The 71,856-nt window shown below is 43.8% G+C and overlaps 2 protein-coding genes across 4 annotated transcripts; both read right to left on the bottom strand.

The window, feature by feature from the left end:
- Positions 1-11,450: 11,450 nt before the first annotated feature.
- Positions 11,451-21,367, bottom strand: LOC123796488 (putative butyrophilin-like protein 10). Of its 3 annotated transcripts, XM_087862424.1 has the most exons (7): positions 20,612-21,367; positions 19,678-19,773; positions 19,135-19,488; positions 18,337-18,624; positions 17,024-17,203; positions 16,284-16,310; positions 11,451-12,524 (listed from the first exon to the last, which is right to left on the bottom strand). In XM_087862424.1, exons 2-7 carry the CDS (start codon positions 19,769-19,771, stop codon positions 11,926-11,928), a joined length of 1,542 nt encoding a protein of 513 aa, XP_087718550.1. In that variant the 5' UTR covers positions 19,772-19,773; positions 20,612-21,367; the 3' UTR covers positions 11,451-11,925. The 3 variants fall into 3 exon arrangements, with proteins under 3 accessions (XP_087718550.1, XP_087718549.1, XP_045659925.2); XM_087862423.1 differs by lacking the exon at positions 18,337-18,624 and having other exon boundaries at positions 19,678-20,167; positions 20,612-20,924; XM_045803969.2 differs by lacking the exon at positions 18,337-18,624 and having other exon boundaries at positions 20,612-20,924.
- A 15,860-nt stretch (positions 21,368-37,227) lies between these two features.
- On the bottom strand, positions 37,228-46,939 carry LOC123796489 (putative butyrophilin-like protein 10). Its single transcript, XM_087862425.1, has 7 exons — positions 46,676-46,939; positions 45,649-45,744; positions 45,090-45,443; positions 44,298-44,579; positions 43,065-43,172; positions 42,249-42,281; positions 37,228-39,623 (listed from the first exon to the last, which is right to left on the bottom strand). Exons 2-7 carry the CDS (start codon positions 45,740-45,742, stop codon positions 39,031-39,033), a joined length of 1,464 nt encoding a protein of 487 aa, XP_087718551.1. The 5' UTR covers positions 45,743-45,744; positions 46,676-46,939; the 3' UTR covers positions 37,228-39,030.
- Positions 46,940-71,856: the final 24,917 nt, after the last annotated feature.

The raw sequence follows: 71,856 nt of genomic DNA, 5'->3' as shown, positions 1-71,856 counted from the left end.
GTTGGAAGTCCTGCATCTCACATTCATAGGAGGGGCTGGAGATGGAAAACCATGCAGTTGCTCGGCCTTCTGGCAAAGGACAAAAAGACAGGCTACCGTGTATGTTAGATTTGTATTGGAAAAGCACTTTTTTTTTTAAAGATTTTATTTATTTATTCGACAGAGATAGAGACAGCCAGTGAGAGAGGGAACACAAGCAGGGGGAGTGGGAGAGGAAGCAGGCTCATAGCGGAGGAGCCTGATGTGGGGCTTGATCCCATAACGCCGGGATCACGCCCTGAGCCAAAGGCAGACGCTTAACCGCTGTGCTACCCAGGCGCCCCGAGGCACTAACTTTCTGGCACACTGTTGGGGAAAACAAAATTACTCCTAAAGGATGAACTGGACCTTGGTTTGGAGCTTGTGAAGAATCGGTGGCAGCCGCTTGTTGGAACCCAAGCTTGTGCATGTCTGCTCAGCGGCTCCTGCCTGAGTAAATTCTCCCAGACTTACTGGGCTGAAAACCAGCTGAGGGTGGGCTGACAGCCTCAGAGGCCACCCAATCATTAACACACACACACACACACACCCCGTCAGCATGGCGATCCCTTCTCTGTGGACTCATGGTTGATTTGTCTAAAAAATTGTTTCTAATGTCAGCAAATGATCAGTACCATGCATTTGCAGGAAATGCAGTATCATTTAATACGACACGAACAAATATTAGTAATGTTTGTACAATTTACATTATGAGTATGCCAATAGTAACAGTAAAGCAGGACAAATGTGTATATGTTTGTAGGTGTTTGAGAGATCAAGACATGGTAGGAAACTAGAAACAATAAAATATCAATTTAGATATTTGTTTCAGAGCTCTGTTCTAAATAACTGGAAAGCAGAAGACAGCTTTTGATTTCCTGCCTAGAGAAAGGAATGCCCATGCAAATTAGTTCTCCTAGCTAACTAAACAGGAAAACCCCGCCTTGATTGCTCAGGGAGGTAGCTTTCATTCAGTTCAGTCCTTTAAAAGCAGATTAAGTCCTGCGAAGACCCTTGGGTGCTTGCTGGATCCTGCACAGGGCGCGCAGTGAAATGGAGCAGGAGTGCTTAAGCCAGGAAAGGTCCAAGTGCCCTCAGCTGTCCCTGCCCAGACTTTCTCTGAAGACATTGGGGTGGGAAGCACAGAGGCATAAATCATAATCTGCCTCCTGCTAATCTCCGCGGCTAGTGGGAGGGAGGGTTGTATGTGAAATCTCCGAGTAGCAGGCACTGAACAAGCACAATTACCCTCCCCCACGTGGTCTCCAGTGGAGTGTGCACCTGTGTCTAGAAGAGGCTGCTGGCTTTTGTCTACAGAAATATTGTGAAAGATTTCAGTGTAGAATAAAAATAGCTACTTGTTGATAAAAGGAAGGGAAAGGGAACCATGTTCCAGCAATTAATAACAGCACAGGCACATATGTGTTCAAGTATTTGCTTCATAAATGTGAACACACTGGGATCCCACCATCCAGGATCACCCCCTGAGCCAAAGGCAGAAGCTTAACGACTGTGCCACCCAGGAGTCCCCAGTGTGGGGTTTCTGTCCCAGGGTGTACGGGTTAAAGCTCCCAACTCTGGTGCACAAGCCCCATGGGCAACCCTCGTCTCCACGTGCAAAGCTTGCCCACGTTGTGAAAGCCCCGACCGGCTTCCCCAGGCCAATCTGCAGGGGGGAAGGGGGAGAGAAGAGCAGGACCAGGGCAGGCGCAGACCGCCTGTGTGGAGGGCAAGCCCGAGGCGGGAGCAAGGAATGCTCTTTGGCTTTGCCTCCTCGGCACCAACCACAGAATTTTGTCCAGAAACGGAGCAGACCTGTTTATCCAGTGAATGAAATCAGCTTCAAAAGCGAGTGACAAATGCTAGGCTTTCCAAGGCGAACACGCTGGGTTCGGGCGGAAAGCGTCTCTCTCAACCATTACCCTAAAAAACCCCTCAGAGCACGGCCACTGGGGCTCGCCGTCCCCGCGCGGCCAACACCACTCTGAACACAGCCCTTCGCAGGGACGCGCAGCCCTCCCGCGAGAACCACAACCCAGCGAGCACAGATCCGTGCTCCCAGCGCCTCCCAACAGCCGCCCCGCGCGGACCCCGACGGTGAGACCGCCTCCAACGACAGCTCAGCTTCTCCGACGCTCTCGAGCAGCGCTCTCCGAGAAAAATCTCCGAGGCGACGCGACATCGATGAGTGTTCGCTCCAGCCTTCCGAATTTCCACCCCACAGGAGCCCTGCACGCGCTGAAAGCCTCCGGAACCTAGCGTCCGCACCAGCGTGCGGTCCCCTTTAATAGGCAGCGGTCGGACCAGATTGAAAACCACACACCCCAGGGCCGTGTCCGGCCGAAGGCCAACAGTCGGGTCCAGCGCCCCCTCCGGGGGACGAGGGTCCTGCAGCCTGCTGATCGCTCTTGCGCGGGATTTGTACCCAGAACCGGAAAGACAAAAGCGTGGCCCGGGCTGTGTGGACAGTAAGGAATGAAAACCGTACACGTCAGTTCTTGCTCATAGCTTAGCGTTGCATTTAATTAACCAAATAAAGTTAATAGTTTGTCTTTTTTTTTTTTTTCCCTGTGGGACATCTTTTCTTAACTAATCCGTTTCTAACTCTCAGCTAGGGGACGGATTTGGGGGATGAGGTCAGTAGGGACACATACCGCCTTCCTTACGAGGTCACTGGGAGTGCAGAGGGTCCTTTCAGCCTCCATCAGCCCGAGGGTGCAAGGAAGGCGCAGCCCCGCGCCGGCCCCTCCGTGCCAATCTTGCCGCGACAGACTCTGGCAGACAGAAGCCGACCCGGAAACCTCGTCCCCGGGGCCTCAGTCAGGGGGTTCTCCCAAGTGCGTGCGAGTTTGCAGCACTGCAGCGAGACCCACGCCACGATACAGCGAGTTAGGTCTGCACCAGGCTGTCGTCTGTCCTGCGTTATGTTCACACACAATGTACCTACCTTAATTAAAAATCACTTTGTTGTTAAAAAATGCTATCACGTGAGCTTTCAGTGATAGGTAATCAATGACTATAGATGACCATAAGGAGCTCATAATAATGAAAAGGTTTGAAATAGGGCCGGAATTACCAAAATGTGACACAGAGACTTGACGTGAGCAAATGCCGTTGGAAAAATGGCCCGATATACTTGCTCTGCACAGGGTTGCTACAAGCCTTCAATGTGCACAAAATGCAGGGCCTGCCAAGCTCCATAGAGCAAAGCATAGTAAAACGATGTATGCCTGCGCTTGGGACAAAATGTAGGGCGAGGAATGGTGTCGACTTCCTTGTTTTCCCTTCCTTCGGAGCCAATAAAGCCGAGGCATGTTTCTGCTGTTCTCTCCCGCATCCGCGCTCAGGGTGGGTGAGTGCCCAGGAGAAAGAAAGAGGAGGGGGAGTTTTGGGAGGTCTTCTGGAGCCGGGGTGGGGGGGGGTGGGGGGGTGGGGGGGTGGGGGGGTGGCTGGGGGAGTGGAGGGAGAGGAGAATTCCCAGTGGCTGTCCTTCGGGCTCATTTTTGTTTGCTTGTGTCATGTCCTCATTTACATGGGTCCTATTAAGAAACTTCTGTCGTCTGGTGAGTTGCCAGCACAGATGCTGGGTGCTCTGAGGGACAAGAGATTTTGGAAGCGTTCGCTTGTTGGTTTTGCATGCTCCTGTTCAAAGCATGGACTGGCCAATGTAAGAGAGACGTCAGAGACCTTAAGGTGAGAGCCTTCGTTGCAGGCAGGGCCTAGACAAGAGCCCCTCTGCCATGAACTGACTTGTGTTGCCCCCAAGCTCCCGCGTTGGAACCCCGACCCCCCCAGTGGGAAGGTATTAGGAGCAGGGCCTTTGGGAGCTGGGGAGTGGAGCCCATGGGACTAGCCGCCTTCTGAAATTTGGGAGGAGAGCTTGCTTGTTCTTTCTCTTTCTCTGCTGTGTGAGACAATCAGCACCCTGATTTCAGACCCCCAATCTCCAAACACTAAGCTGTCCCTGCCCCTCAAACCAGAGGACCCTACCTCTGTCAGGTCCTAGAGAACTAACTGAGCTAAGAGTCCAGCGAGGTGGGACCGTGGGCCATACAGAAGCTGCCTGGGTGGGCAGGAAATTCCCACTGCCTGACCTCACGCCCAGCCTTCGTGGGGTGTGGACTGTCTGAGGTCACCTGTCGGGATTGTGGAGTGAGTACCCAGATGACGTGAAGACTCATAGCTGGCTCTGTATGCCCACCGCAGTCCCAGCGTTCGTCTGCCTTCCTCCCAGCTGGCCCCTCTGCGTTTACTTCCCTCCTTTGGATCACAAGCGAACATGGCAACCCTAACCCGTGTCACTTAAACAAGAGAAGATGTGTCAGTTCTAACTATGGACAGGCATGTAGCATCGGGACTCATGCGTGTGCTGGCTTGTTGGGATACGTGTGTGCAGACAGGGTCCCAAAAGAGAAGCCCAGCTGTGTCGCGGAAATGTTGAGGAGAAATCACACGGGACCAGTTAAACAGGCAATGGAGACTTTATTCAAGACTCTTGCAAGGGGTGGGGGACGAGGGGAAGAACTCTACTCTGAATGGAAGTAGGGGTCGGGGGTGCCTGGGCTCAGTCAGTGAAGCCACTGACTCTGTTTCGCCTCAGGCCATGATCTCAGGGTCATGAAATCAAGCCCTGCGTTGGGCTTGAATCTCTCCCTCTGCCCTCCCCCTCAAAATAAATAAAAAAATCTTTTAAAAAAATTACGTTGAATTAGCCAGCATACAGTACATCATTAGTTTTTGTTGCAGTGTTCAATGATTCATTAGCTGTGTATAACACCCAGTGCTCATCCCAAGACACGCCCTCCTTAATGCCCATCACCCAGTTACCCCAGCCCCCCACCCTGTTCTGTAACCTTCCGTTTGTCTCCTGGCGTCCATAATCTCTCAGGGTTTGTTTCCCTCTCTGATTTCTTCCCATTCAGTTTTCCCTCCCTTCCACTATAAATCTTCAAAAAAACCAGGGAGGGGTTTACAGCAACAGGTGGGGAGAGGGAGAGGATGGAGAATTACTGCATGCCCTCAGCCTGAGGGACACTGCTGTCACTGGTCTGTGTGCTGACCCCACCCATCGTCATGCCCAAGGATCCCGCCGCGGGGACGGGTCTTATTTCAGTACTTCCATTTCACATCCCAAAAGGCTTACAGAAGAAAGAGAGCCGTGGATGCATGGAGTTGTCTTCGTTCTGTAGGTCAGCATTTGCAGACCAGGGGTGCTAATAGTTGTCACCATGCACAGCCTTGCTGCGTCCCTGGCTTTTCCCATGTCATTCACCTGGTGTCGCTCAGCTGCGCTCTCCTGTGTTCATCTGTGGAATGAGCGAGCGCAGATGCTGCTTCTTCCTCCTTGGGCACTTTCCACTCCGGTCCAGAGGAACCGAGCCAAGAAAATAGTACTCTATCTATCTATCTATCTATCTATCTATCTATCGATCGATCGATCGATCTATCTATCTATCGATCTATCAATCATCCATCTAATCTATCATCTATGTATCTACTTATCTATCATCTATTTATCAGTCTATCTAACCTATTATCTATTATCTATCATCTATCTATCTATCTATCTATCTATCTATCTATCTATCTATCTCCCTACCTACCAGAGGGAGAGAGAGAAAGATTTCTTCAAAGGGATTAGTTCATGCGGTTGTGGAAGTTTAGTGAGTCCAAAGTTTGCAGGGAAGGCTTGCTGGCTGGAGACTTGAGACGGTAGCACTTCAAATCCAAAGGCTGTCTGCCATGGAATTAGGAAAAGCCGGTGTTGCGGATAGAACTCAAAGGCAGTCTGCTGGAGAGCTCCTCCTGGTTAAAGGGAGTCCGGCCTTCTGTTTTATTTAGGCCTTCAACTGATTAGATGAGGCTCACCCACATTGGGAAGAACAATTTGCTTTACTCGATGTCCACTGATTTTTAAATTTTTATCTTTAAAAAGATTTTATTTATTTATTTAAGAGAGAGAGAGAGAGAGTGAGAGAGAGCATGTGAGGGGAGAGTGTCAGAGGGAGAAGCAGACTCCCCACTGAGCAGGGAGCCCAATGCGGGACTTGACCCCGGGCTCTGGGATCATGACCTGAGCCAAAGGCAGTTACTTAGCTAACTGAGCCACCCAGACGCACCCCCCCTTTTTTTCAATGTCCACTGATTTAAATGGTAATCTCATTTAAAAAAACACTGACTGGGTGTCATACACAACTAATGAATTGTTGAACATTAGATCAAAACCTGAGAATGTACTATATGCTGGCTAACTGAACATAATAAAAAAAACAAAACCACACTGAAACATCCAAATGACATTTGACCAAATATCTGGCACCGTGGCCCAGACAAATTGACAGCAACCAGCCACCACCCACAGTTTCCTAGAGCACGGCTCTCCCACGCGGAGCAACTTCCTCTTTGTTCCCCCTTGGCTTGGCATCCCTCTGGCATCATTGCATTTGGGGACTTCGTGACCACGCTGCATTATTGTAATATCCTCCTAACTTTCCCATCCTTGATTTGGCTCCCATCCAATTAAACCACACAGAAGGGAGGGGATTTTCCAAAAATGCAAGTCTTAGAGAACGAAGGCAATTCCTGTGGCACACAGAGCCCTCTCTGTATAGGCTGCATCTGAGGCGGTCTGTTGGATCTCTGGCCACATTTGGGATGTGCATGCCTCCCTCTCATGCCTTCTTCTCTGATTCACACACTGCTTTTTGTGCGGAGGTGACCCACATTTTCCTTGCCAGACTGACACCTTTCTAATCACCTTTGCTGTGGTCTGAATGTTTCTGTCCCCCCAACTTCATACATTGAAATCCTAACCCCCAAGGAGATGATGGTAGGAGGAGTGCCTTTGAGAGCTGAGCATGAAAGTGAAGGCCTCGTGAATGGGATTAGTGTCCTTTAATAGAGACTCCAGACAGATCCCTTGTCCCTTCCACCGTGTGCAGACACAGCAGGCAGACAGCCATCGGCTCCTTGCAAAAGGGCTCTCACCAGAGCCTGGCCGTGCTGGGACCCTGACCTTGCACTTCCAACCTCCAGAACTGTGGGAAACAGCCTATGTTGTTTACAAGCTATGCAGTCTATATTTTCATTATACTTCATGGTAGCAGCGTGAATAGGCTAAGACAATCCCCCAAAGTTTAGCTCAAAACTTCTGACTCAGCTGGGCCCTCCTTCATGCCCTGAATCAGACTTGCAGGTCCTTTCATTACGGTTAGTGATTCATACATTTCCAAGAACCTCTTGGGTGCTTTGCTCTGTATCTCTCTGGGAGCACAGCACCCTTTCTCCACCTCACATCAAATACCCAGCACCCATGATATGACAGCCTGGGTCTGGGCATTGGACGTTCAAAGACCAAGAAGAAAGATCAGGTGGTTCTGTTGCAGGGCTCTTGTCTCACAGACTCAAAAGGGTGAAGTGAAGTGAAAGTTTATGAAGTGAAGGTGAGAACAGAAAGGAAAGGGGAAAAAAGCTCTCTGAAGTGAGTGGGGTCCTGAATGGGTTGCCACTGAAAGCTTTCACGGCTGGTCTTTTACAGGAAACTGACCAGGGAACTTAAATCTTCTTGAAGTCACCACTGGTAGCACTATACTGACTTCTCTTTTGAAGTTCGGTAAATTTCAGTGGTCAGTTTGTGACTTTCATGAAAATGTCTCGTCTATAACATTTAGAACAAACAAGGTGGACAAAGAAGGTGGTCTCCTCTCCTGTTTTCGGTGTAGCAGCAGGGCTGAGACAGGATGCCATGGGAGCAGAGAATCCCCATTTCGGGTGGGGATAAGGGCCCAGGAGCCTTCTCTAGTATACGAGTCCCCATTCTAGACAGATCCAGGTGAGCCGAGGTGCAGGGTTATGGCTCAGCAAGTGGCATCGTGCAGGACTCCCATCCATCTGCGTGATGGGCACTTCTGCGTTCAGGGGGTGCCTGTAGACCCCTTTGTGAAAACGCATGTGTAAATGGCTAAAGTAAAATTTATAAGATTTCAAGACAAATCAATTGTATTGAGATACACCCTCACTGGCAATATATTTTAAAAACTTTTGTAATATGATAATACATTCCTTGAAGATATTGCAGATTTGGTTTCAGACCACTGCAATAAAGCAAATATTGCAATAAAGAGAGTCAAATAAGTCTGGTTTCTGGTGTAAATTATTTAGTTTCCCTGTGCATGTAAAGCTTATGTTTAGACTCTAGTATATTGAGTGTGCAATAGCATTATGTCTAAAAAAGGGTACGTACCTTAATTAAGAATACTTTTTTTTTTTTCTTAGTGAGTATCGGAGAGGGACGGATGGGCAGGGGCAGAGGGAGAAGGAGAGAGAGAAGCTTAAGCAGGCTGCACACGCTCAGCACAGAGCCTAATGTGGGACTCGATCCCAAGACCCTGAGATCATGACCTAAGCCCAAATCGAGAGTCAGACCTTAATTGACTGAACCACCCAGGTGCCCCTAACAGACTTTAAGCGCGCAATCCACTGTGTTAGTTATATTGTTAGCTGTGAACAGTAGACACCGGTCTCCTACAAGCTGCTCATGTCGAGTAACGACAACTTCATGCCCGTCACACCACCGTCTCCTCCATCCTCCAGGAACCACCATTCTGCTGTGCGCCTCTGGATGTTCCACCGTCTTAGATGCCTCATTTAAAAACAATCGTGCGCTATTTGCCCTTCTGTGTCTGGCTTATTTCACTGAGCCTAATGTCCTCTAGGACCACCCGTGTTACCACAAATGCTAGAAGTTTCCTTTTTTTTTTTTAAGGGCCTCATAACAAATCATAGCAAAAAACTAAAGAGCCGATTTTAAAAAATGGGCAGAGGACATGACCTGACACTTGTCCAAAGAAGACATTCAGACGGCCAATAGACACAAGACAAGATGCTCAATGTCACTCATCATCAGGGAAATGCAGGTCAAAACCACAACGAGACACCACCTCACACCTGCCAGAATGACTACAATTAACAACACGAACAACAAGTGTTGGTGAGGATGTGGCGAAGGGGAACCCTCCTACGCTGGTACAGCCACTCTGGAGAACAGTATGGACGTTCCTCAACAAGTTAAAACTATGATTCAGAAATGCCATTTCTGCGTCTATGTCCGAAGAAAATGAAATCACTATCTTCTTTTTCTTTTTTTGACCAACAGAGTTTAACTTTCTTGGCTTAGAGAATTACAGCACAAGGGTAATGGTAGCTTCGGAAAATCATTAGAACAGTCATAAAGTCTTTTAAAAACTGAACTTGTAATTATAACCAGTAACTGCAGACCTTTTTACACAATATTCCTTTTTTATCTCTTTTGAAATTAAATTCTTTTTTTAATAGAACTTTTTTTTATTATGTTAGTCACCATACAGTACATCATTAGTTTTTGATGTAGAGTTCCATGATTCATTAGTTGCATATAACACCCAGTGCTTCATGCAACAGGTGCCCTCCTTAATACCCATCACCTGGCTAACCCATCCCCCACCCCCCTCCCCTCTGAAGTCCTCAGATTATTTCCTGGAGTCCATAGTCTTTCGTGGCTTGTCTCCCTTTCTGGTTTCTCCCCCTTTGGTTTTCCCTCCCTTCCCCTAATATCCTCTGTGCTATTTCTTATGTTCCATAAATGAGTGAAACCATATGATAATTGTCTTTCTCTTCTTGACTTATTTCACTTATTTAATTTTGTTATTAATTGGTTTATATAATTGGTTGCTCCCAAGTCAGGGGCATAAATATTTATAATTGTTAGATCTTCTATAGGATAATGTATGATATAGTGTTCCTCTTCATCCCTTACTACAGTCTTTGGTTTAAAATCTAACTTGAATGATATGAGGATTGCTACCCCAGCTTTCTTTTGATGTCCACTAGCATGATAAATGGTTCACCCCCTCACTTTCAATCAGAGGTGTCTTTGGGTCTAAAATGAGTCTCTTGCAGACAGCATATCCATGGTTCTTGCTTTTTTAAAATCCAATCTGAAACCCTGTGTCTTTTCATGGGAGCATTCAGCCTATTTACATTCAGAGTAACTATTGAAATATATGAATTTAGTGTCATAGTATTGCCTGTAAAGTCCCTGTTTCTGTAGATTGTCTGTTTCTTTCTGGTCTAAGTTACTTTGGGGCTCTTTCTTTGCTTACAGGATCCCCTTTAATATTTTTGCAGGACTGGCTTAGTGACCGCAAATTGTTTTAGTTTCTGTTTGTCCTGGAAGCTCTTTATCTTTCCTTCCATTCTGAATGACAGCCTTGCTGGATAAAGTATATTTGCTGCGTGTTTTCTCATTTATTACCCTGAATATATCATACCAGCTATTTCTGGCCTGCCAGGTTTCTGTGGATAGGTCTGCTGCCAATCTAATGTTCCAACCCTTGTAGATTAAGAACCTCTTGTTTTGAGTTGCTTTCAGGATTTTCCCTAGGTCTCTCATCCCAGAGGTTTTGGATTGTCGTGTTTCATTTTTCATTGCTTCCACGACTGGCCTGAAGAAGCCCAGGAATCTTTGGATTGGTCTCCATGTAGCTCTGCACTGACCTGCCATGGTGAGGGGGAGAGAGAGTGAGGGAGAGAGAGAGAGAGAGAGAGAGGGAGGTGTCAAGGTAGACCAGATATCCAATCTGTTGTGAGGGCAATGGGGGAGGGAGGATGAGTGAGTAGGTAGGAGTGGGAAGGCAAGAAGGGGAGAGAGTAAAGGGAGTAGGAAGGGAAGGTGGGTGGAGAGGAGAGGGGAGGGGATTGAGGAAGGAGAGAATGGGGAGAGAAGGAGGAGGTTAAGGAAGAGTTGGAAGAAGGGAAGGTGAATGGGGAAGGGTGAAAGGGAAGAGGTGAAGGTAGGGAAGAGGGAGAGAGAGGGAGGATGGGGGAGAGAAGGAGGAGGTTAAGGAAGGGTTGGAGGAGGGGATGGAGCAATGGGGAGGGAAAGGGAAAGAGGGGGAAGGGCAGAAGGAGGGGAAAGAGGGGGTGGGAGGGGATGAGGAAGGCTGGCATTTACTGAGCAACTATTTCATGTCTGGTACTGGGCTCAATACTTTACAATTGCCCCCAAGTACATTTCAGAAAAGCACTCCACTGTGTGTAATGATATGATGTCATTACACAGTGTAATGACATTACATACACAGTCAGCTTAGGCTGTGTAACAAATACCACAGGCTGGGAGGTTTAAACAACACACATTTATTGTGTCCCAGTCCTGGGGACTGGAAGTCCCAGATCGAGGTGTGAATGGGGCTGGATCCTTCTGATATGTCTCTCCCTGGTGTATATATGTGGTCTTCTCCTTGTGTCCTCACACAGTCATACATCTGTGTGTGTCTGTGCCTTGGTCCCCCCTTCTTCTTCTTCTTCTTCTTCTTCTTCTTCTGCTTCTGCTTCTGCTTCTGCTTCTGCTTCTTCTTCTTCTTTTTAAGATTTTTATTTGTTTATTTGACAGAGAGAGAGAGAGAGAGAGAGAGAGAGAAAGCAGAGGGAGGGGCATAGGGAGAAGCAGGCTCCCTGCCAAGCAGGGAGCTCAATGCGGGACCCCAGCCCAGGACCCTGGGATCATGACCTGACCTGAAGGCAGATACTTAACTGGCTGAGTCACCCAAGCACCTCTGATCCCCTTTTCTGATAAGGACTCCAGTCATACGGGGTCAGGGCCCATTCTAGTGAACTCCTTTTACCTTAACCACTTCTCTAAAGACCCCATCTCCAAATACAGCCCATCTTGAGGTCCTGGGGGTTAGGGCTTCAACATGTGAATTTGAGGGTACATGATTCAGCCCGTAATACATTGTTAGTATTCCACAGGGAAGGAAAATGAAGATAAGACAGGATAATTCAGAAAGGTGCACCCTTGTATGGGCCTAGCTGGCATGGAGAATGGATATGTCTCCCCCAAATCTATGACAGGCTAGAGCAGAGAGTTCATGGGTCTTGTTGGAGGAGGGTCCTCATGCTCTCCTGTACCTGGCTCTGAGGAGAGCTCACAGCCTCTGGGGGCTGGCAATCTGAGTAGATGATGAGGGGGGTGGGGTCGTGTGTCCAGAGGCAGAAGAATGGCCTCAGGGGCTCTGAGAAGGAGAGTCCAGAGAATGTGTAGATGAGGGATCCATTGTCCACATTGTAGAAGGAGACTGTGCCAGCATCACAGTCCAGGAGAATGCCCACCTGATGCAGGGGCTCTGGAGGGTGCAGGCGAACTCTTGGGAAGGCAAGGGCCCAGAACGTCTTCTTGTACAGCTCCAGGGCCCAGAGTCCATGCTGGGGGGCCTTGGGGATCCTTCCCTTCCGATCCAAGCTCTCCAGACAGACACCCACGTTCCAGGCCTTCCTGTGCCCCACCTGCACTTCCCAATAATACCTCCCAGCAGAGAACTGCTCCCGGGCCAGCACACAGGGGTCCTGGTCAAATCTGCTGGGAACATCTGGCAGCTCCTGGTCAAAGAACAGCCGCCTCACACTCTTCCCATCCTCAGACAGAGCAAGTTTGGGGCTTGCGGTGTCAGGGTCCAGGGATGGGCTCACTGTGGGAAGAGGAGAGGGTTAGGCTTGGGGGTTTGTGTCCCCAACCTGCGCTCCTGCATGGAGTGGACTCTAGTGCCTCTGGGTTAGGTGAAACCGCAGCCTCCCTGGGAGTCCCTGTGGTCCCCCTGTTTTCTGCCCAGGGCCCTGTGCAAACAGGCCATCCCAGTGCAGCTGAGGCAGCTCCAGGTGGGAGCCGGGGTGGATTTCTAGCGATGAGGGGACATGGCTGGCACACTGTGAGGTCTGCTTGCCCTCTTGTGCTGTGTGTCTCAGCAGGTGTGTATGTGTGTGTGAGAGAGAGAGAGAGAAAAAGAGAGAGAGAGAGACAGAAAGAGAGGTAGACAGGTAGAATCAGAGAGAAAGGCAGAGACAGAAAGAGGGAGAGATAGGGAGAGAGCCAGAGAGACATACGGGAGAGATAGCGACAAAGACAGTGTCACAGAGATATAGGGAGGGACAGAGAGAGACAGAGACAGAGGTAGAGAGAGGCAGGGAGAGATAGGGAGAGAGACATAAGACAGAGACAGACAGATAAGGAGAGACAGAGATACATAGGGAGAGAAATAGGGAGAGACAGAGAGAGAAAGAGACAGATACAGACAGAAATAAATAGAGAGACAAGGAAAGATAGAGATACAGATACAGATAAAGAGAGAGATGGGGGAGACAGAGAGACAGAGAAAGATAGAGAGACACAGAGAGAGATAGACATACAGAGAGAGACCCAATGAGCAAGATGGAGAGACAGAGACAGAGAGACAGAGATAGAGACGTAGGAGGACATGGGAGGATGCAGGGGGACAGGAGAAGGTGCCGCAGGTGCAGCGATGCAAATGTCATTGGATAGCTCTGGGGTCAACGACTGAAGAGTCACATGTGGAAAGCCGAAGAGGCATTTTAAGAGCCCCACAGCTGAGATGAACACCTTCCAAAACAGAGCCCCTCTCTCCTGCCCTGCCATCCCTCTCAGAGCCCTTAGAACCCCAGTGTGTGATCTGGGGGAGGGACTGTCTACCCTTGGGCTCCACACTGGAGGCAGGGAGGGTGTGTGGGGACCAGCTGGGCAGCAGGCTGCCCTGCAGTCACCTTCTCAACAACAGAAACCTCCTAGCCAGTGTCCATCCTGGCCCATTCTAAAGCCAGGTATGTTGTTGTTTGGGGCTGTACCCAGATGCCCCAGACACTCATGTTTCCTCAACCTCCATCCCTGTCAGTTGCACAGGACCCATGCTCCCCTCCTATTTAAACCCCAGCTTTCTCCCGGGTCTCTGCCTCTTTCTGGATAGAACCCTGTTCCCTTTTGCTTTCCAGTAAAGAATACTTGTTCCCCCCAGAATTCTCATTGCTGCTTCCTGAATACTCCACCTTCTGCCCCACTCAAACCCTTTCCCTTTAGAGACTGGGCTGTGGGGATGGAGCCCATGTTCCACCTCCATGATGGTCAAACATGGACTCCATAGCTGAGCAATGAGCCTGGCTCTTGCTCTTCCAAATTCCCTCATCATTAAATAAAAATTATTCACATTTAAAAAACAGTTCCAGACTTATAAAGAAGCTGAAAAATAGCACAAACAATATGTCTATGACAACATCTTGCATAACCCACAATAAAAGGATCAAAACCAGAAAATTAACATTGATACAAAACTATTCAATAATGACTTCTTGCACACCACCCCACACCTCGCTGCCAGTGCACACCTGTGCTCCATCCTATCCACCGCTGCAGATTATCTTCCCTGCAAAATTGTTCTCTAGTGCATTTTCTTTCCCCCTGCTGGCTTCATGTGTCTTCACAACAGATCATTCTTTTTAGGCAACAGATGTGCTCTGCTACCTTAAAGTAAAGGACGTTAAAGTAAAACCAAGACAAACCCAAATAAAGCACTCTGCTTGATTTTCCACTCACCAGTTGTAAGCGCAGCTGCACAACAGTAATTACGATTGTTTTCTCCCAGCTGTCTCCACAGGGGACGCCTCTCTTTGCACATCATACTATGAGGTCATGTTCCTGATCTAATCTCACTCTACATGTCGGCTGTACGGAATGCCACCAGCTGCTCTCTCACCACACCGTATCTGTGGATTTCAGTGGATAAGTACCCCCTGGCCCTCCACAACTCTGCCCAGACTCCTGCTCAAACAGACCTTCAAATACCAGATTATTGGAGGCTAGATCTTGGATATGTCTTCTTTGCCCTGTACGTTTCCTTTTTTTTTTTTTTAATCTTATTTCTTTTTCAAAGAAAAAATTTTGAAGAGTAATTTTAGGTGTGCAGACAAATGAGGTAATTCCTTGTTCACTTTCCTGGTTTTCAAGGTCAGATATATGCCATAGACCCCAAATTCCTATCGCAAGTCCACATTTCTCCTGGGAGTTCCACACTTGTGTATTTAAAATTTATCTGACATCCCCATTTGATGTCTGAAAAAGTTTCAGTCTTAAGAGGTCCGAGATGATTTTCACTTCTTTGGCCTAAATCTGTCTTGTTTTGCCCCAAGCCTTCTGTTAGTTGGAGACACCATGGGACCAGGAACAATTGCTCCAAGGATCACCTTGGGTTCTTCACTTTGCCTTGCCGATGCTGAACCCTGCTACTTGTGGCCCCAGGACCCATCTCAAGGCTGTTTCCTCTCCTCCATCAGTGCCTGTCCCCAGCTTAAACCCCCTCATTCATTCTGCACCGTGCTTCATGTAACATCCAGACCCCTACCTTGGCCTTCCAGGCTCTGCAGGTCTGGGCATCCAAAGCCTATTCACCCCATTGGATCCTCTTCCACAAGCCCAGCACACCACAGATGGCATTCTCCTTGCTGTGGTGGTGGGTCCACCCCTCCTCCTGGCAAGGCTGTGGTCCCACTAGGGTCACCTAGCCCTTCATTTAGATGATGCCATCCCAGCATCCCCAGGGCCCTGGACATCCTACATGAACGCTCTCTGGCCAACTTTATTATTGTATTCCAGTTCATTCCTAGAATATTTACTCTGATTTTTTCTAGTTTTGGTTAATGAAAAATCACTGACTGATGGCTTGCATCCCCACATAGAATCTATGTGCCTTGAGGACAGGAGGAAGCCATTTCATTCACTAATAGATGGCTGGCTGCTGACACAGGAGGGGTCTGGTCACTATTTTATATGAATTAACGAGTTAATGAGTGATGATTGGCTTCTCTCTGTCGCCTTCTGAACCCTCGACAAGTGGCTGTGCTCAAACAGGTGTCCCCACTTTCCCTGATACCTCTCAGGTGCCTGGTTCATGGTCTGGAGTTATGGCCCTCCCAGTCCTAAGGGTTCCCTGTCCACGGCCAGACTCTCCTCTCTCCACCCCACACCTCCACCTAGATGGTGTCCCGGGGTAGAAAGTCCCTGGATCTGCACTCTCTGTGGTAACAGTGTCCTCCCACCCTGCCAGTGGCTGTGCCTCAGGAGAGCTGGCTGTCTTTCTGCCTAGGCTCTGAAAGTCTCTCTCTCTCCCCCAGGTAGTAAACAGGAACTAAGTTCTCTCAGGGCAGCTGAAACTTGGTGTTTAGAACCATGTGACTGTCATGAACCATTTAGCACAGCACTTAGGCACTCTGGAACAGAAAGGAACACACAACACATACAAATGTACTCATGTGCACACATCAGGCACATACATGCACACACAGACGCGCAACACATACACTATGCATGTGCACACACAAAAACACACATGCACACATAAATGCACATGTAGGGGGCAGAGGCTTCCAGCACCCAGCATGGCCCTCACCATTGATGACTTTGTCCTCTGTCCAGCCTGCAATGAGAGAGAGAAAGGTAGGAAAATGTGGGATTGTGCTGATCCATAGGGCCAGATCTCAAGTTCTAGGAAGCTAAGTCAAAAGAGGACTTAATGAGTTCTAGCTGTGACCCTGGAAAGCCTGAACAAATACAAGTTCTTTGGTGCCCAATAAAACAGTAATCTGGGTCATTTTCTTCTAGGGAAGGCTTTGGTGGAGCATATCCTGATAGCCCTACACCCCACGTCTGTCATGGGGACACTGTGCTGTGCTCCCAGACTGGAGCCTGATGGCTATGGCCAAGGACACAGCAGACAGGGGGGGAGTGGGTGGGTGAATGCAACAATGCATATTGATGATGGTCCCTGCACCCACAATGAGACCCTGGCACGTGCCAGGCACACTGCTGCATTTCTCACTTGAGCAGTTTCAGGATGCTCTCATCATCCCCAACTGATAGACACTCCCGAGTTCAAGCTGAGAGCTGTCTGTCTCTGTGATGGAGACACTCCAGCTTTCCCGAAGTCACCCACTGAAGAGCAGCTGCACACCTCTCCCAGATAGAGGATTTCACTGAGCATATGGTAAGTGGGCAGTCCCTGAGCTACGTCCTAGGCAGGCCTCTCCCATCCATCCCGTGCTTGAGGGTGCACATAGGAGACTTCATGCAGGGCTCCACATCTATGCCCTGGGTGGAAGGGACATATCTGTCCTGCCGGGACCTGCTTACCTTGGGAGTGCTGCTTCTCTGCTCTATACAGTGTCGCTTCTTCCAGCTGCACCATATTCCTGTCTTTCTGACATTTCTGGAAGAGACAGGTGGCTCCAACTGTGGCAAGCCCTGCCATAGTTAGGATCAGAGGCAGCACTATCCTCCATGCCATTGATGGGAAACTTCTGGACAATGGAGCTAAAAGAGAGCCAGAAAGGCAAGAATCTCAGGGAAGGAGAGCACCTGTGTTCTTAGGACACACACACGACAGGGTTTGTGGGTCAGGGGACATGATGCTTATAACTAACCTGAAATGACTCAGAAAACATACTTGTGTGTTTGGTTGGACAGCCCTGGACAGATGCACAGGAGAAATGGTAAGCAAATGGCAGAAGCCACTGGGTGGCTCTCCACAGCATACCGCATGCCATTCTTGCAAATTTTCCATAAGCTTGAGGTTGTTTGGAAATGAAAATTATGTGCAGAGTGAAACTTCGAAGCCCCCAAGGTGTCCTTCAGAAGGTGAAGGCATAAATAGGTTGTGACCCATCCAGACAATGGAATATTGTTTAGCACTAATGTGAAAGGAGCTATTGGTGCAGCCACTGTGGAGAGCCGGGTGGATGTTCTTCAGAAATTTGAAGGTAGAACTCCCACATGCTCCGTCAATCCCACTTCTGGGCATTTATACAAAAAGTAAGAAATAAAAATATTAGCTCCAAAAAGTTACATGTCCCCTTATGCTCATTACAGCGTTGTTTACAATAGCCAAGATGTGGAAACAGCTCAAGTGTCCATTGGTGGATGAATGGATAAAAAAAAAAAACATATTTATATAATGGGATAATATTCAGCTATAAAGAAGAAGGAAATCATGCAATTTGCAGAAACATGGATGGACCTTGCGGTCAATTTGCTAAGTGAAGTAAGTCAGACAGGGAGAAATACTGTATGATCTCCTGTATATGTGAAATCTAAAACGAAACAAAGCAAAACAAAAAACTCAAAGCCCCAGAAAACCAGAAAGCCCAGCTATAGATGCAGGGAACAGATTGGTCATTTCCAGAGGAGAGAGATGGGGGTGGGTGTAATGGGTGAAGAGGGACAAAAGGTATGAACTCCCAATTATGAAATAAAGAAGTTCTGGGGAGGTGATGAACAGCATGGAAACTGTGGAGAATGGTGGTGTGTTGTATCCTTGGAAAGCGTAAGAGAGTAGATCGTAAAATTCTCATCACAAGAAAAATATTCCGTCACTGTGCAAAGTATTGGATATTAGCTACCTATTGTCCAGGGTGTTCAGAGCTTTTGTGGCCTGAACAGAACAGAACACTCATAAGGCAAGTGATGGTTGGACGTTTTCTTATTCCGAAGGAGGGGCCTGGAGATGGAGCAGAAGAGGCCCCACACCTCCTTGTCCTGGATGGTCACATTGGACACCACTGCGAAGAGGCCTGTTGTTGGCGAGGCTGAGAGGCGGGTCATAGAAGGTAGGGCCTGTCCCCTGAAGTCTCTCCATCGTACCTGGGGCTCTGGGTACCAGCCCTCCGAGGTGCACTGTGCCCAGAAACCTTCACCCTGCACGGCTCTCACTTGGATTCTGGGCTTCAAGCCCAGCCCTGTGGGAAGAGACGCCCATCCCAGTCTCCATAACCACCAGGGCTTCCATCAGAAAAGTACAGATCCTGAGAATTCCAGCAGGGATTAGAGATTTTTCACTTACTACTGACTACTTACTCTGTGTAATGTTTATATGCCATATATTACCCTTGTTCCCAGAAAGCACAGGAAAAACAGAAAAGGCCCAGGAAGATCGAAAATCTTTCCTATACTGCACAATTAGTTTCTTTTCCTCCCTGTGTCTCTGTCTCTCTTTCTGCTTCTGTCCTTCCCTCTCTACCTCTGCTCCCCTCTTTGCGGATTGGCTCAGGAAAGGGAGAGAAGCAAACTTAGAAAACAAAGTCCAGTGTCCTGAACTGCGTTTCCTAAGAATCACTGCCCCTGGCGAAAATGTTACTGCATTTGTGGGAGGTGCTCAGGCTTGGGCCATAATGGGATGATCTGCACTGGGCTTCAGCTTTGGGGAGAAGCTCTGGGGGAGACCATGAGCCCCAGCAGCTTGCCCTTACCTGCCACTGTCAGCAACAGCCTGGCCTCTGCGGACACGGTGCCATCTTTGAAGTTGCAGTGGAAGGTCCCGTTATCAAAAACTGTGACATTGTGTATCTTCACTGTGGCTTTTCCCTGGTCCAGCCTAGCACTCAGGAAGGTGGTCCTTCCCTGGTACTCCCTCATCTGTTCTTCCTTCAGGTCTGTCCCATTCTTGTGCAGGTGCACGACTTGAGATGGCTGGTCCCTGTACCACCGAAGCTCCATGTCCTTGGCACTGATATTCAGGGACAGATGACATGGTAGCTCCACATTCTCCCCCAGCACAGCCAGAACGGTTTTGCCAGGCCCACAGACAGAGAAATCAGCTTTCCCTTAGGAGATCAGACCGGAAAGCCATGGTTAGGCTGGGTGTGAGGAGACAAGGGGCCCTCTCTCCTGGAAAGGACTGCTTGGATCCTTGGCTGATGGCTGGTGTTGGAAGGTGCCAGCTCAGCCCCCTCTGGCATTCCTCTCCATACAGGGGGCATCCTCCTAGCATGGGGTGGGGGGAGCTCTCCTACCTTTTGCAGGGACACTGCAGGACAGGAGCTGCAGGATAATGAAGACAATGGAGCAGCTGGGTGGAAAGATGACTGGATCACGTGCATTTGCCATCCCTGCTGGGCACAGACATCAGAGGCTGAGTTAATTTCTGTCTCTTTCTCTGTCTGTCCCTCTTTCGTATGCTCTGTCTTTCTGTTTGGTGGGAGGTAGGACGCCACCGGGAGACTAACGGCAGTGAAGAAAACATGGCCAGGGGAGGGAAAGGTCACTCCTCACTATCTTGGCCCCTCTGGCTCCCACACAAGTTATTCGTCCTGGAGCTGGAGAGACAGCAGCTGTCTCCACCTGGTGCTGTGTCCATCTACTCTTGGATATCATTTCTGTTATCCTCATCTGTCCACAGAATGACTCAGACACATCTTCCAGCGAGTGGACTCCATCTCATCACATACTGGTGTAAGAGTACTGCCTGATCCTGGCTCTGTTCTATCATGAGCACAGAGAGCGCTGGGGGAGAAAACACACCTTTGATTTAGTGAATCCAAGGTCAGGACTCCATCTGTCCAGCCCTTCAAGCCCTCTTGACCCTGTTGCTCCCAAGGAAAACTGTGCAGTTGGAAGGGGAGGGGAATGAGCCCTAGGGCTCCTTCGCTGTCGTGGCCTGAAGCTAAGACACACCTAAGCTTTACTATTTATGGTGAATTCAGTTTCAAGGACACATGTTCTGAGATTCATCTGCCACGTTCTGGGTGATTTCACCCAGCAGAGCCTTGCAGGTGTGGTGTTTACGTAAAGTACAAGGAAGAATGTTGGCAGATGCTCTCATCCTCCTCGATGCTTGCCTTCCTTTGGTGAAAGCCCGTGGGGTCTCCCTGTCACTCAAGAATAGGGACAGGGTGTGTGTAGAAAGTAAAGACATACACGAGAGCCCTTAAAGTAGGAAACACTCACCTGGCCCAAGTCCAGCTGTAGCCTTCCCAGGAAGCTTCTGGGAGCCTTGAGGGAATTAGTTAGTTCTCTGTAAGTCCCAGGTCGGGCATAAAACAGGTCTTCAGACTGAGTTTGGATAGAGGAGCAGCTGCGTGTCCCAGTTCCTGTACAGTCCTCCTACTACTTATTGTAAAAATACCAACTGCTCCTATTTTGCAGTTGCAACAAGAATAAAAAATATATAAACTAAGCGTTTCCTATAGGGTGTGGTCACCAGAAGTGAGCACACTGACTGTGTGGAACAAGACCCTGGTAGCAGGAGATAAGGGGAGAGAGGGGACCAAGCAAGGTGGCCCATGGAGCCCTGGGCGGGAGATATAGCTCTTGAGTGCTGGGATCTAGGCCAAGGGCAGAAGCTGGGGGATTCAGATAAAGTTGCTCCCTTATCAAAACACCTCCAGTCCTTGACAAGCTGGGCTATTTTCTTTGGGAAAGTTTCTCATGATCAGGTTGAAGTTGGCCAATTTCTGGCACTTCCCCTGGAGACTCCTATGGAGGAACTCAGGCAACCTCTGCCTTCCTCTCTGTGGCCATGGCAGTCTGTCTTCACTGGGGACTGACTTGGGCCAGGTCCAGAGCACTCACCTCATGTACCCCTTCCCTGAGTAAGACACTTGACTAAACCATGCCTGTGTTTCCCTCTTGTTGACTCACAAGTCTAGACATTTTCTGGGAGAGTTTCCCTATACAGAGGTATAGAGAAAGCTGCACGGCCTTCTTGGTGGTGAGGTGTTTAATTTAGTTTGGCAGAATGTTATGGAATGAAGGTTTGTGCTTCTCTTCCCAAAGTCGGTGCTTACACGAGGGCTGATGCTGCCAACCCAAACCCTCACCTGCATTCCCCTAGGCAGCGGGAACTAGTTGGTGAGGGAGTTGCTCCCGTCTTCTATATAAACATGTAGAATTATGCCTGCCACTCATTTTCTTTTTTTTTCATAATAATATTTTTTTATCATTTTCATCTCCCTATGCATTCCTTGAAGCAGATAATGACCTCAGCTAAAACCCAGATACAATGTCCTTATGAATCAGAAGGGAGGACTGGGGAGGTAGCAACTAGAAGGAGCAGGTAGAATTCTCAACCGTGATAGAAGCAGGTGATGCTTTCCAGGGAGAATGAATCCTGAAGGTGGGCTCAACTGGTCAGGGGTCCTTCCTGGGATTGAGCTCATGCATGCCCCACAGTCTTTTATCAGAGTAGCAAGAGCTACGGAAGACGTTGTCCAAACCCCTCAGGGGCGGTCTTGAGCCTTGATTGGGGACAGGCTCCCTGATGTGCAATGGGAGGACAGTGTTGAAGGGCAGACACAGGAGGCCACATAATGTAGAATCCCATTGCCATGAAATGTGCAGAAGGGGTAAATCCAGAGAGAGAGAGAGCAGATTTGTGGTGGTCAAGCAGTGAGGATAGGGAAAATGGAAGGTAACTGCGTAAGGGTTTGGGGTGTGATTTGGCAGGAGACAGATGTGGTGGCTGCACGTGGTTGTGAATGTGCTGTATCACTGAGTATTCACTTTCATGTGGTTGATTTTATGTATATGAGTTTCACCGCAATTGGAAAAAAGAAAAACAAATGGAAAAAAGAAGAAAAAGAGCGACGGATAGAAAAAAAAACCAGTATTGGAAACTAAGAGAGGAAAAAGTGAAAAAAAGAAAGTAGGAATAAAACTAAAAATAAGAGAAAAAGACACGTTGGTGAAAGATTAGAGGGACCTCATTTCATCTGGTCCGTTGAATTTAGCTGGTTAACTATCAAACCATTCTGAACACCCACAAATTCAGCCTGAGATGTAAGAAAATATATCTGGAACTCTGGAAGTAGAAAAGTTCACTACTTTTTGCAAGGTAGGAGGTGTGGAGCTGTGAATCTGCAGGGAGATATTGGGGGGAAAAATGAAGTGGGGACGGAGCCTCCATAAGCCTGCTACTGGAAAGTGATGTAACACTGGAGTCCAAAATTGTAACCCTTAGAAATCTGCTCCAGTGATGGGCTCAGGGGATTAAAGGGCAGAACTCTAGGCGGGTCATTTTAGTCTCGAGATCCCAGAAGCCACAGAATGAACTGGGATGCCTGAACTGATAGAGTGCCTAAGCAGTGGAGCAGGGAAGCTGGTTATGGTCAGAGAGCCCAGGAGGGACCTCTCAGCTCCAGTCACCATAAACTGAGATCTGGGCTGGTAGGGAGACCGCTCTATACCTGAGTGCCTCAAAAGTACTGGAGTGTGGGGCCTGTTTGCCATCCCTGGGAGGGATGAAACCGCTGCACCCACAACTGGGCAACGGCTTGTAGTGTGGTGGTCACCCCAGAGAGGACAGTAAGGCGGCACCCAGCCATGGCCCAGGAGCAGTGGAACATGGTATGGTACGTGCAGGAGCCCACAACTGCTTGTGGTCCCAGGGCACACAAGGGGCAGTGATGCTTCCAGGAGGAGTATGCTGGGCACATACTGCAAGACTCTGGCAGAGTTTGGCACACGCAAAAGTGAAAACTGTGTGTTCTAGAGCATTTACTGAAGAGATGGGACCATGACCATTCTGCTCTGGGCCGGAGATCCGGTCATACCATTTTTATTCTGATCCCGTAAAGAGGTGTGGAAAGCCTTCAGGGAACAAAATCGACACAGAAGACCAGCTTACACTAAACCCAGCCCCCTGGCAAGGGGTGGGGCAACTGCACCCAGGCAAAGACACCTGAGAAGCAGCACAGCAGGCCCCTCCCCAAGAAGACAGCCTGGAAAAACAGGTAGACAATAATATATGGATCCCACAAGACTGTAAAACTCCAGCACCAGGGGAAAATAGTATATTCAGCTCCAGGTGTTTTCTCATGATTCATTTATCTTTCAGTCCAATATTTTCCATTCCTTTCTCTTTTTTTAACTTTTTCCCCATTTCACCCAGATTCTTTTTTTTTTTTTTAAAGATTTTTAAAATTTATTGGTCAGAGAGAGAGAGAGAGCACAAACAGAGGGAGAGGCAGGCAGAGGGAGAAGCAGGCTCCCTGCTGAGTGAGGAGCCCAATGCAGGGCTCAATCCAAGGACCATGGGATCATGACCTGAGCCAAAGGCAAATACTTAATCTGTTGAGCCACCCAGGCATCCCAGTTTCAACTACATTCTTATTTACCAAATTATGTTTTTATTTTTTTATTTTTTAAATTTATTTTTATTTTTAAAAATTTTTTATGTTATGTTAGTCACTATACAGTACATCATTAGTTTTTGATGTAGTGTTCCATGATTCATTGTTTGCGTATAACACCCAGTCAAATTATGTTTTTAAGTCACTTTTTAACTTATTTTTTACATCTACATTTTATAGATATATGCTTCATTTTAGTCCTTTTACCACTCTATTCAAATACGTATATATGTTTTGCTTTCTTTGCCATTTTGGGATGTAGTGTCTTCTAACACGCAGACCAAAATTCAATCAGGAACAAGTGGATCACCCCACTTTGTCCACCCTGCAAGATTATAGTCTCTCTCCACCCCCTCAATGTCTTTTTGTTTGGTTTGGTTTGCTTTTCTGCTGTGGTATCCGACTGCTTTGGATTTGTCTAGGGTGTATTTTGCCTGGGTTGTGGTTGATATTTTGGACCCTGCTCACTTGGTCACCCACCCTTCTGTGGGAAAAAATGACTAGAAGGGGGAATGCACAACAGAAGAAAGAGCCAGAGGCAATATCCTTTGCCACAGAGCTAATCGATATGGATATTAGTAAGATGTCAGACATGGGATTCAAGATAGGAAATACAAAGTTAAGAGCTAGGCTTGAAAAAAGCACAGATGACAACAAAGAATCTCTAAGGGCAGAGATAAGATCTAATCAGGCTGAACTTAAAAATGCTATGTATGAGATGCAGCCTAAATTGGATGCTCTAACAGCTAGGGTCAATGAGGCAGAAGAGACTAAGTGATCTAGACACAGGCTGATGGAAAGGAAGGAACTTGAGAAAAAGAGAGAAAGACAACTAATAGCCCATGAAGAAGCGCTTCAAGAATTTAATTATACATTGAAAAGGACCATTATCAGGATCACTGGGATCCAAGAGGGGGTGGAGAGAGAGGACTAGAAGGTATATTTCAGCAAATCATGGGTGATAACTTTCTGAATCTGGGGAAGGAAACAAGCATATATGTCCAAGAGGCAGGGAGGACATCTCCAAAAATCAATAAAAATAGACCATGACATATAATAGTGAAGCTTGAAAATCTTAGAGCCAAGGAAGCTAGGGAGAGGAGATTCCTTATATATGGAGGGAGGAACATCAGAATAACATCCGACCTGTCCACAGAAACCTGGCAGACCAGAAAGGGCTGGCAAGATATATTCAGGGTACTAAATAAGAAGAAAATGCAGCCAAGAATACTTCATTCAGAATAGAAGGAGATCTATCAAACTGATCGATTTGCGAATGTTGAACCACCCTTGCATCCCAGGGATGAATCCCACTTGGTCATGATGGATAATCCTTTTAATGTACTCTTGGATCCTATTAGCTAGAATCTTGTTGAGAATTTTGGCATCCATACTCATCATGGATATCGGTCTGTAATATTCCTTTTGATGGGCTCTTTGCCTGGGTTGGGGATCAAGGTAATACTGGCTTCATAGAATGAGTTTGGTAGTTATTCTTCTGTTTCTATTTTTTGAAACAGCTTCAGGAGAATAGGTATTATTATTTCTTTGAATGTTTGGTAGAATTCCCTGTAGAATCCGTCAGGCCCTGGACTCTTATTTGATCACTGCTTCAATGTCTTCATAATTAATCAGTCTGTTTAAATAATCAATTTCTTCTTTTTAGTCTTGGTAGTTAATAGGTTTCCAGGAAGGCATTCATTTCTTCCAGGCTGTTTAATTTATTGGCATATCATTGTTGATAATAGTTTCTAATGATCGTTGCTATTTCCTTGGTGTTGTTCGTGATCTCTCCCCTTTCATTCATAATTCTGTTAATTTGGGTCCTTTCTCTATTCTTTTGAATAAGTCTTGCCAGTGGCTTATCAATCTTATTTATTCTTTCAAAGAACAGCTTCTAGTTTTGTTGATCTGCTCTACTGTGCTCCTGGTTTCTAATTCATTGATCTTTGCTCTAATCTTGATCAACTGCTTTCTCGTGTGTGGGTTAGGCCTGTTCTCCTGTTGCAGCTCCAGCTTCTTAAGGTGAGAATATACAGACTGCATTTTAGACTGTTCTATTCCTTTGAGTGAGGCTTGGATGGCTATGTATTTCCCCCTTAGGGCTGCCTTTGCACTGTCCCATAGGTTTTGGACCGATGTGTTGTTCTCATTGTTTCCATAAATTGCTTAAGCTCTTCCTTAATTCCCTGGTTTATCCACTCATTCTTAAGCAGGATAGTTCATTGTTTCCAAGTGTTTGAGTTTCTTCCAAATTTTTCCTTGTGATTGAATTCCAGTTTCAAAGCATTGTGGTCTGAGTATATGCAGGGAATAATCTCAGTCTTTTGGTATCAGTTGCGACCTGTTTTGTGACCCAGTATATGGTCTATTCTGGAGAACATTCCACGTGCATTCGAAAAGAATGAGTATTCTGTTGTTTTAGGGTGTAGTGTTCTGTATATATCTGTGAGGTCCATCTGGTCCAGTATGTCATTCAAAGAACCATATGATCCTTTCAACTGATGGAGAAAAAGCATTTGACAAAATACAGTATCCTTTCCTGATTAAAACCCTTCAGAGTGTAGGGATAGAGGGTACATTCCTCAATTTCATAAAAACCATCAATGAAAAGCCTACAGCAAATATCATTCTCAATGGGGAAAAGCTGAAAGCCTTTCCCTTAAGATCAGGAACATGACAAGGATGCCCACTCTTGCCATTATTGTTCAACATAGTACTAGAAGTCCTTGAAACAGCAATCAGACTACAAAAAAGAATAAAAGGTATTCATATTGGCAAAGAAGAAGTCAAACTCTCTCTCTTCACAGATGACATGATACTTTATATGGAAAACCCAAAAGACTCCACCCCCAAATTACTAGAACTGAGAACAATTCAGTAATGTGGCAGGATACAAAATCAATGCTCAGAAATCAGTTGCATTTCTTTTTTTAAAATTTTTTTATTATGTTATGTTAGTCACCAGACAGTACATCATTACCAGTTGAATTTCTATACATGAACAATGAGACTGAAGAAAGAGAAATTAAGGAATCGATTCCACTTACAATAGCACCAAAAATCGTAAGATATCTCAGAATTAACTTAATCAGAGAGGTAAAGGATCTATATTCTAGAAACTACAGAACATTGATGAAAGACATTGAAGAAGACACAAACAGATGGAAAAACATTCCATGCTCATGGGTCAGAAGAATAAACATAGTTAATATGTCTACTAACCACAGCAATCTATACTTTCAATGCCATCCTCATCAAAATTAATGACATTTTTCAAAGAGGTGGAACAAACAATCCTAAAATTTGTGTGGAACCAGAAAAGACCCCGAATCACCAAGGAAATGTTCAAAAAGAAAAACAAAGCTGGGGGCATCACGTTGCCGGATTTCATGCTATACTACAAAGCTGTGATGACCAAGACAGCATGGTACTGGCACAAAAGCAGACACATGGATGGCTACATGCAAAAGAATGAAACTTGACCACTCTCTCACACCATACACAAAGATAAATTCCAAATGGATGAAAGACCTTGATGTGAGAGAGGAATGCATCAAAATCTTAGAGGAGAACATAGGCTGTAACCTCTTTGACATCCAACACAGCAACTTCTTTCATGGCACATCTCCAAGGGCAAGAGAAACAAAAGAAAAAATGAAGTTGTGGGACTTCATCAAGATAAAAAGTTTCTGCAAAACCAAGGAAACAGTCATCAAAACAAAGAGGCAACCCACAGAATTGGAGAAGATATTTGCAAATGAAAGTACAGATAAAAGGCTGGTATCCAAGATCTATAAAGGACTTCTCAAACTCAATACATGAGAAACAAATAATCAAATCAAAAGATGGGCAAAAGATATGAACAGACACTCTTCCAATGAAGACATACAAATGGCTAACAGACACATGAAAAAATGGTCAAAATCATTAGCTACCAGGGAAATTCAAATCAAAACCACATTGAGTTTTTCAGCTGGTCCCCTGAGTCGAGGTGGATAGGTACCAGACCATCCTGAACATCCATGGAATCAGCCTGAGACGCAGGAAGATACATCTGGATCTCTACAAATGAACATCTCCAGCGATGAGAATTGAGGTACGAAGTGGGGAGCTGTGAAGCTGCACACAGATATTGGAAGATAAACAGAAGGGGGAAGGAGCCGCCATGTTCGGGTGCCAGGAAGCGGTAGCCACCTGCACTGGGGAGCAGGCGGACTTGCAGACAGCACCCACGAGAGAGCAGACTGAGACCGTGAGCACTGGAACGCGCGCGCGAGACCAGTCTGAAAACCGGAGCTCTGGAGTATGCGAACCACACTGAAACAGAGCTCCGGAGCGCACGGCGGCGGCTGGCGGTGTTAGAAACACAAAGGACAGAGATGTGCGGGCCCTGGATGTGAGGGCTGGGATGCCGGCTGTGGGGTGCACATCCCGGGACGCTGTATGGTTTAGCAGCAACAACAGAAACAGAGTTAAAGTGGCCAGAGGGGCCCAGTGGAGAGGGTCTGCAATCTCTCTGTTCTGAGACAGAGGCTGAGATTCGGCTACTGCTGCTCTGACTCTCAGAAGAGGCACAGCAAACTGCCAGGGAAAGCTGCCAGAGAACAAAAGTCTGGAAATACCAGCTCACAGTGTGCCCATCCCCATCCCCCTTGCAGGGGACAGGGAGATTCTACCCAAACAGGGTTGCCTGAGTATCAGCGCGGTAGGCCCCTCCCCCAGAAGGCAGGCTGAAAAATCAAGAAGCCCACATCCCTAAGGTCCCTATCAAACAAGAGCACACTGTATGGGTCCTGGTCAATAATTTGGGCTCTGGACAACCCCGCAAACTCTCCTCATCAGAATGACGAGAGGGGGAAATCCCCCTCAGCAAAGAAAAGACAATGAGTCTGTGGCCTTTGCCACAGAACTAATGGATATGGATATAACCAAATTATCAGAAATGGAATTCAGATAACAATGGTCAAGATGATGTGTAGACTTGAAAAAAATATTAACGAAAATATTAACGAGAATATAGAATCTCTAAGGGCGGAAATGAAAGAGAATCTGGCAGAAATTAAAAATTCTATGAATCAAATGCAGTCAAAACTAGATGCTCTGATGACCAGAGTGAATGAGGCAGAAGAACGTATTGGTGAATTGGAGGATGGGTTAGTAGAAGAGAAAGCTAAATAGAAACTCAAAAAAATCCAATCTCAAGGATGTAAATTACAGGAGATTACTGACTCAATGGAACGTTCTAGTGTCAGAATCATCGACATCCCCGAGGGTGTGGAGAAAAACAGAAGTCTAGAAGAGATATTTGAACAAATTGTAGCTGAAAAACCTCCCTAATCTAGCAAAAGAAACAAGCATTCATGTCCAAGAGGCAGAGAGGACCCCTCCCAAACTCAACCACGACAAACCTATGCCACATCACATCATAGTGCAATTCGCAAATATTAGATCCAAGGATACAGTATTGAAAGTGGCCAGGGCAAAGAAATTTCTCACGTACCAACGCAAAGATATCAGGATTACGTCAGACCGGTCTACACAGACTTGGAATGAGAGAAAGGGTTAGGGGGGCATTTTTAAAGCTCTTTCAGAGAAAAACATGAAGCCAAGGATCCTTTATCCAGCAAGGCTGTCATTCAGAATTGATGGAGAGACAAAGACCTTCCAGAATCGCCAGTCATTAACCAATTTCATAATCATGAAACCAGCCCTACAGGAGATATTAAGGGGGGGGTTCTATAAAAATAAAAAGGCCCCAAGAGTGATACAGAACAGAAAGTCACAATCTATAGAAACAAAGACTTTACAGGCAACATGGCATCATTAAAATCATATCTCTCAATAATCAGTCTCAATGTAAATGGCCTAAATGCTCCCATAAACACCACAGGGTTGCAGATTGAATAAAAAGACATGACCCATCCATTTGCTGTCTACAAGAGACTCATTTTGAACCTAAAGATACATTCAGACTGAAAGTAAAGGGATGGAATACCATCTTTCATGCCAATGGACCTCAAAAGAAAGCTAGGGTAGCAATTCTCATATCAGACAGATTGGATTTTAAACTAAAGATTATAGTTAGAGATACAGAAGGGGACTATATTATTCTTAAAGGTTGTATCCAACAAGTGAATATGACAATTATAAATATATATGCCCCCAACAGGGAGCAGCAAGATACACAAGCCAACTCTTAAGCAGAATAAAGAGACATATAGATAAAAATATGTTAATAGTAGGGTACCTCAACACTCCACTATCAGCAATAGATAGATCGCCTAAGCAGAAAATCAACAAAGAAACAAGAGCTTGGAATGCTATACTAGACCAGATGGACCTCATAGATATATATAGAACACTACACCCCAGAACCAAAGAATACTCATTCTATTCTAATGCCCATGGAACATTATCAAGAATAGACCATGTTCTGGGTCACAAAACAGGTCTCAACTGATACCAAAAGACTGAAATAATTCCCTGCATATTCTCAGACCACAATGCTTTGAAATTGGAATTCAACCACAAGGAAAAATTTGGAAGAAACTCAAACACTTGGAGACTAAGAACCATCCTGCAAAGGAATGATTTGATAAATCAGGAAATCAAATATCAATGTAAACAACTTATAGAGACCAACAAGAATGAAAACACAATGGTCCAAAACGTATGGGACCCTGCAAAGGCAGTCCTAAGGGGAAAATACATAGCAATCCAAGCCTCACTCAAAAAAATAGAAAAATCTAAAATGCAGTTTTTATATTCTCACCTCAAGAAGCTGAAACAGCAACAGAGGAATAGGCTTAATCCATACACGAGAAAGCAGTTGACCAAGATTACAGCAGAGATCAATGAATTAGAAACCAGGAGCACAGTAGAGCAGATCAACAGAACTGGAAGCTGGTTCTTTGAAAGAATAAATAAAATTGACAAACCACTGGCTAGACTTATCCAAAAGAATAGAGAAAGGACCCAAATTAATAAAATTATGAATGAAAAGGGAGAGGTCACAACCAACACTGATGAAATTGGAAGGATTATTAGAAACTTTTATCAACAGCTTTATGCCAATAAATTAAGCAATCTGGAAGAGATGGAGGCCTTCCTGGAAATCTATAAACTACCAAGACTGAAACAGGAAGAAATTGCTTTTTTAAACAGACCATTTAATTATGAAGATATTGAAATGGTGATTTAAAACCTTCCAAAAACCAAAACGCCAGGGCCTGATGGATATCCCGGGGAATTCTACCAAATATTCAAAGAAGAAATAATACCTATTCTCCTAAAGCTATTTCAAAAAATAGAAACAGAAGGAAAGCTACCAAACTCATTCTATGAGGCCAATATTACCTTGATCCCCAAACCAGGCAAAGACCCCATCAAAAAGGAGAATTACAGACCGATTTCCCTAATGAATATGGACGCCAAAATCCTCAACAAGATCCTGGTTAATAGAATCCAACTGTACATTATAAGGATTATCCATCATGACCAAGTGGGATTCATCCCTGGGATGCAAGGGTGGTGCAACATTCGCAAATCTATCAGTGTCTTAGATTTTATCAAAAAACAAAAAAACAGAAATTATATGATTCTCTCAATAGATGCAGGAAAAGCATTTGACAAAATACAGCATCCTTTCCTGATTAAAACCCTTCAGAGTGTAGCGATAGAAGGGTACATTTTTTTAAGCTCATAAAAGCCATCTATGAAAAGCCTACAGCAAATATTATTCTTAATGGGGAAAAGTTGGAAGCCTTTCCCTTACGATCAGGAACATGACAAGGATGCCCACTCTCGCCACTATTATTCAACATAGTAGTTAGAAGTCCTTGCAACAGCAATCAGACAACAAAAAGGAATAAAAGGTATCCAAATCAGCAAAGAAGAAGTCAAACTGTCTCTCTTCACAGATGACATGATACTCTATATGGAAAACCCAAACGAATCCACTCCCAAACCATTAGAAGTTATAGAGCAATTCAGTAATGTGAGGGGATACAAAATCAATGCTCAGAAATCAGTTGCATTTCTAGACACGAACAATGAGACTGAAGAAAGAGAAATTAGGGAATCCATCCCATTTACAATAGTACCAAAAACCATACGTTACCTTGGAATTAACTTAACCAGAGACGTAAAGGATCTATATTCTAGAAAGTATAAATCACTCTTGAAAGACATTGAAGAAGACACAAAAAGATGGAAAAATATTCCATGCTCATGGATCGGAAGAATTATCATAGTTAAAATGTCCATGTTACCCAGAGCAATCTACACTTTCAATGCTATCCCGATCAAAATACCAATGACATTTTTCAAGGAACTGGAACAAATTGTCCTTAAATTTGTGTGGAACCAGAAAAGGCCCTGAATCGCCAAGGAATTGTTGAAAAGGAAAAACACAGCTGGGGGCATCACGATGCCGGATTTCAAGCTGTACTACAAAGCTGTGATCACAAAGACAGCATGGTACTGGCACAAAAACAGACACATAGACCAATGGAACAGAATAGAGAACCCAGAAATGGACCCTCGGCTCTTTGGGCAACTAATATTTGATAAAGCAGGAAAAAACATCCAGTGAAAAAAAGAAAGTCTCTTCAATAAATGGTGCTGGGAAAATTGGACAACAACATGCAAAAGAATGAAACTTGACCACTCTCTCACACCATACACAAAGATAAACTCCAATTGGATGAAAGACCTTGATGTGAGACAGGAATCCATCAAAATCCTAGAGGAGAGCATAAGCAGCAACCTCTACGACATCGGCCAAAGCAACCTTTTTCATGACACATCTCCAAAGGCAAGAGAAACAAAAGGTAAAATGAACTTGTGGGACTTCATCAAGATAAAAAGCTTCTGCACAGCCAAGGAAACAGTCAAAAAAACTAAGAGGCAGCCCACAGAATGGGAAAATATATTTGCAAATGATGCTACAGATAAAAGACTGGTATCCAAGATCTTCTCAAACTCAATACATGAGAAACAAATAAACAAATCATAAAATGGGCAGAAGATATGAACAGACACTTTTCCAATGAAGACATACAAATGGCTAACAGACACATGAAAAAATGTTCAAAATCATTAGCCATCAGGGAAATTCAAATCAAAACCACACTAAGATACCATTTTATGCCAGTTAGAATGGCAAAAATTAACAAGGCAGGAAACAGCAATTGCTGGAGAGGATGTGGAGAAAGGGGATCCCTCCTACATTGTTGGTGGGAATGCAGGTTGGTGCAGCCACTCTGGAAAACAGTGTGGAGGTCCCTTAAAAAGTTAAAAATTCAGCTACCCTATGACCCAGCCATTGCCCTACTGGGTATTTACCCCAAAGATACAGACGTAGTGAAGGGCCATATGCACCCCAATGTCATAGCAGCATTGTCCTCAATAGCTAAATCGTGGAAGGACTCGAGATGCCCTTCAACAGATGAATGGATTAAGAAGATGTGGTCCATATATACAATGGAATATTACTCAGCTATCAGAAAGAACGTGTTCTCAACATTTGCTGCAACATGGACGGCACTGGAGGAGATAATGCTAAGTGAAATAAGTCAAGCAGAGAAAGACAATTATCATATGATTTCTCTCATCTATGGAACATAAGAACTAGGAAGATCGGTAGGAGAAGAATGGGATAAAGAAAGGGGGGTAATCAGAAGGGGGAATGAAGTATGAGAGACTATGGACTCTGAGAAACAAACTGAGGTCTTCAGAGGGGAGGGGGGTGGGGGAATGGGATAGTCTGGTGATGGGTAGTAAGAAGGGCATGTATTGCATGGCGCAATACTGGGTGTTTTTTTTTTTTTAAAGATTTTATTTATTTATGTGACAGAGAGACAGCCAGCGAGAGAGGGAACACAGCAGGTGAGTGAGAGAGGAAGAAGCAGGCTCCCAGCAGAGGAGCCCGATGTGGGACTCGATCCCGGAACTCCGGGATCACGCCCTGAGCTGAAGGCAGACGCTTTAACGACTGCGCTACCCAGGTGCCCAATACTGGGTGTTATACGCAAACAGTGAATCATGAAATACTACATCAAAAGCTAATGATGTACTGTATGGTGACTAACATTACATAATAAAAAATTATTATAAAAACATAAAACATGGCTTTTGGGAAAAATAAATAAATAAAAATAAAATAAATAAATAAAATACCACTGGCATTTTTCAAAGAGCTGGAACAAATAATCCTAAAATTCATATGGAACCAGAAAAGACCCCGGATAGGCAAGGAAATATTGAAAAAGAGAAACAAAGCTGGGGGCATCACGTTGCCTGATTTCATGCAATATTACAAAGCTGTGATCACCAAGACACACCATACACAGAGATAAACTCTAAATGAATGAGAGACCTATAAGTTAGACAGGAATCAATCAAAATCCTAGAGGAGAACACAGGAAGCAACCTCTTTGACCTGGGCTGCAACAACTTCTTTCTAGGCATGTCTCCAAAGACCAGGGAAACAAAAGCGCAAATGAACTCTTGGCACTTCATCAAGACAAAAGCTTCTGCACAACAAAGGAAACAGTCAACAAAACTAAGAGGCAACCCAAGGAATGGGAGAAGATATTTGTAAATGACATTTCAGATAAAGGGCTAGTACCCAAGGTCTCTAAAGAACTTCTCAAACTCAACACTCAAAAAACAAATAATCAAGCCAAAAATGGGCAGAAGTCATGAACAGACACTTCCCCAAAGAAGATATCCAAATGGCTAACAGACACATGAAAAAATGTTCAAGATCACTAGCCATCAGGGAAATTCAAATCAAAACCACATTGAGATACCACCTTACACGAGATAGGATGGCAAAAATTGACAAGGTGGGAAACAACAAATGTTGGAGAGGCTGTGGAGAAAGGGGAACCCCTCTTACACTGTTGGTGGGAATGCAAGTTGGTACAGCCACTTTGGAAAACAGTGTGGAGGTTCCTCAACTCATTAAAAATAGAGCTACTCTATGATCCAGCAATTGCACTACTGAGTATTTACCCCAAAGATACAGATGTAGTGAAAAGAAGGGGGACATGCACCCCAATGTTCATAGCAGCCATGTCCATAATAGCCAAACTGTGGAAGGAGCCAAGATACCCTTCAACAGACGTTGGATAAAGAAGATGTGGTTCATATATACAATGGAATATTACTCAGCCATCAGAAAGGATGAATACCCACCATTTGCATCAACATGGATGGAACTGGAGGGGATTATGCTGAGTGAAATAAGTCAAGCAGAGAAAGACAATTATCATATGGTTTCCCTCATGTGTGGAACATAAGGAATAGTATAGAAGACATTAGGGGAAAGGAAGGAGAACTGAAGGGGGGGGAATCAGAGAAGGAGGTGGTGCCAGGGTGGCTCAGTCATTAAGCGTCTGCCTTTGGCTCAGGGCGTGATCCTGGAGTCCTGGGATTGAGCCCCACATTGGGCTCCTCTTCTGGGAACCTGCTTCTTCCTCTCCTACTCCCCCTGCTTGTGTTCCCTCTCCCACTGGCTGTCTCTCTCTCTGTCATATAAATAAATAAAATCTTAAAAAAAAAAAGAAGAGAGAAATCAGAGGAGACAAACGATGAGAGACTATGGACTCCAGGAAACAAACTGAGGGTTTCAGAGGGGAAGTGGGTGGGGGAATGGGCTAGCCTGGTAAAGGGTATTAAGGAGGGCATGTATTGCATGGAGCTCTGGGTGTTATATGCAAACAATGAATCATGAAACACTACATCAAAAGCTAATGATGTACTGTATGGTGACCATCAGATAAAAAAAACTAATGATGCATAGTTCTGGGAGAACTTCCCACCGGTTCTCCTCCATTCTTGTATCTTCTCCCTCCAGGGCTTTTGCTCCTCTGGTTTTCACTGACCACTGTGCCCCGTATCTTCTTCCACCCTCCTTGACTATGCAATCTCCTGGGTCTAGAAATCGAGAAGCTTCAAGTCAGAGGACAGAGCAGCAGCAGACTCCTGCTGCTGATTTAGAAAGTGCCAATAGCAAACTCTGCCCAGCTCCCAGGAAACCACCATTCTAGTCTCTGCCTCTGTAAGTTTGACTCTTTTAGATACTTCTTAGATGTGTAATCATGCAGTGTTTGTCCTTCCGGGGCTGGCTACCTTCACTTAGCATAACATCCTCCAGGTTCAGCCGCACAAATGGCAGGATTTCTTTCTTTCTCTTTCTTTCTTTCTTTCTTTCTTTCTTTCTTTCTTTCTTTCTTTCTTTCTTTCTTCTTTCTTTCTTTCTTTCTTTCTTTCTTTCTTTCTTTCTTTCTTTCTTTCTTTCTTTCTTTCTTTCTTTCTTTCTTTCTTTTTCTTCCTTCCTTCCTTCCTTCCTTCCTTCCTTCCTTCCTTCCTTCCTTCCTCCTTCCTTCCTTCCTTCCTTCCTTCCTTCCTTCCTTCCTTCCTTCCTTCCTTCCTTCCTTTCTTTCTTTCTTTCTTTCTTTCTTTCTTTCTTTCTTCTTTCTTTCTTTTTCTTTCTTTCTTTCTTTTTTTTAAGGCTGAGTAAAATTCTGTCACTTGTATATCCCACAGCCAAGCATCAGTTATGCATGAATTAGTTCTAGAGGTTTGCTGTAGTCTGCAAAGTACATACAGTGAACAATTCTACGTTATGCACTTAGAATTTTGCTAAGAGGGTGCACACTGAAGGACACAAACTTTTGGACCTGATGGACACATCTACTACCTTGATTGTGGTGATTGTTTTGAGAGTGTATGCCTTTGTCCAAGCTCATAAAATTGTACTTAAGTAAAAAAAATAAAAAATAAAATGAAAAAATAATTAATGATGAACTATATGGTGACTAACATTATATAATAATGATAAAGATAAACAAACAAACAAACAAACAATTTGGTAGAATTTCCCTGGGAAGCCATCTTGCCCTGGACCCTGTTTGTTGTGAGATTTTTGAATACTGATTCAATTTCTTTGCTGGTTATGGGTCTGTTCCAGTTTTCTATCTCTTCCTGTTTCCATTTTGGTGGCTTATTTGTTTCCAGGAAGGTATCCATTTCTTCAAGAATGCCTAATTTGTTGGCATAGAATTGTTCATAATGTTGTCTTGTAATTATTTGTATTTCTGCAGTGTTGGTTTCGATCTCTCCTCTTTCTTTTTTCCTTTTTTTAAAAATTTTATTTATTTATTTGACAGAGAGTGACAGCCAGCGAGAGAGGGAACACAAGCAGGGGGAGTGGGAGAGGAAGAAGCAGCCTCCCACCAGAGGAGCCTGATGTGGGACTCGATCCCAGAGCACCGGGATCACGCCCTGAGCCGAAGGCAGACGCTTAACGCCTGCACCACCCAGGCGCCCCCGATCTCTCCTCTTTCATTCATGATTTTATTTAAAAGGTTGTTTCTCTTTACTTTTTGAGACATCTGGCTAGGATCTTTTAAGAAAAAAAAATTTTCTAGGTTCACTAAATTTATTTTAAAAATCATAAAACGTTTCTTACAAAAGAGCATTACATTCTGCACACTGCTCTGAATAGATGTCAGGGACAAATGGACTATTGTTACTTTTCCTCCCTGTCCCACCCCCCAAAATGTTACAGTGACCACAAAGTAAAAAAAAAAATTTAAATTATGTTCATTTAGCCAAAATATAATACATCATTAGTTTTTGATATAGTGTTCACTAGGATCTTATCATTTTATTAATTCTTTCAGGACCCAGCTCCTAGTTTCATTGATTTGTTCTACTGTTTTATCAAACTTTATTCTTTCCCATTTTTCTGCTGGGTTTGGGTTTTATTTGCTGTTCTTTATCCAGCTGCTTTAGGTGTAGTGTTAGGTTGTATATTTTGGACTTTTATTGCTCCTTGAGGTAGGCCTGTATTGCTATATACTTTGTCTCATCCCAGAGGTTTTGAATTGCCATGTTTTCATTTTCATTTGCTTCTCTGACTGACATGGGAAGCCCTGCAATCTTTGTCTCAGCCTCCATATTATTCTGTACTGAATTACCATGGTGAGCATAGAGGAGACAAGTGACAAGGTAGACCAGATGTCCAGGCTGTTGTGAGTTGGGTGGGGGGGAAGGAGAGCAGGAGAAGGAGTAATGGGTAGGTAAGAGAGAGAAGACAAGAGGAGAAGAGGGGAAGTAGAGTAGGAAGGGAAGGAGGGGTGGAGGAGAAAAGGGCAGGGGAAGAGGACGGGAAGAAGGGAAGGGAGAGAGGGGGAGGTGGAATGAGGGAAAGGGGGAGGGGAGACGTTAGACAGGAATGGGGTGGTGGGAGAGAGGATGTGGGTATAGAGGGAGGAGGCTAAGGAGAGTTTGGGGAGGGGCGCCTGGGTGGCACAGTGGTTAAAGCGTCTGCCTTCGGCTCAGGGCGTGATCCCGGCGTACTGGGATCGAGTCCCACATCGGGCTCTTCCGCTATGAGCCTGTTTCTTCCTCTCCCACTCCCCCTGCTTGTGTTCCCTCTCTCGCTGGCTGTCTCTATCTCTGTCAAATAAATAAATAAAATCTTAAAAAAAAAAGGAGAGTTTGGGGAAGGAGAAGGTCAAATGGGTAGCAGAAAGGGAGGAGTGGAAAAGGGAAGACGAGGGGAAGGAGAGGGAAGAGGGGATGAGGAAGGCTGGCATTTACTGAGCAAATACTTCATGTCTGGCACTGGGCCCAATGCTTTGCAAATGCCCTCAAGTACATTTCAGAAAAGCACCTCACTGTGTGTAATGATATGGTGCTTTAGTCAGCTTGGGCTGTGTAACACGTACCATAGACTGGGAGGTTTAAGCAACACAGATTTATTGTGTCCCTGTCCTGTGGGCTGGAAGTCCCAGATCCAGTTGTGGGTTTGGGTGGTTCTTCCCGAGGTCTCTCTCTCTCTGGTGTGTACATACCATCTCCACCCCATGTCCTCATGTGGTCGTTCGCCTGTGTGTGTCTGTGCCTTAATCCCATCATCTGATAAGGACTCCAGTCATACGGGGTCAGGGCCCATTCTAGTGAACTCCTTTTACCTTAACCACTTCTCTAAAGACCCCATCTCCAAATACAGCCCATCTTGAGGTCCTGGGGGTTAGGGCTTCAACATGTGAATTTGAGGGTACATGATTCAGCCCGTAATACATTGTTAGTATTCCACAGGGAAGGAAAATGAAGATAAGACAGGATAATTCAGAAAGGTGCACCCTTGTATGGGCCTAGCTGGCATGGAGAATGGATATGTCTCCCCCAAATCTATGACAGGCTAGAGCAGAGAGTTCATGGGTCTTGTTGGAGGAGGGTCCTCATGCTCTCCGGTACCTGGCTCTGAGGAGAGCTCACAGCCTCTGGGGGCTGGCAATCTGAGTAGATGATGAGGGGGGTGGCGTCGTGTGTCCAGAGGCAGAAGAATGGCCTCAGGGGCTCTGAGAAGGAGAGTCCAGAGAATATGTAGATGAGGGATCCATTGTCCACATTGTAGAAGGAGACTGTGCCAGCATCACAGTCCAGGAGAATGCCCACCTGATGCAGGGGCTCTGGAGGGTGCAGGCGAACTCTTGGGAAGGCAAGGGCCCAGAACGTCTTCTTGTACAGCTCCAGGGCCCAGAGTCCATGCTGGGGGGCCTTGGGGATCCTTCCCTTCCGATCCAAGCTCTCCAGACAGACACCCACGTTCCAGGCCTTCCTATGCCCCACCTGCACTTCCCAATAATACCTCCCAGCAGAGAACTGCTCCCGGGCCAGCACACAGGGGTCCTGGTCAAATCTGCTGGGAACATCTGGCAGCTCCTGGTCAAAGAACAGCCGCCTCACACTCTTCCCATCCTCAGACAGAGCGAGTTTGGGGCTTGCGGTGTCAGGGCAGGGATGGGCTCACTGTGGGAAGAGGAGAGGGTTAGGCTTGGGGGTTTGTGTCCCCAACCTGCGCTCCTGCATGGAGTGGACTCTAGTGCCTCTGGGTTAGGTGAAACCGCAGCCTCCCTGGGAGTCCCTGTGGTCCCCCTGTTTTCTGCCCAGGGCCCTGTGCAAACAGGCCATCCCAGTGCAGCTGAGGCAGCTCCAGGTGGGAGCCGGGGTGGATTTCTAGCGATGAGGGGACATGGCTGGCACACTGTGAGGTCTGCTTGCCCTCTTGTGCTGTGTGTCTCAGCACGTGTGTGTGTGTGTGTGTGTGTGTGTGTGTGTGAGAGAGAGAGAGAGAGAGAGAGAGAGAGAGAGACAGACGACAGACAGAGACAGACAGACATAGGGACAGAGATAGAGACAAAGACAGAATAAGAAAAGGAAAGAGAGATAGAGGCATAGAGATGTAGGGAGAGAGATGGAGACAGGGAGAGGCAGAAAGAAATGGAGAGACAAAGGGAGAGAGATAGAGACAAAACAAAGGCAGAGAGAGACAGGGAGAGATAGAGACAGAGGGGCAGACAAGGAGAGACAGATAAACAGATGGAGGGAGAGAGAGATGGAGAAAGAAATGGAGAGACAGAGACAGGGAGAGATAAGGAGAGATAGACACAGACAGATAGATACAGGGAGGTAGAGAGAGGCAGAGAGACAGGCAGAGACAGAGAGAGATATAGAGAATGAGACAAGAAGAGACAGGCACAGATGACACAGGGAGAGAGCTAGAAAGAGAGACAGACAGAGACAGAGAGGACACACATGCTCTACTAACAAGGACCTTAGATTAATCCAAAACAACCCCCCCTAAAAAGCATTCTGCTTGATTCTCCACTCACCAGTTTCTTCCACAGCTGCATGGACAATAATTTTGAGGTTTTTCTTCCAGCTGTCTCCACAGAGGACACTTCTCATCATGTAGCATACTGGCCACTTTTTCTGGGTCATGTCCCATTCTTAACTCACTCTACTTCTCCCTACTGCATCGTATCTCTGGATTTCAGGGGTGAAGCTTCCCTTGGCCCTCCCACAACTTTCCACAGCTCTGCCTGGAGTCCTGCTCAAAGAGATCCTCAAATACCAGGTTCTCCAAGGATAGAATAATATTAAGTATATTAAGTGTAAATGGAGAACTTCCTCATTTACTTTCCTAATATTCAAGGCCAGATATATGCCATGGACCCCTAATTCCTATTTCCCATCCACATTTCTCCTGGGAGTTCCATACTTGTTTGTATATCTAGTGATTTATCTGATGTTCCAAGCTGGATGTCTGAAAACATCTCACTCTTGAGAGGTCTAAGATGATTTTCACTTCTTTGGCCTAAATCAGTCTTGTTTTGTCCCAAGACTTCTGTTAGTTGGAGACACCATGGGACCAGGAACAATTGCTACAAGGGTCACCTTGGGTTCTTCACTTTGCCTTGCCGATGCTGAACCCTGCTACTTGTGGCCCCAGGACCCATCTCAAGGCTGTTTCCTCTCCTCCATCAGTGCCTCTCCCCAGCTTAAACCCCCTCATTCATTCTGCACCGTGCTTCATGTAACATCCAGACCCCTACCTTGGCCTTCCAGGCTCTGCAGGTCTGGGCATCCAAAGCCTATTCACCCCATTGGATCCTCTTCCACAAGCCCAGCACACCACAGATGGCATTCTCCTTGCCGTGGTGGTGGGTCCACCCCTCCTCCTGGCAAGGCTGTGGTCCCACTAGGGTCACCTAGCCCTTCATTTAGATGATGCCATCCCAGCATCCCCAGGGCCCTGGACATCCTACATGAACGCTCTCTGGCCAACTTTATTATTGTATTCCAGTTCATTCCTAGAATATTTACTCTGATTTTTTCTAGTTTTGGTTAATGAAAAATCACTGACTGATGGCTTGCATCCCCACATAGAATCTGTGTGCCTTGAGGACAGGAGGAAGCCATTTCATTCACTAATAGATGGCTGGCTGCTGACACAGGAGGGGTCTGGTCACTATTTTATATGAATTAACGAGTTAATGAGTGATGATTGGCTTCTCTCTGTCGCCTTCTGAACCCTCGACAAGTGGCTGTGCTCAAACAGGTGTCCCCACTTTCCCTGATACCTCTCAGGTGCCTGGTTCATGGTCTGGAGTTATGGCCCTCCCAGTCCTAAGGGTTCCCTGTCCACGGCCAGACTCTCCTCTCTCCACCCCACACCTCCACCTAGATGGTGTCCCGGGGTAGAAAGTCCCTGGATCTGCACTCTCTGTGGTAACAGTGTCCTCCCACCCTGCCAGTGGCTGTGCCTCAGGAGAGCTGGCTGTCTTTCTGCCTAGGCTCTGAAAGTCTCTCTCTCTCCCCCAGGTAGTAAACAGGAGCTAAGTTCTCTCAGGGCAGCTGAAACTTGATGTTTAGAACCATGTGACTGTCATGAACCATTTAGCACAGCACTTAGGCACTCTGGAACAGAAAGGAACACACACACACACACACAAGTGCCTGTGCATGCATATGTGCACACACAAACACACACATGTGAACATAAGTGTACAACAACCACACACAACACAAACACACATGCACACATACACACACATGCAGGGGCAGAGGCTTCCAGCACCCAGCATGGCCCTCAGCATAGATGACCTTGTCCTCTGTCCAGCCTACAATGAAACGGAAGATGTGGAACTGTGGGATTGTGCTGATCCATGGGGCCAGATCTCAAGTTCTAGGAAACTAAGTCAAAAGAGGACTTAATGAGTTCTAGCTGTGACCCTGGAAAGCCTGAACAAATACAAGTTCTTTGGTGCCCAATAAAACAGTAATCTGGGTCATTTTCTTCTAGGGAAGGCTTTGGTGGAGCATATCCTGATAGCCCTGCCTCCCCACGTCTGTCATGGAGACTCTGGGCTGTGCTCCCAGACTGGAGCCTGATGGCTATGGCCAAGGACACAGCAGGCGGGGAGGGGGGGAGTGGGTGGGTGAATGCAACAATGCATATTGATGATGGTCCCTGCACCCACAATGAGACCCTGGCACGTGCCAGGCACACTGCTGCATTTCTCACTTGAGCAGTTTCAGGATGCTCTCATCATCCCCAACTGATAGACACTCCCGGGTTCAAGCTGAGAGCTGTCTGTCTCTGTGATGGAGACACTCCAGCTTTCCCGAAGTCACCCACTGAAGAGCAGCTGCACACCTCTCCCAGATAGAGGATTTCACTGAGCATATGGTAAGTGGGCAGTCCCTGAGCTACGTCCTAGGCAGGCCTCTCCCATCCATCCCGTGCTTGAGGGTGCACATAGGAGACTTCATGCAGGGCTCCACATCTGTGCCCTGGGTGGAAGGGACATATCTGTCCTGCCGGGACCTGCTTACCTTGGGAGTGCTGCTTCTCTGCTTCATAAAGTCCTCTTTCAGCTGCACCATATTCCTGTCTTTCTGACATTTCTGGAAGAGACAGGTGGCTCCAACTGTGGCAAGCCCTGCCACAGTTAGGATCAGAGGCAGCACTGTCCTCCATGCCATTGACGGGAAACTTCTGGACAATGGAGCTAAAAGAGAGCCAGAAAGGCAAGAATCTCAGGGAAGGAGAGCACCTGTGTTCTTAGGACACACACACGACAGGGTTTGTGGGTCAGGGGACATGATGCTTATAACTAACCTGAAATGACTCAGAAATACTTGTGTGTTTGGTTGGACAGCCCTGGACAGATGCACAGGAGAAATGGTAAGCAAATGGCAGAAGCCACTGGGTGGCTCTCCATAGCATACCGCATGCCATTCTTGCAAATTTTCCATAAGCTTGAGGTTGTTTGGAAATGAAAATTATGTGCAGAGTGAGACTTCGAAGCCCCCAAGGTGTCCTTCAGAAGGTGAAGGTATAAATAGGTTGTGGCCCATCCAGACAATGGAATATTGTTTAGCACTAATGTGAAAGGAGCTATTGGTGCAGCCACTGTGGAGAGCCGGGTGGATGTTCTTCAGAAATTTGAAAGTAGAACTACCACATGCTCTGTCAATCCCACTTCTGGGCATTTATCTAAAGAAAATATAATATTTAACTCAAAAGTTATAAGCACCTCTATGTTTATTGCAGTGTTATTTACAATAGTGAAGATATGGAAACAACCCATCTGTCCATTATGGGCAAATGGATAAAGAAAAAATATATTTATACAATACAATAGTATTCACCTATAAATGAAAGGAAATCATGCAATTTGCAACAACATGGATGGACCTTGTGGGCAATTTGCTAAGTGATGTGGGTCATCCAGGAAAAATACTGTATGATCTTATGTATGTTTGAAATCTAAAATGAAGCAAAACAAGAAAAAACCCCAAACTCCCAGAAAACCAGAAATCCCAGCTCATAGATGCAGAGAAGAGATTGGTCATTTCCAGAGAAGAGAAATGGGGGTGGGTGTAATGGAGGATAAGGGGCAAAAGGTATGAATTTCCAATTATGAAATAAAGAAGTTCTGGGGAGGTGATAAACAGCAGGGCAACTGTAGTTAATGGTGGTGTGTTGTATCCTTGGAAAGTGTAAGAGAGTACATCATAAAAGTTCTCATCACAAGAAAAATATTTTGTCACCGTGCAAGGTATTGGATATTAGCTACCTATTGTCCAGGGTGTTCAGAGCTTTTGTGGCCTGAACAGAACAGAACACTCACGGGGAAGGTGATGGTTGACCATCTTCTTCTTCCGGAGGAGGGGGCTGGAGATGGAGCAGAAGAGGCCCCACACCTCCTTGTCCTGGATGGTCACATTGGACACCACTGCGAAGAGGCCTGTTGTTGGCGAGGCTGAGAGGCGGGTCATAGAAGGTAGGGCCTGTCCCCTGAAGTCTCTCCATCGTACCTGGGGCTCTGGGTACCAGCCCTCCGAGGTGCACTGTGCCCAGAAACCTTCACCCTGCATGGCTCTCACTTGGATTCTGGGCTTCAAGCCCAGCCCTGTGGGAAGAGACGCCCATCCCAGTCTCCATAACCACCAGGGCTTCCATCAGAAAAGTACAGATCCTGAGAATTCCAGCAGGGATTAGAGATTTTTCACTTACTACTGACTACTTACTCTGTGTAATGTTTATATGCCATATATTACCCTTGTTCCCAGAAAGCACAGGAAAAACAGAAAAGGCCCAGGAAGATCGAAAATCTTTCCTATACTGCACAATTAGTTTCTTTTCCTCCCTGTGTCTCTGTCTCTCTTTCTGCTTCTGTCCTTCCCTCTCTACCTCTGCTCCCCTCTTTGCGGATTGGCTCAGGAAAGGGAGAGAAGCAAACTTAGAAAACAAAGTCCAGTGTCCTGAACTGCGTTTCCTAAGAATCACTGCCCCTGGCGAAAATGTTACTGCATTTGTGGGAGGTGCTCAGGCTTGGGCCATAATGGGATGATCTGCACTGGGCTTCAGCTTTGGGGAGAAGCTCTGGGGGAGACCATGAGCCCCAGCAGCTTGCCCTTACCTGCCACTGTCAGCAACAGCCTGGCCTCTGCGGACACGGTGCCATCTTTGAAGTTGCAGTGGAAGGTCCCGTTATCAAAAACTGTGACATTGTGTATCTTCACTGTGGCTTTTCCCTGGTCCAGCCTAGCACTCAGGAAGGTGGTCCTTCCCTGGTACTCCCTCATCTGTTCTTCCTTCAGGTCTGTCCCATTCTTGTGCAGGTGCACGACTTGAGATGGCTGGTCCCTGTACCACCGAAGCTCCATGTCCTTGGCACTGATATTCAGGGACAGATGACATGGTAGCTCCACATTCTCCCCCAGCACAGCCAGAATGGTTTTGCCAGGCCCACAGACAGAGAAATCAGCTTTCCCTTAGGAGATCAGATCGGAAAGCCATGGTTAGGCTGGGTGTGAGGAGACAAGGGGCCCTCTCGCCCAGACCCAGTTTCTCCTGGAAAGGACTGCTTGGATCCTTGGCTGATGGCTGGTGTTGGAAGGTGCCAGCTCAGCCCCCTCTGGCATTCCTCTCCATACAGGGGGCATCCTCCTAGCATGGGGTGGGGGGAGCTCTCCTACCTTTTGCAGGGACACTGCAGGACAGGAGCTGCAGGATAATGAAGACAGTGGAGCAGCTGGGTGGAAAGATGACTGGATCATGTGCATTTGCCATCCCTGCTGGGCACAGACATCAGAGGCTGAGTTAATTTCTGTCTCTTTCTCTGTCTGTCCCTCTTTCGTATGCTCTGTCTTTCTGTTTGGTGGGAGGTAAGACACCACTGGGAGGCTAATGGCAATGAAGAAAACATGGCCAGGGGAGGGAAAGGTCAGTCCTCATTATCTTGACCCCTCTGGCTCCCACACAAGTTATTCGTCCTGGAGCTGGAGAGACAGCAGCTGTCTCCACCTGGTGCTGTGTCCATCTACTCTTGGATATCATTTCTGTTATCCTCATCTGTCCACAGAATGACTCAGACACATCTTCCAGCGAGTGGACTCCATCTCATCACGTACTGGTGTAAGAGTACTCCCTGATCCTGGCTCTGTTCTATCATGAGCACAGAGAACGCTGGGGGAGGGGAATGAGCCCTAGGGCTCCTTCGCTGTCGTGGCCTGAAGCTAAGACACACCTAAGCTTTACTGTTTATGGTGAATTCAGTTTCAAGGACACATGTTCTGAGATTCATCTGCCACGTTCACCCAGCAGAGCCTTGCAGGTGTGGTGTTTACGTAAAGTACAAGGAAGAATGTTGGCAGATGCTCTCATGCTCCTCAATGCTTGCTTTCCTTTGGTGAAAGCCCGTGGGGTCTCCCTGTCACTCAAGAATAGGGACAGGGGCGCCTGGGTGGCTCAGTCGTTAAGCGTCTGACTTGGCTCAGGGCCTGATCCTGGTGTTCTGGGATCGAGCCCCACATCGGGCTCTTCCGCTGGGAGCCTGCTTCTTCCTCTCCCACTCCCCCTGCTTGTGTTCCCTCTCTCACTGGCTGTCTCTCTCTCTGTCGAATGAATAAATAAAATCTTAAAAAAAAAAAAAAAAGAATAGGGACAGAGTGTGTGTAGAAAGTAAAGACATACACGAGAGCCCTTAAAGTAGGAAACACTCACCTGGCCCAAGTCCAGCTGTAGCCTTCCCAGGAAGCTTCTGGGAGTCTTGAGGGGGTCAGTTAGTTCTCTATAAGTCCCAGGTGGGGCATAAAACAGGTTTTCAGGCTGTGTTTGGATAGAGGAGCAGCGGAGTTTCCTGGTTTCTGTACAGTCCTCCTATTATTGTAAAAATACCAACTGCTCCTATTTTGTAGTTGCACCAAGAATAACAAATATACAAAACTAAGCACTTCCTGCTGGGTGTGGTCAACAGAAGTGAGCACACTGACTGTGAGGAACAAGACCCTGGTAGCAAGAGATAAGGGGAGAGAGGGGACCAAGCAAGGTGGTCCATGGAGCCCTGGGCGGGAGATACAGCTCTTGAGTGCTGGGATCTAGGCCAAGGGCAGAAGCTGGGGGATTCAGATAAAGTTGCTCCCTTATCAAAACACCTCCAGTCCTTGACTGGGCTATTTTCTTTGGGAAAGTTTCTCCCTTATCAAAACACCTCCAGTCCTTGACTGGGCTATTTTCTTTGGGAAAGTTTCTCATGATCAGGTTGAAGTTGGCCAATTTCTGGCACTTCCCCTGGAGACTCCTATGGAGGAACTCAGGCAACCTCTGCCTTCCTCTCTGTGGCCATGGCAGTCTGTCTTCACTGGGGACTGACTTGGGCCAGGTCCAGAGCACTCACCTCATGTACCCCTTCCCTGAGTAAGACACTTGACTAAACCATGCCTGTGTTTCCCTCTTGTTGACTCACAAGTCTAGACATTTTCTGGGAGAGTTTCCCTATACAGAGGTATAGAGAAAGCTGCACGGCCTTCTTGGTGCTGAGGTGTTTAATTTAGTTTGGCAGAATGTTATGGAATGAAGGTTTGTGCTTCCCTTCCCAAAGTCGGTGCTCACACAAGGGCTGATGCTGCCAACCCAAACCCTCACCTGCATTCCCCTAGGCAGCGGGAACTAGTTGGTGAGGGAGTTGCTTCCCTTGTCTATATACACATGTAGAATTATGCCTGCCACTCATTTTCATCTCCCTATGCATTGCTTGAAGCAGATAATGACCTCAGTAAAACTCAGATACAACGTTCTTATGAATCAAAATGGAGGACTGGGGAGGTAACAACTAGAGGAGCAGGTAGGATTCTCAACCGTGATAGAGGCAGGTGGTTTCACTCATTTATGGAACATAGGAAACAGGAAGATCGTATGAGAAGAGGGGAAGAAGGAAGGAGGGGTAAACAGAAGTGGGACTGAACCACGAGAGACTATGGACCCTGGGAAACAAACTGAGGACTTCAGAGGGGAGGGGAGTGGGGGCACGGGATAGGCTGGTGATGGGTATTAAGGAGGGCACGTATCTTATGATTTCTCTCATCTATGGAACATAAGAACTAGAATGATCAGTAGGGGAAGAAAGGGATAAAGAAAGGGGGGGTAATCAGAAGGGGGAATGAAACATGAGAGACTATGGACTATGAGAAACAAACTGAGGGCTACAGAGGGGAGGGGAGTGGGGGAATGGGATAGGCTGGTGATGGGTAGTAAGGAGGGCACATACTGCATGGTGCACTGGGTGTTATACACAACTAATGAATCATCAAGCCTTACATCGAAAACCGGGGATGTACTGTATGGTGACTAACATAATATAATAAAAAATAATTATAAAAAAAAAAAAGAAATTGTATAAAGAAAATGTTTTGTATTTACGTGATGGAATACTAAGTAAAAAAGATTGTTAAGAAAAATGTGCTAAATCCATGTCATAGGAATACTATTAAGTTAAAAAAATCATGGCTAGATCTCAAAAAATAGTGTGGTTATAGAACAGTAAAATTTAAAATTTTTAAAACAACAAAAAAAATATCATATAAAAAATAAAAAAATAAAAAATTAAAAAATAAATAAAAAATAAAAATAATAAAAAATAAAAACTAAAAATTAAAAATATCAAAAATAATAAAATAAATAAATAAAAATAACAAAATAGAAAATAAAAATAATTTAAAAAAGAATGTTTTTATCAAACAGGAAATTAATGAAGAACTTAAGGAATTTATGGAAACCAATGAGAATGAAGACACATCAGTCCAAAACCTATGGGACACTGCAATGGCGGTCCTAAGGGGGAAATACATAGCCATTCAAGCCTCAGTCAAAAGAATAGAAAAATCTAAAATATAGACCCTATACTTACCCCTTTAACTGCTGGATATGGAACAACATAGGCCTAAGCCACGCATGAGGGGAGAATTACTTAAGATTAGAGCAGAAATCAATGGTTCTTTGAAAGAATTAATAAGATCGATAAACCACTCACCAGACTTATCCAAAAGCAAAGAGAAGGGACCCAAATTAGTAAAATTATTAATGAAAGGACAAAGATCACGACTAACACCAAGGAAATAGAAACAATCATTAGAAACTATTATCAATAACTATATGCCAATAAATTAAGCAACCTGGAAGAAATGGGTGCCTTCCTGGAAACTTATAAACTCCCAAAACTGAAACAGGAAGAAACTGACCACCTAAATAGACCAATAACCAGTAACAAGATTGAAGCAGTTGTCAAAAACCTCCCCAAAAAACGAGAGTCCAGCTCCTAATGGATTCCGTGGGGAATTCTACCATACATTCAAAGAAGAAATAATACCTATTCTCCTGAAGCTGTTTCAAAAAATAGAAACAGAAGGAAAACTACCAAACTCATTCTCTGAGGCCAGTATTACCTTGATCCCAAAACAAGGAAAGACTCCACCCAAAAGGAGAATTACAGACCAATATCTCTGATGAATATGGATGCCAAAATTCTCAAAAAATCCTACCTAATAGGATCCAACAGTACATTAAAAGGATTATCCATCATGACCAGTGGGATTCATCCCTGGGATGCAAGGTGGTTCAACATTAGCAAATCAATCAGTGTGGGAGAACACATTAATAGGAGAACAGACAAGAATCATATGGTCCTTTTTATTGATGCAGAAAAATCACTTGACAAAATACAGCATCCTTTTCTGATTAAAACCCTTCAGAGTGTAGGGATAGAGGGTACATTCCCCAATTTCATAAAAACCATCTTTGAACAGCCCACAGCGAATATCATTCTCAATGGGGAAAAGCTGAGGGGTTTTCCATTTACATCAGGAGCACGATAAGGATGCCCACTCTCACCATTATTGTTCAACATAGCACTAGAAGTTGTAGCAATAACAATCAGAAAGAGAAATAAAAGATATTCAGATTCACAAAGAAGAAGTCAAACTCTCTCTCTTCACAGATGACATGAAACTTTATGTGGAAAACCCAAAATACTCCACCCCAAATTATAAGAAACCCTTAAGCAATTCAGTAATGAGGCAGTTTACAAAATCAATGCACAGCAATTAGTTGCTTTCCTATACACTAACATTGAGACTGAAGAAAGAGAAATTGGAGATTCGATTCCATTTATAATAGCACCAAAAACCGTAAGATATCTTGGAATAAACCTAACCAAAGAGGTAAAAGGATCTGTACTCTAGAAACTACAGAACAGTGATGAAAGACATTGAAGAAGACACAAAAAGATGGAAAAACATTCCATGCTCATGGAAAGGAAGAATAAACATAGTTAAAATGTCTATGCTACCCAGAGCAATCTATTCTTTCTATTCTATTATTATTATTATTATTATACCTTAGTCACCATACAGAACATCTCTGGTGCTTGGCCTTGAGGTATGAAGCAGGGAGCCCAGAGTCTGCGGGCAAGTATCAGTAGATAAACAGAAGGGGGAGGGAGCCACCATACTCCTGCCCTGAGAAGGCAGAAGCCTCCCACGCTGGGAAGTGGCTGCAATAGCAGACCAGTAGCAGCAGGGAAACCAGACTGAAACCTGGAGCTTGGGAACACGTGAGCAAACTGTGTGCAGCTGAGGGTTTTAGAAGCACAAAGGGCAGAGATGTGCCTGGCCTTAGAAGCAAGGACTGGGAGAGTGGTTGTGGGGCGCACAAACCAGGACACTGTGGTTTCTTAGCAGCACAGACAGAAACAGAGTCAGTGTGGCCTGGAGAGCTCAGTGAGGAGCAGACTGTGATCTCTCTGTTCTGAGAGAGAGGTTTGGATACGGTCACTGCTCCTCTGACACTCAGAAGAGACATAGAAAGCAGCCAGAGAACAAAAGCCTCCAAAAAGTGGTTCTCACTGAGCCCAGCCCCTCTCCCTCAGGGGGCAGGGCAACTCTGTCCAAACAGTTTTGCCTGAGTAACAGCATGGCAGGCCCCTCCTCCAGAAGGCAGGCTGAAAGAACAAGAAACTACATCCTTAAGGTCCCTATAAAACAGGTGTGTCTTGCTTGGGTCGCGGTCAATAGTTTGGACTCTATACATTCTCGCAAACACACCTCATCAGCATGACAAAGAGGAGGAATCCCCAACAAAGGAAAGAAAGAGAGACTGTGGCCTCTGCCACAGAACTAATGGATATGGATATAACCAAGATGTCAGAAATGGATTTCAGAGTAAAATTATCAAGATGATATCTAGGCTTGAGAAAAATATTAACGAAAATATAGAATCTCTTAGGGCTGAAATGAGATCTAATCAGGCTGAACTTAAAAATTCTATGAATGAGATGCAGACTAAACTGGGTGCTCTGAAGGGCAGGGTAAATGAGGCAGAAGATCAAATTAGTGAGTTAGATGATGAGATGATAGAAAAGAAGGAAAGAGAGATAACATGGGAAAAAAAACCCTCCATTTTCATGAAAAAAAGCTACGGGAGATTACTGACTCAATGAAACCTTCCAATATCAGAATTATTGGCATCCCTGAGGGGATGGAGAAAGAGAGAGGTCTAGAAGAGATATTTAAAGAAATTGTAGCTGAAAACTTCCCTAATCTAGCAAAGGAAACAAGCATTCATGTCCAAGAGGCAGAGAGGACCCCTCCCAAGCTCAACCTCGACAAACCTATACCACATAACGTAATAGTGCAATTCGCAAATATTAGATCCAAGGATACAGTATTGAAAGTGGCCAGGGCAAAGAAATTTCTCACGTACCAAGGCAAAGATATCAGGATTACATCAGACCTGTCTACACAGACTTGGAATGAGAGAAAGGGTTGGGGGGGGGCATTTTTAAAGCTCTTTCAGAGAAAAACATGAAGCCAAGGATCCTTTATCCAGCAAGGCTGTAATTCAGAATTGATGGAGCAATAAGGCCCATCCAGGATCGCCAGACACTGACCAATTTTGTAACCACAAAACCAGCCTTACAGGAGATATTAAGGGGGGTTCTATAAAAGTAAAAAGGCCCCAAAAGTAATACAGAACAGAAAGTCACAATCTATAGAAACAAAGTCTTTACAGGCAACATGGCATCATTAAAATCATATCTCTCAATATTCAGTCTCAATGTAAATGGCCTAAATGCTCCCATAAAACACCACAGGGTTGCAGATTGGATAAAAAGACATGACCCATCCATTTGCTGTCTACAAGAGACTCATTTTGAACCTAAAGATACATCCAGACTGAAAGTAAAGTGATGGAATATCATCTTTCATGCCAATGGACTTCAAAAGAAAGCTGGGGTAGCAAATATCATATCAGACATTTTCGATTTTAAGCTAAAGACTATAGTTAGAGATACAGAAGGGCACTATATTATTCTTAAGGAATGTATCCAACAAGTGGATATGACAATTAGAAATATCTATGCCCCAACAGGGGAACATGAAGACACACAAGCCAACTCTTAACCAGAATAAAGAGACATTTAGGTAAAAATACTTTAATAGTAGGGGACCTTAACACTCCACTATCAGCAATAGATAGATCACCTAAGCAGAAAATCAAGAAACAAGAGTTTTGAATGCCATACTAGACCAGATGGACTTCATAGATATATATAGAACACTATCCCCCAGAACAAAAGAATACTCATTCTATTCAAATGCACATGGAACATTCTCCAGAAAAGATCATGTTCTGGGTCACAAAACAGGTCTCAACCAGGATCAAAAGACTGAAAATTTTCCCTGCATATTCTCAGACCACGCTTTGAAATTGGAACTCAAACACAGCAAAAAATTTGAAAGAAACTCAAACACTTGGAAACTAAGAACCATCCTGCTCAAGAATGATTTGATAAACCAGGAAATTAAGGGGCGCCTGGGTGGCACAGCGGTTAAGCATCTGCCTTTGGATCAGGGCGTGATCCCGGCGTTATGGGATCGAGCCCCACATCAGGCTCTTCTGCTGGGAGCCTGCTTCTTCCTCTCCCACTCCCCCTGCTTGTGTTCCCTCTCTCACTGGCCGTCTCTATCTCTGTCAAATAAATAAATAAAATCTTTGATAAACCATGAAATTAAAAATCAATTTAAACAATTTATGGAGACCAATGAGAATGAAAACACAATGGTCCCAAACCTATGTGACACTGCAAAGGAAGTCCAAAGTGCAAAATACATAGCCATCCAAGGCTCACACAAAAAAATAGAAAAATCTAAAATGCAGATTTTACATTCTCACCACAAGAAGCTGGAACAGCAACAGAGGAATAAGACTAATCCAGGCAGGAGAAAGCAGTTGATCAAGATTAGAGCAGAGATCAATGAATTAGAAACCAGGGGAACAGTAGAGCAGATCAACAGAGCTAGAAGCTGGTTCCTTGAAAGAATAAATAAAATAGATAAGCCACTGGCAAGACCTATCCAAAAGAATAATGAAAGCACCCAAATTAATAAAATTATGAATGAAAAGGGAGAGGTCACAACCAACACCAATGAAATAGGAAGGATCATTAGAAACTTTTATCAACAGCTTTAGGCCAATAAATTAAGCAACCTGGAAGAGATGGAGGCCTCCCTGGAAACCTATAAACTACCAAGACTCAAACAGGAAGAAATTGATTTTTTAAGTTGACCAATTAAATATGAAGAGATTGAAGGACTGATTAAAAACCTTCCAAAAACAAAACACCAGGGCCTGATGGATTCTCCGGGGAATTTTACCAAACATTCAAAGAAAGAATAATACCTTTCAAAAAATAGAAACAGAATGAAAACTACCAAACTCATTCTATGATGCCAATATTACATTGATTCGCAAACCAGGTAAAGACTCCATCAAAAAGGAGATTACAGACCGATAACCCTGATGAATATGGATTTCAAAATTCTCAACAAGATCCTAGCTAATAGGATTCAACAGTACATTAAAAGGATTATCCATCATGACCAAGTGATTCATCCCTGGGATGCAAGCGTGGTTCAACATTTGCAAATCAATCAGTATGATAGATAATTTCAACAATAAAAGAATCAAGAACCATATGAGCCTCTCAAGTGATGCAGAAAAAGCATTTGACAAAATACAGCATCATTCCTGATTAAAACACTTCAGAGTGCAGGGATAGAGGGCACATACCTCAATTTCATAAAAACCATCTATGAAAAGCCTATAGTGAATATCATTCTCAATGGGGAAAAGCTGGAAGCCTCTCCCTTAATATCAGGAACACGACAAAGATGCCCACTCTCGCCATTATTATTCAACATAGTACTAGAAGTCCTTGCAACAGCAATCAGACAACAAAAAGGGATAAAAGGTATCCAAATCAGCAAAGAAGAAGTCAAACTGTCTCTCTTCACAGATGACATGTTACTCTATATGGAACACCCAAAAGAATCCACTCCCAAACCATTAGAAGTTATAGAGCAATTCAGTAATGTGGCGGGACACAAAATCAATGCTCAGAAATCAGTTGCATTTCTAGACACGAACAATGAGACTGAAGAAAGAGAAAGTAGGGAATCCATTCCATTTACAATAGCACCAAAAATCATGTTACCTTGGAATTAACTTAACCAGAGACATAAAGGATCTATATTCTAGAAACTATAAATCACTCTTGAAAGACATTGAGGAAGACACAAACAGATGGAAAAATATTCCATGCTCATGGATCAGAAGAATTAACATAGTTAAAATGTCTATGCTCCCCAGAGCAATCTACACTTTCAATGCTAAACCGATCAAAATAGCAGTGACATTTTTCAAATAACTTGAACAAACCACCCATAAATTTGTGTGGAACCAGAAAAGCCCTAAATCGCCAAGGAATTGTTGAAAAGGAAAGACAAAGCTGGGGGCATCACAATGCCAGATTTCAAGCTGTACTACAAAGCTGTGATCACAAAGACAGCATGGTGCTGGCACAAAAACAGACACATAGACCAATGGAACAGAATAGAGAACCCAGAAATGGACCGTCGGCTCATTGGGCAAGTAATCTTTGACAAGTCAGGAAAAAACATGCAGTAGAAAAAAGACAGTCTCTTAAATAAATGGTGCTGGGAAAATTGGACAGCTACATGCAAAAGAATGAAACTTGACCACTCTCTCACACCATACACAAAAATAAACTCCAAATGGATGAGAGACCTCAATGTGAGACAGGAATCCATCAAAATCCTAGAGGAGAGCACAGGCAGCAACCCCTACGACATCAGCCACAGCAACATTTTCATGACACATCTCCAAAGGCAGAGAAACAAAAGATAAAATGAACTTGTGGGACTTCATCAAGATAAAAAAGCTTCTGCACAGCCAAGGAAACAGTCAAAAGAAGTAAGAGGGCGCCCACAGAATGGGAGAAGATATTTGCAAATGACACTACAGGTAGAAGACTGGTATCCAAGATCTACAAAGAACTTCTCAAACTCAATACAAAAGAAAGAAATAAATCACAAAATGGTCAGAAGGCATGAACAGACACTTTTCCAATGAAGACATACAAATGGCTAACAGACACATGAAAAAATGTTCAAAATCATTAGCCATCAGGGAAATTCAAATCAAAAGCACACTGAGATACCACCTTACGCCAGTTAGAATGGCAAAAATTGACAAGGCAGGGAACAACAATTGTTGGAGAGGATGTGGAGAAATGGGATCCCTCCTACATTGTTGGTGGGAATGCAAGTTGGTACAGCCACTGTGGAAAACAGTGTGGAGGTCCCTTAAAAAGTTAAAAATTGAGCTACACTATGATCCAGCCATTGCACTACTGGGTATTTACCCCAAAGATACAGACGTAGTGAAGAGAAGGGCCATATGCACCCCACTGTTCATAGCAGCATTGTCTGCAATAGCTAAATCGTGGAAAGAGCCGAGATGCCCTTCAACAGATGACTGGATTAAGAAGTTGTGGTCCATATATGCAATGGAATATTACTCAGCTATCAGAAAGAACGAATTCTCAATATTTGCTGCAACATGGATGGCACTGGAGGAGATAATGCTAAGTGAAATAAGTCAAGCAGAGAATGACAATTATCATGTGGTTTCACTCATCTATGGAACATAGATGTAGGAAGATCGGTAGGGGAAGAAAGGGATAAAGAAAGGGGGTAATCAGAAGGGGGAATGAAGCATGAGAGACTATGGACTCTGAGAAACAAACTGAGGGCTTCAGAGGGGAGGGGGTGGGGGAATGGGATAGACTGGTGATGGGTAGTAAGGAGGGCACGTATCGCATGGTGCACTGGGTGTTATACGCAACTAATAAATAATGTAAATTTGCATCAAAAACCAGGGATGTACTGTATGGTGACTAACATAATATAAGAAAAAATATTATTGTAAAAAAATAAAATAAAATAAGAGAGATAGTTTTCCAGACAAACAAAAACTAAAGGAGTTTGTGACCACTGAAACAGGCCAGCAAGAAATTCTAAGGGGACTCTTTGAGTGGAGGGAAAAAAAGACCAAAAGGAACCAAGATAGAAAAGATCAGGGAACATCAACAGAAACACCAACTCTACAGGGAACACAATGGCAGTAAACTTAAATATTTCAATAATCACTCTGATTGTAAATGGACTCAGTGCTCCAATCAAAAGACATAAGTTATCAGAATGGAAAAAACAGCAAGGTCCACCTTTATGCTGCCTACAGGAGACCCATTTTAGACCTGAAGTCACCTGTAGATTGAAAGTGAGGGGATTGAAAGCCATCTATCATGCAACTGGACATCAAACAAAGCCAGAGTAGCCATACTTATATTAGACAATCTAGATTTAAACTAAATACTGTACCAGCTTGCATTCTCACCGACAGTGTAAGATACCCCAATTTTCATAGCAGCTGTGTCCACAATAGACAAGCTGTGGAAGGAGCCGAGATGTCCTTCAACAAATGAATGGATAAAGAAGATGTGGTTCATATATATAATAGAACATTACTCAGCCATCAGAAAGGATGAATACCTGCTATTTGCATCAACATGGATGGAACTGGAGGGGATTATGCTGAGTGAGGTGAGTCAACCAGAGAAAGACAATTATCATATGGTTTCACTCATATATGGAACATAAGGAATATAGCAGAGGCAAATAGAGGAAGGGAGGGAAAACTGAATGGGAAGAAATCAGGGAGGGAGGTAAATCATGAGAGACTATAGACTCTGGGAAACAGAGGGTTACAGAAAGGAGGTGGGGGTAATCGGGTAATGGGTATTAAGGAGGGCATGTCTTGTGATGAGAACTGGGTGTTATATGCAGCTAATCAATGGTTGAACACTACATCAAAAACTAACAATATACCAATGTTGGCTAATTGAACATAATAATATGAAATAAATAAAAAATAAACTAAATACTGTAACAAGAGAAGAAGGGCACTGTTTCATAATTAAGGGATCTATCCATCAAGAGATCTAACAATTGTAAATATTTATGCACCCAACATTGGAGCACCCAAATATATAAATCAATTAATAATAAACACAAAGGAACTCATGGATAGCAATACAGTAATATTGGGGAATTTAACACCCAACTTACAGGAATGGAGATATCATTTAATCAGAAAGTCAACAAGGAAGCAAGGGCTTTGAATGACACACTGGACCAGATGGACTTCACAGATATATTCAGAGCATTTCTTTCTAAAGCAGCAGAATGCAGATTCTGTTCAAGTGCACATGGTACACTCTCCAGAATAGAAGAAAGGAAGAAAGAAAGGAAGAAGAAAGAAAGAAGAAAGAAAGAAAAGAAGAAAGAAAGAAAGAAAGAAAGAAAGAAAGAAAGAAAGAAAGAAAGAAGAAAGAAAGAAAGAAAGAAAGAAAGAAAGAAAGAAAGAAAGAAAGAAAGAAAGAAAGGGTAAACCAGGAAATTAAGCAAGAATTTATTTTTTCTCATTTTTAAAAATTTCTTGTTTAATAATATTTTTATTATATTATGTTAGTCACCATACAGTACATCCCCAGATTCCGATATAAAGTTCGATGATTCATTACTTGCGTATAACACCCAGTGCTCCATGCAATACGTGGCCTCCTTAATACCCATCACCAGCCTATCCCATTCCCCCAACCCCTCCCCTCTGAAGCACTCAGTTTGTTTCTCAGAGTCCATAGTCTCTCATGCTTCATTCCCCCTTCTGTTTAGCCCCCCTTCATTCTTCCCTTCCATCTCCTACCGATCATCCTGCTATTCCTTATGTTCCATAAATGAGTGAAACCATATGATAATTATCTTTCTCTGCTTGACTTATTTTGCTTAGCATTATATCCTCTAGTCCCGTCCATGTTGCTGCAAATGTTGAGAAATCGTTCTTTTTGATGGCTGAGTAATATTCCATTGTATATATGGACCACATCTTCTTTATCCATTCTTCTGTTGATGGGCATCTTGACTCCTTCTACAATTTAGTTATTGCGGACAATGCTGCTATGAACATTGGGGTGCATATGGCCCTTCTCTTCACTACGTCTGTATCTTTGGGGTAAATACCCAGTAGTGCAATGGCTGGATCAGAGGGTAGCTCAATTTTTAACTTTTTAAGGGACCTCCACACTGTTTTCCAGAGTGGCTGTACCAACTTGCATGTCCACCAACAGTGTAAGAGTGATCCCCTTTCTCCACATTCTGTACATTTGTTGTTTCTTCCCTTGTCAATTTTTGCCATTCTAACTGGCATAAGGTGGTATCTTAGTGTTGTTTTGATTTGAATTTCCCTGATGGCTAATGATTTTGAACATTTTTTCATGTGTCTGTTAGCCATTTGTATGTCTTCATTGGAAAAGTGTCTGTTCATATCTTTTGCCCACTTTTTGATTTGATTATTTGTTTCACATGTATTGAGTTTGAGAAGTTCTTTGTAGATTTTGAATACTAGTCTTTTATCTGTAGTGTCATTTGCAAATATCTTCTCCCATTCCGTGGGCTGCCTCTTAGTTTTTTTGACTGCTTCCTTGGCTGTGCAGAAGCTTTTTATCTTGATGAAGTCCCACAAGTTCATTTTTCTTTTGTTTCTTTGCTTTTGGAGATGTGTCATGAAAAAAGTTGCTGTGGCCAATGTCGAAGAGGTTACAGCCTATGTTCTCCTCTAGGATTTTGATGGATTCCTGTCTCAATTCGAGGTCTTTCATCCATTTGGAGTTTCTCTTTGTGTATGGTGTGAGAGAGTGGTCAAGTTTCATTCTTTTGCATTTAGCTGTCCAATTTTCCCAACACCATTTATTGAAGAGACTGTCTTTTTTCCACCAGATGTTTTTTCCTGCTTTATCAAAGATTAGTTGCCCAAAGAGCTGAGGGTCCATTTCTGGGTTCTCTATTCTGTTCCATTGGTCTATGTCTCTGTTTTTGTGCCAATACCATGCTGTCTTTGTGTTCACAGCTTTGTAGTATAGCTTGAAATCTGGCATCGTGATGCCCCCAGCTTTGTTTTTCCTTTTCAACAATTCCTTGGTGATTTGGGGCCTTTTCTGGTTCCACACAAATTTAAGGGCTGTTTGTTCCAGTTCTTTGAAAAATGTCATTGGTATTTTGATCGGGATAGCATTGAAAGTGTAGATTGCTCTGGGTAGCATGGACATTTTAACTATGTTAATTCTTCTGATCCATGAGCATGGAATATTTTTCCATCTTTTAGTGTCTTCTTCAATGTCTTTCAAGAATGATTTATAGTTTCTAGATTATAGATCCTTTATGTCTCTGGTTAAGTTAATTCAGAGATAACGTATGATTTTTGGTGCTATTGTAAATGGGATAGATTCCCTAATTTCTCTTTCTTCAGTCTCATTGTCGTGTCTAGAAATGCAACTGATTTCTGAACATTGATTTCGTATCCCGCTACATTACTGAATTGTTCTATAAGTTCTAGTAGTTTGGGGTTGGAGTCTTTTGGATTTTCCATATAAGATATTATGTCATCTGTGAAGAGAAGACAGTTTGGCTTCTTCTTTGCCTATTTGGTTACATTTTATTACTTTTTGTTGTCTGATTGCTGTTGCAAGTACATCTAGTACTATGTTGAATAATAACCGTGAGAGTGGGCATGCTTGTCGTGTTCCAGATCTTAAGGGAAAGGCTTCCAGCTTTTCCCCATTGAGAATGATATTCAGTGTAGGCTTTTCATAGATGAGTTTTATGAAATTGAGGAATGTACCCTGTATCCCTACACTCTGAAGGCTTTTAATCAGGAAAGGATGCTGTATTTTGTCAAATGCTTTTTCTGCATCAATTGAAAGAATCATATGGTTCTTGACCCTTGTTGAGGAGAGCTATCACATTGTTCGATTTGCGAATGTTGAACCTCCCTTGCATCCCAGGGATGAATTCCACTTGGTCGTGATGGATAATCCTTTTAATGTACTGTTGGATCCTATTAGCTAGGATCTTGTTGAGAATTTCCATACTCATCACGGATATCGGTCTGTAATTTTCCTTTTAATGGGCTCTTTGCCTGGTTTGGGGATCAAGGTAATACTGGTCTCATAGAATGAATTTGGTAGTTTTCCTCTGTTTCTTTTTTTTTGAAACAGCTTCAGGAAAATAGGTATTATTCCTTCTTTGAATGTTTGGTAGTATTCCCTGGGGAATCCGTCAGGCCATGGACTCTTGTTTTGGGGGAGGTTTTGAATCACTGCTTCAATCTCTTCATAATTAATTGGTCTGTGTAAATAATCAGTTTTTTCCTGTTTCAATCTTGGTAGTTTATAGGTTTCCAGGAAGGCATCCATTTCATTTTTTCCAGGTTGTTTAATTTATTGGCATAAAGCTGTTGATAAAAGTTTCTAATGATCCCTCCTTTCATTCATCATTTTATTAATTTGGATCATTTCTCTATTCTTGAATAAGTCTGGCCAGTGGCTTGTCGATCTTATTTATTCTTTCAAAAACCAGCTTCTAGTTCTGTTGATCTGCTCTACTGTGCTCCTGGTTTCTAATTCATTGATCTCTGCTCTAATCTTGATCAACTGCTTTCTCATGTGTGGGTTAGGCCTGTTCTTCTGTTCCAGCTCCAGCTTCTTAAGGTGAGAATATAAAAACCGCATTTTAGATTTTTCTATTCTTTCGAGTGAGGCTTGGATGGCTATGTGTTTTCCCCTTAGGACTGCCTTTGCAGTGTCCCATAGGTTTTGGACCATTGTGTTTTCATTCTCATTGGTCTCCAAAAATTGTTTAAACTGATTTTTAATTTCCTCATTTACCCAATCATTCTTGAGCACAATGGTTCTTAGTTTCCAAGAGTTTGAGTTTCTTCCAAATGTTTCCTTGTGATTGAGTTACAGTTTCAAGCACTGTGGTCTGAGAATATGCAGAGAATAATCTCAGTCTCTTGGTATCAGTTGAGACCTGTTTTGTGACCCAGTATATGATCTATTCTGGAGAAAGTTCCATGTGCATTCGAAAAGTATGATTATTCTGTTGTTCTGGGGACACATCTAAGTTTTAGTTAGAATACATGAAAAGAATGAAAGACAGTAGAAGATTAAACTTTATGAATTTCTAAATTGGAAAACCAGACATTAATTTTTTTGAGAAAAAGAGAGAGAAAGAGAAGAGGGAAAGAGACAATTTTAAGCAGCCTCCACACCCAGCATGGAGCCTGACACAGGCTTGACATTTAGCTCAATGTCACAACCCTGAAACCATGAACTGAGTTGAAATTAGGACTTGAATGGTTAACCAATTAAGTGACCCAGGGGACTACAGACATAAATTCTTAAACTCATAAATTCAAATACAATGTGCCAAGAAGGGATAATTTTTAAAAATGTTTAAATCAACATTAGTCAAAGTTCATAACATCAAGAGTAGAAAAAACAGTTAAAAGAAGTAGGAGAGATCAAGTGGGATTTATTCCTGGGTTACAAGAGTGGTTCAATATTTGCAAGTCAATCAACGTGAAACACCACATTAATAAAAGGAAAGATAAGAACCAATGATCATTTCAATAGATGCAGAGAAAAGCATTTGACAAAGAACAACATCCATTCATTTTAAAAACCCTCAACAAATTAGGTTTAGAGGGAATATACCTTACATAATAAAGAACATATATGAAAAATCCAGAGCTAGTTCCACCCTCAATGGGGGAAAAGTTTCGCCTGAGGTCAGGAATATGACGGATATCTACTCTCACCACTGTTGTTCAATATAGTACTAGAAGTCCTAGACACAGCAATCAGACAACCAAAAGAAATAAAAGACATCCAAATCAGCAAGGAAGAAGTCAAACTTTCACTATTTGTAAATGATATGATACTCTATACAGAGAATCTGAAAGACTCCACCAGAAAAAATGCTATATCTGATACATAAATTCAGTAAAGTCGCAGGATGCAAAGTCAATATATAGAAATCTGTTGCATTTCTATACATCAATAATAAAGCAGCAGAAAGAGAAATTAAAGAACCAATCCCACTTAAAATTGCATAAAAAACAAGATACCTAGGAATAAACCTAACCAGAGAAGAAAGTCCTTTACTCTGAAAGCTATAAAATACCGATGAAAGAAATTGAAGATGAAACAAAGAAATGGAAATACATTCCATGTATATGAATTGGAAAAACAAATATCATTAAAATGTCTATACTACCCAAAGCAATCTACATATTTAATACAATCCTTATCAAAATACCAACAGAGGACACCTGGGTGACTCAGTCAGTTAGGCATCTGACTCGATTTCAGCTCAGGTCATGATCTCAGGGTCATGAGATCGATCCCCGCATTGGGCTCCTCACTGAACGTGGAGCCTGCTTGAGATTCTCTCTCTCCCTCTGCCTCTGCCCCACCCCCTGCTCGTGCTCTCTCTCTCTCTCTCTAAAAAAAAGAATACCAACAGCATTTTTTCACAGAGCTAGAACAAACAATCCTAAACTTTGTATGGAAGTGCAAAAGACCAGAAGAGCCAAAGAAACCATGAAAAAGGGAAGCAAAGCCAGAGGCATCAGAGTTCTGGATTTCAAGTTAAATACCTTATGATTTCTCTCCTATGTGGAATTTAAGAAAGAAAACAAATGATCAAAGAGGGAAAAAGAGAGAGGCAAACCAAGAAACAGACCCTTAACTGTAGAGAACAAACTCATGGTTATTAAAGGTGAGGTGGCTGGAGAGATGGGTGGAATAGATGATGAAGATTTAGGAGTGCACGTGTCATGATGAGTACCAGGTATTGTATGAAAGTGTTGAATCACTATATTGTACACCTGAAACTTATACTACATTCTGTGTTAAATAATGGGAATTCAAATGAAAACTTAAAAAAAAGCAGTAGGCGAGTATGAAGAATAACCTACAAATGTGAGAGCAAAATTTCCTCACCCAGCTTAGTGCCAGAAAAGAGAAATGAATAGAAAGAGTGCTCAGAGAAATTATTCAAGGTAAAATTGGATATTCATAAAAAGTACTCTAATAAATAAGCATAAACATAGATTTTCAAAGTAAAATCACAGATCTTTTATTATAATAGAAGCTACTTAACAGTACACCTCAAAAGGAAAGATAAGTTTTTTTTGCATCAAAATCAGAGAATTAAAATAAGAGTAAGATTTATGATACTAGAATAAAACATCATAGTGGATTATAAAATAAAGGAGTCACATTGTCATTGGCAGCATTGATTTTAAGTATTTAGATACAGCTGAAAATGTTTTCCCACATATTTTTTAAGGGATGGAAGAATAATTCAATTTTCACATTTTTTTCATTACTAACTTTTTAAAAATTGATGGCATTTCCATTGCATATATTGCAGAATATTGCTGATTTTTTTATGAGAACTGATTAGCACCAAAGGACTGACAGTGGCATAGACATTGACCACAAACTTCTGGACTCCCAGGATGATAGAGTTGTTCCTCCATGACAGGGCTGAGAGAGAGAAGATGGTAAGGTTCACCCAGTATATAAACACAAAGAAACTCATCAGCAGCAGGATGGTCTGGGTGGCCCTTCTCTCTGGGGAGATTCTTGCATAGAGGCTGGTGCTATGAAGGACCTGGCATAGCCTCTGATGCCTGCTCAAGAGAATCACCATGTATGCACTTGAGAGCAGCATGATTCCTACAAAGAAGACATCGCTGGAAAATATCAGCGTGAGAAACATTCCTCTGATGATAGAGTTAATGGGGGAAAGCGAGCAGTATTTACCAAGAACCGGCATGTTGGTCTCATTCACACTGGAAGAAGCCACAGCATAGAAGAGCAGGTAAGTCCTGCAGCACAAACTGAGGGACCATGAGAAGACAAAAATATGCATCATGTAACTTGTGAATTTCTGTTTAAACCTGGCCAACCAGGAGGTGCTCGGACTGATGGTGATGGCCTGGAGCATGCTCAGGAGGCAGGTGGTGCTGATAGAGAGACCCCTCATGACCCTGTTCAGGTAGAAAAATGCCTTCCATTTGAAGTCATTCTGAGAATCCAGTGACTCAAACAGGTGTAGAGACAACAATAGCAGTGCAGTGAGGAGCATCACTATGTGGTTCAGGGCCAAGTGGAAGGTGATCAGGTCAGTGAGCTTAAGCCTGTGATCCAAAAATATAGTGAAGATGTAGGAAAACATGAGAAAGGAGTTGGCTGAGATTCCAGTGACAGCTTGAAAAAGAAAGGCAGGGTTTAGTGATAACATAAGTGATGATCTTCATGGAATGGAGAAAACGAATTTTGCATATCTGGGGAAAAAACAAGACAATAAATGTGACAGCATCAGCATCGATATTCTTTCTTCAGTAGTCAGAATCATCACCCCATCATCATTTTTACTTTATCGTATAAATTTTGATTAACACTGACTACATCCTGGGGAAAGAAGAAAGATGGTGGAGGAGTAGGGGACCTTTTTTCAGCTGGTCCCCTGATTTGAGCTGGATATCTACAGATCATCCTGAACACCCATGAAATCAGCCCGACAGGTAGGTAGATGCATCTGGATCTCTACAAACTAACATCTCCGGTGCTGAGTATTGAGGTATGAAGCAGGGAGCTGTGAATCCGTACACAGATATTGGAAGATAAACAGAAGGGGGAGGGAGCCGCTGCTCTTGGGTGCAGGGAAGCAGTACCCACCTGCACTGGGGAGCGGGCCTAATTTGTGGACTGGTAGCCGCGGAGAAACGAGACTGAGACCAGGAGCTTGGGGGCCCATGCATCCAGACTTAAAACCAGAGCTCCAGAGCGTGCACTCGGACTAGACTGAAACCTGGTGCTCAGGAGCACGCGCACAACCAGACTGAAAACCAGAGCTCCAGAGAACGTGTGAACCACACTGAAACAGGGAGCTTGGGAGTGCGGGGGAACCAGGGGCAGCTGGTGGTGTTAGAAGCATAAAGGACAGAGACATGGGGGCGCCCTGGGAGAGAGGACTGGGAGAGTGGCTGTGGGGTGCACAACCTGGGATGCTGCAGGAGTTTTAGCAGCACTGACAGAAACAGAGTTAAAGTGGCCAGGAGAGCTCAGTGGAGAGCTAGGCTAGGATATGGCCACTGTGGCTCTGAATCTCAGAAGAGTCACAGAAGACCGCCAGGGAAAGCCGCCAGGGAAAGCCACCAGAGAACAAAAGCCTGGAAATACCAGTTCATTGTGCTCTATCCCCACCCCCCTCACAGGAGATGGGGTAACTCTACCCAAACAGGGTTGCCTGAGTAGCAGCGGGGCAGGCCCCTTGCCCAGAAGGCAGACTGAAAAATCAAGAAGCCCACGTCCCTAAGGTCCCTGTAAAACAAGTGCACATTGCCTGGGCCATCGTCAATAATTGGGCTCTGCACATCCCTGGAACCTCTCCTCATCAGAATGACAAGGAGGAGGAATCACCCCAAAACAGAAAAGAAACAGAGACTGTGGCCTCAGCCACAGAACTGATGGATATGGATATAACCAAATTGTCAGAAATGGAGTTCAGAATAACAATGGTCAAGATGATGTGTAGACTTGAAAAAATATTAATGGAAATATTAATGAGGATATAGAATCTCTAAGGGCGGAAATGAGAGCGAATCTGGCAGAAATTAAAAATGCTATGAATCAAATGTGGTCTAAACAGGATGCTCTGATGGCCAGGATAAATGAGGCAGAAGAACGAATGAGTGAGTTGGAAGATGGGATGATAGAAAAGAAGGAAAAAATGGGAACTTGGCTCAAAAAAATCTAATCTCAAGAATATAGATTACGGGAGATTACTGACTCAATGAAACTTTCCAAAGTCAGAATCATCGGCATCCCCAAGAGGGTGGAGAGAGAGAGGTCTAGCAGAGATATTTGAACAAATTGTAGCTGAGAACTTCCCTAATCTGGCAAAGGAAACAAGCATTCATGTCCAAGAGGCAGAGAGGACCCCTCTCTAAATTAATGAAAACAGACCAACACCACGTCACATAATAGTACTATTCTCAAATCTTAGATCCAAGGATACAATCTTGAAAGTGGCCACAGGGAAGAGAATCCTCACCTAAGAGGGAGGAACATCAGAATAATGTCAGACCTGTCTACAGAGACCTGGTAAGCGAGAAAAAGCTGGCAAGACATATTCAGAGAACTAAGTGAGAAGAACATGCAGCCAAGGATCCTGTATCCAGCAAGGCTGTCATTCAGAATGGATGGAGAGACAAGATCTTCCAAGACCAGCAGAAACTGAAAGAATAGGTGACCACCAAGCCAGCCCTACAAGAAATATTAAAGGGGGTTCTATAAAAGTAAAAATACCCCAAGAATGATACAGAACAGAAATTTACAATCTATAGAAACAAAGACTTCACTGGCAGCATGAAATCGTTAAAATCAGTTCTCTCAAGAATCACTATCAATGTGAATGGCCTAAATGTTCCCATAAAAAGCCACAGGGTTGCAGATTGGAAAAAAAGACATCACCCATCCATTTGCTGTCTACAAGAGACTCATTTTGAAGCTAAAGATACATCCAGACTGAAAATGAAGGGATGGAGAACCATTTTTCATGCCAACGGACCTCGAAAGAAAGCTGGGGTAGCAATTCTCATATCAGACAGATTAGATTTTAAGCTAAAGACTGTAGTTAGAGATACAGAAGGACACTATATTATTCTTAAAGGATGTATCCAACAAGTGGATATGACAATTATAAATATCTATGCCCCCAACAGGGGAGCAGCTAGATACACAAGCCAACTCTTAACCAGAATAAAGAGACATATGGATAAAAATACATTAATAGTAGGGGACCTCAACACTCCACTATCAGCAATAGACAGATCACCTAAGCAGAAAATCAACAAAGAAACAAGAACTATGAATGACATACTTGACCAGATGGCCGTCATAGATATATACAGAACACTACACCCCAGAAAAGCAGAATACTCATTCTTTTCGAATGCACATGGAACTTTCTCCAGAATAGACCATATACTGGGTCACAAAACAGGTCTCAACCGATACTAAAAGACTGAGATTATTCCCTGCATATTCTAAACCACAATACTTTGAAACTGGAACTCAATCATAAGCAAACATTTGTAAGAAACTCAAACACTTGGAAACAAAGAACCATCCTGCTTAAGAATAATTGGGTAAACCAGGGAATTAAAAATGAGTTTAAGCAATTTATGGAAACCAATGAAAAAGAAAACACATCAGTCTAAAACCTATGGGATACTACAAAGGCAGTCCTAAGGGGAAAATACATAGCCATCCAAGCCTCACTCAAAAGAACAGAAAAATCTAAAATGCAGTCTTTATATTCTCACCTCAAGAAGCTGGAGCTGGACAGAAGAGGAGGCCTAACCTATGCACGAGAAGGCAGTTGATCAAGATTAGAGCAGAGATCAATGAATTAGAAACCAGGAGCACAGTAGAGCAGATCAACAGAAGTAGAAGCTGGTTCTTTGAAAGAATAAATAAGATCCATAAGCCACTGGCCAGACTTATTCAAAAGAATAGAGAAAGGACCAAAATTAATAAAATGATGAATGAAAGAGGAGAGAGCATGACCAACACCAAGGAAATAGAAACAATCATTAGAAACTATTATAAAAATAATATGCCAATAAATTGAACAAGCTGGAAGAAATGGATGCCTTCCTGGAAACCTATAAACTACCAAAACTGAAATAGGAAGAAATTGCTTTTTAAACAGACCAATTAATTATGAAGAGATTGAAGCAGTGATCAACCCCCCCCCCCAAACAAGATTCCAGGGCCTGATGGATTCCCTGGGGAATTCTACCAAAGATCCAAAGAAGAAATAATACCTATGCTCCTAAAGCTGTTTCAAAAAATAGAAACAGAAGGAAAACTACCAAACTCATTCTATGAGGCCAATATCACCTTGATTCCCAAACCAGGCAAAGCCCATATCAAAAGCAAAATTACACACTGATATCCCTGATCAGTATGGATGCCAAAATTAACAACAAGATCCTAGCTAATAGGATCCAACAGTACATTAAAAGGATTATCCATCATGATCAAGTGGGATACAAGTGAGGTTCAACATTTACAAATCGATCAGTGTGATAGATTTTATCAACAAGAAAAGAGACAAGAACTATATGATCCTCTCAATTGATGCAGAAAAACCATTTGACAAAATACAGCATCCTTTCCTGATTAGATCCTTCAGCATGTAGGGATAGAAGGTACATTCCTCAATCTCATAAAAATCATCTATGAAAACCCTACACTGAATATTATTCTCAATGGGGAAAAGCTGGAAACCTTTCCCTTAAGATCAGGAACACGACAAGGATGCCCACTCTCACCACTATTATTCAACATAGTTCTAGAAGTCCTTGCAACACCAATCAGACAACAAAAAGGGATAAAAGGTATCCAAATCGGCAAAGAAGAAGTCAAACTGTCTCTCTTCACAGATGACATGATACTCTATATGGAAAACCCAAAAGACTCCACCCCCAAATTACTAGAAGTTATAGAGCAATTCAGTAATGTGGTGGGATACAAAATCAATGCTCAGAAATCAGTTGCATTTCTATACACGAATGATGAGACTGAAGTAAGAGAAATAAGGCAATCGATTCCATTCATAATAGCAGCAATAATCATACATTATCTCGGAATTAACTTAACCAGAGACGTAAAGGATGAAATTCTAGAAACTACAAATCACTCTTGAAAGACATCGAAGAAGACACAAAAAGATGGAAAAACATTCCATGCTCATGGATTGGAAGAATAAACAGTTAAAATGTCTATGTTACCCAGCGCAATCTACAAGTTCAATGCCATCGTGATCAAAATACCAATGACATTTTTCAAAGAGGAGGAACAAAAGGCCTTAAATTTGTGTGGAATGAGAAAAGGCCCCAAACTGCCAAGGAAATGTTGAAAATGAAAAACAAAGGTCAGCGCATCATGTTACCTGATATCAAGGTGTACTACAAAGCTGTGATCATAAAGACAGCATGGTACTGGCACAAATACAGACACATAGACCAGTGGAACAGAATAGAGAACCCAGAAATGGACCCTTGGCTCTATGGGCAGCTGATCTTTGACAAAGCAGGAAAAAACATCCAGTGGAAAAAAGACAGTCTCTTCAACAAACGGTGCTGGGAAAATTGAACAGCTATATAGAAAAGAATGAAACTTGACATACTCTCTCACACCATACACAAAGAAAACTGAAATGGATGAAAGATCTCGATGTGAGACAGAAATCCATCAAAGTCATAGAGGAGAACATAGGCTGCAACCTCTTTGACATCAGCCACAGCAAGTTTTTTCATGACACATCTCCAAAGGCAAGAGAAACAAAAGGTAAAATGAACTTGTGGGACTTCATCAAGATAAAAAGCTTCTGCACAGCCAAGGAAATAGTCAAAAAAACTAAGAGGCATCCCACGGAATGGGAGAAGATATTTGCGAATGACACTACGGATAAAAGACTGGTATCCAAGATCTACAAAGAACTTCTCAAACTCAATACAGAAGAAACAAATAAACAAATCAAAAATGGGCAGAAGATATGAACAGACACTTTTCCAATGAAGACATACAAATGGCTAACTGACACATGAAAAAATGTTCAAAATCATTAGCCATCAGGGGAATTCAAATCAAAACCACATTGAGATACCACCTTACGTCATTTGGAATTTCAAAAATTGACAAGGCAGGAAACAACAAATGTTGGAGAGAATGTGGAGAAAGGGGATGCCTCTTACACTGTTTGTGGGAATGCAAGTTGATACAGCCACTCTGGAAAACAGTGTGGAGGTCCCTTACAAGTTAAAAATTGAGCTATGCTGTAATCCAGCAATTGCACTACTGGGTATTTACCTCAAAGATACAAACGTAGTGAAGGGAAGGGCCATATGCACCCCAATGTTCATAGCAGCATTGTCCACTATAGCTAAATCGTGAAAGGAGCTGAGATGAGCTTCAACAGATGACTGGATTAAGTAGATGTGGTCCATATATACAATGGAATATTACTCAGCCATCAAAAAGAACAATTTCTCAACATTTGCAGCAACATGGATGGGGCTGGAAGAGATAATGGTAAGCAAAATAAGTCAAGCAGAGAAAGACAATTATCACATGGTTTCACTCATTTATAGAACATAAGAAGCAGGAAGATTGGTAGGAGAAGAAGGGGAAGAAGAAAGGGGGGGGTAAACAGAAGGGGGAATGAACCGTGAGAGATTATGGAATCTGGGAAACAAACTGAGGGCTTCAGAGGGGACGGGGGTGGGGGAATGGGATAGGCTGGTGATGGGTATTAGGAGGGCACGTATTGCATTGTGCACTGGGTGTTATATGCAAGTAATGGATCATGGAACTTTACATCAAAAACTAGGGATGTACTGCATGGTGACTAACATAATATAATAAAAAATTTATTTTTTAAAAAAAGATGTGGTCCATATATACAATGGAATATTACTCAGCCATCAGAAAGAACGATTTCACAACATTTGCAGCAACACGGATGGGACTGGAGGAGATAATGCTAATCGAAGTAAGACAAGCAGAGAAAGACAATTATTATATGGTTTCGCTCATTTATGGAACATAAGAAGTAGAAAGATAGGTAGAAGAAGGAAGGGAAGAATGAAGGGGGTATAAAGGAAAGGGGGAATGAACCACGAGAGACTATGGACTCTGGGAATCAAACTGAAGGCTTCAGAGAGGAGGGGTGGGGGATTCGGATAGGCCAGTGATGGGTATTAAGTAGGACACATATAGCATGGTGCAATGGGTGTTATACGCAAATAATGAACCATGGAACATTACATCAAAAACTAAGGATACACTGTATGGTGACTAACATAACATAATAAAATATTACTATAAAAAATAAATAAAATATATAAAAATGCTTTAAAATCTAAAAAAAAAAGACATGAGCAGACACTTTTCAAATGAGGACATACAAATGGTTAACGGATGCATGAAAGAATGTTCAATATCATTAGCTATTAGGGAAATTCAAATCAAAACCACATTGAAATACCACCTTACACCAGTTAGAATGGCAAAAATTGACAAGGCAAGAAAGAACAAATGCGGAGAGGATGTGGAGAATGAGGAACCCTCTTCCACTGCTGGTGGGAATGCAGGTTGGTCCAGCCACTTTGGAAAACAGTGTGGAAGTCCTTCAAAAAGTTAAAAATAGAGCTACCATATGACCCAGCAATTGCACTACTGGGTATTTACCCCAAAGATACAGATGTAATACTGAAAAGAAGAGACATGCACCACAATGTTCATAGCAGCAATGTCCATAATAGCCAAAGTGTAGAAGGAGCTTAGATGCCCTTCAACAGACGAATGGATAAAGACGTGGTTCATATATACAATGAAATGTTATTTAGCCATCAGAAAAGATGATTACCCAACATTTGCATCAACATGGATGGAACTGGAGGAGGTTATGCTAAGTGATATAAGTCAAACAGAGAAAGACAATTAT

Source organism: Ursus americanus, chromosome 5 (assembly GCF_024610735.1).
Source record: "Ursus americanus isolate L20-20 chromosome 5, mUrsAme1.1.p, whole genome shotgun sequence".
Taxonomy (NCBI): Eukaryota; Metazoa; Chordata; class Mammalia; order Carnivora; family Ursidae; genus Ursus; species Ursus americanus.
This window is presented reverse-complemented; position numbering and strand designations above follow the sequence as displayed.

What these genes read in the sequence shown, in the direction of transcription:
- LOC123796488 (XM_087862424.1), bottom strand. Translation starts at nt 19,771, where the DNA reads ATGGCAAATGCACGTGATCCAGTCATCTTTCCACCCAGCTGCTCCATT. An exon ending in CTGCAGTGTCCCTGCAAAAG is followed by an intron (nt 19,489 to 19,677) that starts GTAGGAGAGCTC and finishes TGATCTCCTAAG; the next exon opens with GGAAAGCTGATTTCTCTGTC. An exon ending in AGAGGACAAAGTCATCAATG is followed by an intron (nt 12,525 to 16,283) that starts GTGAGGGCCATG and finishes CTCTTCCCACAG; the next exon opens with TGAGCCCATCCCTGGACCCT.
- LOC123796489 (XM_087862425.1), bottom strand. Translation starts at nt 45,742, where the DNA reads ATGGCAAATGCACATGATCCAGTCATCTTTCCACCCAGCTGCTCCACT. An exon ending in GCTGTTGCTGACAGTGGCAG is followed by an intron (nt 44,580 to 45,089) that starts GTAAGGGCAAGC and finishes CTCTTCCCACAG; the next exon opens with GGCTGGGCTTGAAGCCCAGA. An exon ending in CAAGGTCATCTATGCTGAGG is followed by an intron (nt 39,624 to 42,248) that starts GCCATGCTGGGT and finishes TCCCACAGTGAG; the next exon opens with CCCATCCCTGCCCTGACACC.